The sequence below is a fragment of the Ranitomeya variabilis genome, chromosome 6 (assembly GCF_051348905.1).
Source record: "Ranitomeya variabilis isolate aRanVar5 chromosome 6, aRanVar5.hap1, whole genome shotgun sequence".
Lineage (NCBI taxonomy): Eukaryota > Metazoa > Chordata > Amphibia > Anura > Dendrobatidae > Ranitomeya > Ranitomeya variabilis.
Window position 1 is genome coordinate 31,247,834 of NC_135237.1, and position 72,089 is coordinate 31,319,922.

The 72,089-nt window shown below is 44.8% G+C and overlaps 2 protein-coding genes across 2 annotated transcripts; both read left to right on the forward strand.

Moving 5' to 3' along the window:
• The first annotated feature begins 392 nt into the window (after window positions 1-392).
• LOC143781515 (serum paraoxonase/arylesterase 2-like) lies at window positions 393-28,914 on the forward strand. Its single transcript, XM_077268148.1, has 9 exons — window positions 393-578; window positions 7,325-7,395; window positions 8,495-8,550; window positions 16,748-16,916; window positions 21,079-21,205; window positions 21,787-21,987; window positions 22,406-22,487; window positions 26,856-26,984; window positions 28,647-28,914. The coding sequence occupies exons 1-9, from the start codon at window positions 505-507 to the stop codon at window positions 28,806-28,808; spliced, it is 1,071 nt and encodes a 356-aa protein (XP_077124263.1). The 5' UTR covers window positions 393-504; the 3' UTR covers window positions 28,809-28,914.
• Window positions 28,915-65,082: 36,168 nt separating this feature from the next.
• On the forward strand, window positions 65,083-68,684 carry LOC143781517 (serum paraoxonase/arylesterase 1-like). Its single transcript, XM_077268150.1, has 3 exons — window positions 65,083-65,205; window positions 67,077-67,205; window positions 67,657-68,684. Exons 1-3 carry the CDS (start codon window positions 65,098-65,100, stop codon window positions 67,813-67,815), a joined length of 396 nt encoding a protein of 131 aa, XP_077124265.1. The 5' UTR covers window positions 65,083-65,097; the 3' UTR covers window positions 67,816-68,684.
• The last annotated feature ends 3,405 nt before the right edge of the window (window positions 68,685-72,089 follow it).

Below are 72,089 nucleotides of genomic sequence, written 5' to 3' on the forward strand. Positions count from 1 at the left end.
GCGCATACACGACCTCTTCCTTCTTTGCCATAGAGAATGACCAGTGAACTTAGAGACCCCATTCTTGTGATCACTTGGGGTTCTCCAGCTTTCAGAAAAGACAGTTCTGATTTTTAGACAGTCCCTTTAAGTTGAATACTATTTGTGTGATTCCTTAGCTCCCTCTAGTGGTGACTGCATATTTCAGAATTCTTTCATTTATGAAGTGGGAAAAAATAGTGCTCCTCTATGGTAAAAAAAAAATAATAATTATGCAATAACTATAATTATCAATAGCAACTATTAAAATGTCACCAATAAAACTACAACCTGCAACAATAAATCAATAAAAAGATAACTTGGCAGGGTCTGAAAGGTGCTGGTGTGACAGGTTTACAAATAAAAGGCAGGTAATACAAGTTCTAGCACTCAGTGGTTGTGCGGCTGCGATCAGATATCATCCCCTGGATCTCCGGCTCTTATGTCATAAAATTCAGCTAAGAAACCAAGGACGGCAGTGCAGACATGGGGAAACTGTTAAAAATCACCCTTGTTGGGGCAGTCCTCGCTCTCCTGGGGGAAAGGATCCTGAATTTTTGGTAAGTGACTTGTTTTCCTTTTCTTCACTACTTTTAACTCTTCTAACTTCCTGGCATTTTTGTTGCAGACCTGGACTTGCCGACAATATCTTGGATTAGCGCTCAGTTAATTGTTAATCACTATTGTTGTAATTGCATCTTTTTCACAATGTCTGATCTGTGCACGAGATTTGTCAAGAAATTCTGGGTCTTGTATGTTTGCTCAGATGTGTTCCTACAGAATTGAATGGAGACGAGCAAGCGCAGTCATTGATAATGTGGGATTCCAGGTCTGGACTGGCCCATGGGGTGACAGGTGAATCCCCCGGTGGGCCCTTATGCAGTCACCCCCAACATGAGCTGCAGTTTGCCCAATATATTTGATTCTCTGTGTACAGACAAAAGAAGCATCTCCTCATTCACCCAACAATCTCCCTAGGATTCTAATATACACTCCCTGACAGAAGTTGTGTCGCTCATCCATATTATGTAAATAAAAGCTTATAACCTGAAGTTAAATTCATCCATTGGTTGTATACATTATTCTTTTGAAAGCTGAAGCCCTCCAAAATGTGGTTTAGGTTAAGAAAATAAATTGGCATCAATGCAGAAATATTGATCTGTTAATGGACACAGAATGGTCAGATTTTGGCAAGACAAAAGTTTTATCGCCCACAGAAAGTAATGTGATATTCAAACAAATAATTAACTTAAAATACAAATATCTGTTGCATAACATTGGTGAATTAAGTTGTGGTGCTATTAGAGTCATATTTAATATTCTGTGTGACTTCCATGAGCTTGAAGGACTGCATCCATGCGGTTCAACAATGATTCATACAATTTATTAATGAAGTCATCAGGAATACCAAAGAATGCAGTCTTACATGCCTCCCAGAGTTCATCTAGATTCTTTGGTTTTGTCTTCCAAGCTTCCTCTTTCATCCTACCCCAAACATGCTCAATGATGTTCAGGTCTGGTGACTGGGCTGGCCAGTCCTTGAGCACCTTGATATTTTTTGCCTGGAGGAACTTTGTTGTACAGATGGATGTATGAGATGGAGCACCATCCTGCTGCAGAATTTGACCCCTTTTATGATTTGGAATATAAGAGGTAGCTAATACTTCTTGATATTTTAGGCTTTTGATATTGTCTTAAACCTTGCAAATGTTTCACACACCCCCATACTGAATGTAACCCCAGACCATGATCTTTCCACCACCAAATTTAACTGTTTTCTGGGTGTATTTTGGATCCATACGGGCTCCAGTAGGTCTCCTGCAGTATCTGCGGCGGCTGTGGTGTAATTCTACTGAAGATTCATCAGAGAAATCCACCTTCTGCCACTTTTCCAGCGTCCATCTGTTTAGCAGGCTGTGGGACTTTGCCAAATACCACACGTTTTTTATTTGCCTTTTGTTTAGTGCTGGCTTCTGGGCACTGATTCCACCATGGAGGCCATTTCGAGACAGAATCCTACAAACTGTTCTAGTTGACACAGGGACTTGAGGTGACCAGGCCTGTTGGAGCCCTGCTGCAGTGGAAGAGGGTCTTGCTTTGGATTTTCTAACCAACAAACGTTCCTCCTGAGCAGTTGTCTTGCGGGGTCTGCCGGACCTGGGCGTGTCAAACACATCTCCAGTCTCATCAAATCTTTTTTTAATTCTTTGTACTTGATGCTGAGACACATTAAAGGTGCCAGCCACCTCTGCAGTGGATCTGGTCTTCAGCCTCTTGATAATCCAGGCTTTGGTCGCAGGGTGGATTTTTGGCATGTTGTCAGAGCTCAAGTTGCAGTTCAAGTGAAGGTCTGGGGTGCTGGGTTTCTTTTTATACACACACTAATTAACCGATCATTTACTGAGCACAGGTGAGGATGTAAACTAGGATTGGGTGCATTATATGACCTGGCGACAAAACTTATGTCTTGCCAAAATCTGACCATTCTGTGTCCATTAACTGATCAATATTTCTGCATTGATGGCAATTTATTTTCTTAACCTAAACCACATTTCGGAGGGTTTCAGCTTTCAAAAGAATAATTTGTACAACCAATGGATGAATTTAACGTCAGGTTATAAGCTTTTATTTACATAACATGGATAAGCGACATAACTTCTGTCAGGGAGTGTATAGAAGCAGAAGGAAATTTGCGAGTGATGGCAGTGTAATATTTGCATGTAGCTTAATAATGGGCCCCGCAGAGTTAATGTCACGGGTGTGCCCTTGCCTCCCCAGTCCGACACTGTGGGACCCTGCTTCCAGACATAAGTCCTAGAGGTGGGACTTGTTTTTTTTTTTACCTATCTTGTGAATATGCTTTAAGATGTGAAAACACTTTTTGGTGTCTTTATATACTGTATATAATGTGTATATTGCCCAACAGCTTTTTCTTAAGGGAAATCGTAATTCCTATAATGTTCCAGTACATTTTTATTTATTTTGCAACCAAGTCTGTTCTAAAACTTTTAAAACACGACAATATTGAGTTGGCTTTCAATCTTTCAATACAGCAGACTGGCATTGTGCACTATTATTTTAGTTTATTATCAAATCTTTCTTCGTTTTGTACTCTTTCATTAGAGATTAATTCAAAGTATAAAATGGCATGTGTATATAGAGTAGATTTCCCCCAAAATGTACAATCTTCCATATACAACTATGACAAAGCCTAAGCAAACCTTTAGCCCTCCAAAATTTCTCATCATGGTGTTTAGTTTGCTTCCTGTACAATTAATTATTCTTCTTCCGTCTTTGGAACTTATTTCTATGCCTATTACCGCTCTGCTACTTGTCAGTCTGTATTTGTGCCCTCATTTCATTTTATCTTACTTTTTGGCAATGAGCCGCCCAAGTTCAGGACCCCTCACAGGTCATCATCATACAATATTGGAATATGATAAAACGTTGTGAAATCTGTACAAATGTCTGCACAAAGCATTGTCCAAGGCCGTGCGGATCTGGTGTAAAGGTCTCTAATATTATGTAAGCAAAGATCAGTGGAGAATGGCAATTAATGCAGCGATCAGTGGCGTAACTACAAAGTTGTGGGCCTCGGTGTGAACTTCCAAATGGGGCCCCCCCTGCAGCCCATACAATTCAATATAACCCCCATAGAATACAATGCAGTCCCCCTCATAGTATAATGCAGCCCCTCTATACAGGGGCAGTGAGAAAGACACGAGCAAATGGTGATGAGGGGGCAGGGGAGAGGGCACAAGGGGACTAGTGGGCAAGGGAGACTGACACAAGGGGACAAGGGAGACTGACACAAGGGGACTAGTGGGCAAGGGAGCCTTACACAAGGGGCACACGGGGACAAGTGGGCAAGGGAGACTGACACAAGGGGCACACGGGGACTAGTGGACAAGGGAGACTGGCACAAGGGGACACACGGGGACAAGCACAAGGGGACAAGGGAGACAGGCCCAAGGGGACACACAGGGACTAGTGGGCAAGAGAGACTGACACAAGGGGACACACGGGGACAAGGGATACAAGCACAAGGAAACACACAGACACAAGTTTGAAAGGGAGACTGACACACAGGGACTAGTGGGCAAGGGAGACTGACACAAGCACAAGGGGACAAAGGAGACTGACACAAGCACAAGGGGACAAAGGAGACAGGCTCATGGGGACACACAGGGACTAATGGGCAAGGGAGACTGGCACACGGGCACAAGGGACATAAGCATAAGGGGACAAGGGAGACAGGCTCAAGGGGACACACGGGCCCCTGACCTGCCAGAGCCGCTTGCAGCGGCGACCGCTGCGACCGTGGTAGTTACGCCCCTGTCTCACACATTCTACAGATATCACACACACACTACAGATATCACACACACACACACACACACACACTACAGATATCACACACACACACTACAGATATCACACACACACATACTACAGATATCACACACTCACACTAGATATCACACACACACACACACACTACAGATATCACACACACACTACAGATATCACACACACACACTACAGATATCACACACACACACACACACACACACATACTACAGATATCACACACACACATACTACAGATATCACACACACACACACACACACACTACAGATATCAGACACACACACCAGATACCAGCTCATATACACAACTCACAATCTCCCCTCTGGTACAGGAGTGGCTGATGTAAACCGGCTGCAGCTCCTCAGCTTCTCCTGATTAAAGCTGCTCAGTCCCGCACCTCCCCCCTGCTCTCTCCTTCTGTCCTGGGGCTGCAGAGTGCAGAGCAGGAGAAGCTGTCTCACCGTGATGACTGGAGCTGCTTCCTGTCTCTCACGTACCCCGGCTGCCCCCTCCCCCTAGATACGCCTCAGACTGTTGCCGTGCAGGAGGAATCTCCTGCACTGCAACATGGTGTTGGGTGCCTCTGACCTGCCGGGCCCCTGACCCATTGGGCCCGGTCGCACTGGTAGTGATGTGTCGTTCGCGATCGAGCCGACACAAAGAGCCGGCTCCCTGCTGTGAACGATGGGAGCCGGTACACCAGTGAGAGCCACTAAAATTCCTGAATTGCTCTCACTGGGCGTAAAATCCCGGACTTCGGGAGGCGTAACTCCGCCCACCTGAGCAAAACCCCGCCCACTCTTCAATGTAATTGGCTCTAAGAAGTGGGCGGAGTTTCTGCGGTAGGTGGGCAGAGTTTCAGACGCCTGAACATATATTCAATAGGGATCCATTTAGGATCCAAAAAGAGCTGTTTTGTGAGCCGAAAGAGCCGGCTCTTTGTGGTGAGCGGAGCCATGAGAGCCGGATCACAAAAAAGAGCTGGACTGCCCATCACTACGCACTGGCGACCGCGCTAGTTACGCCCCTGGCAGTGATGCTTACAATTAAAGGGCAAACACGCAGGACGTCCTAAAATGTGATTTCACCTGTATTTGATAAAGTAGTATCTCCTTCTTCTGAGGCCATTTCCTTTCTTCCGCAAGATAATATTTATAATTAAAGCAGAGCCACATGTACGTCCAATTCTGGACAGAAAAAACTCCCACATAATATATCAACATACGGAAAAAAGGAGTCCAAATGCTGTCACTTATATTTTTGATAAAAGGTAAATGTTTTATTGTGCTAACAAAAATTTTTTTTAGGTTATAAAACCTGATTTAAACAAGAGATAAAATCATAGTATAACAAAGGTACGGGTAACAAATTACCCCACACATCACCAACAATTGTACAGCTGAAGGTTGCAGGTTCACTATTCAATTAGAAACAACAATGGTGGTAAATTACCATAGTAACACTCTCAGTCTATGAAAGACTTATTTCAGAGTACACATAAATAAACAGTCAATGACTGCACCTTACCCATGTATGCCGTGGTGTGTGTGTGGAGTCTGGCAGCCCCTACACGTGTTTCGCGTAGGCTTCTGGGTTTAGACCGTCGTGAGACAGGTTAGTTTTACCCTACTGATGATGTGTTGTCGCAATAGCATTCCTGCTCAGTACGAGAGGAACCGCAGGTTCAGACATTTGGTGCGTGTGCTTGGCTGAGGAGCCAATGGGGCGAAGCTACCATCTGTGGGATTATGACTGAACGCCTCTAAGTCAGAATCCCCCCTAAACGTGACGATACCGCAGTGCCGAGGAGCCCATCCCGGCCAGGGATAGCCGGGGGACCCCCGAGCCCCCGGCGAGTAACGCCGCACGCCCCGTGGACCGGAGAGCGGCCGGAAGCCCCGCCGCCTCTCTCCCGGAGCGCACCGCAAGTTTCGCTGGGAACCCGGTGCTAAATCATTCGTAGACGACCTGCTTCACGGCCCCCGGAAGAAGCCTACGCGAAACACGTGTAGGGGCTGCCAGACTCCACACACACACCACGGCATACATGGGTAAGGTGCAGTCATTGACTGTTTATTTATGTGTACTCTGAAATAAGTCTTTCATAGACTGAGAGTGTTACTATGGTAATATACCACCACTGTTGTTTCTAATTGAATAGTGAACCTGCAACCTTCAGCTGTACAATTGTTGGTGATGTGTGGGGTAATTTGTTACCCGTACCTTTGTTATACTATGATTTTATCTCTTGTTTAAATCAGGTTTTATAACCTAAAAAAATTTTTTGTTAGCACAATAAAACATTTACCTTTTATCAAAAATATGTGTGACAGCATTTGGACTCCTTTTTTCCGTATGTTGATATAAGATAATATTTATGTAGCTTTCCATGCAGCAGACTGGCATTGAGTGCTCACTAGTAATAGTTTTTCATCCTTCCTTATTGTGTTTTATATGCTTATAATGTACAACTATAGCGTAATAAACCGAACACAGCAGCAGCTCTTTACTATAAATCTATAATATGGGGTAGCCCTTTTTTTAAGATTATACAAGACTTAAAGTGGTATTCACATCTTTTAAAGTGATGACACATAGCTAGCATGGCATATTCAACCATATCAATCCTGGAAATCAACAGCTTAATTTAGACCTACTCCCTTTTCTAAGCTTCCTCTGCTAGTGATAAGTGAGCGTGCTCGGATCAGGCGTTATCTGAGCATGCTCGGGTGCTAACAGAGTGAGTTCGGCCACTTGAAAAATGTGTTTGAGTCTCCGTGGCTTCAGGTTTCGTGGCTGTTCGACAGCGGCAACACGTGCAGGGACTTCCTTTCTTCCCATGTAATCAAAACACACTCTATTATTTATGAATATATTGTTTTTTTCTATATCCCATATGAGATTTTATGACTTATTATTATTTTTTTTTTGTAGCCATAGAGCCAAAATCTTCAATGAAGTGGAGCCGGTAGATCTCCCAAACTGTCAACTCCTGAAAGGGATAGGTGGGTTTTTACATTGCATGTTATCTGCATGACATCTTGTAATGAAACCTAAAACATATAAATCTTACAAATAAAGGATCCGGACCTTATAAATCCGTCTCCGAAATCAGTGGCTCTTGTGGTTCCAGCACGGGGCGTCCCATGATCCATGGATGTCACAGTATGGAACCTCAGCACAATGTTCAGAAACCATGATTGTGGTTCAGGCTATGATAAGAACCTTATTCCTCATACCCGGTCCTTGGGTCTGGATTCAATACCATGGCCAACGTTGAGTAACTGGACCATGGATAGATTTTCACTGACCCCTTTTTATGTGCCCTATTGGGGAAGGCGACCACCCATTATGACCTAGAATAGGGTGAGCTGCTCGGCATTTTAAGGAGCCTCGGAGCCCCTTCATTGTTATGGCGGCCTATCAAATAAATATGGACCAATGGTGGACTTAACAACAAAAAGAAACATATACTCATCCATATGACCACTTAGATGACCACTGCAGTCAATCTGTCTGATGGAACATGACCAATGCAGCCAATTAGTGCCTGTTGATTGGCTGTAGTGGTCATCTGATGTCCGCTACCGGTAGAGAAAGCCTTGAGACCAGCCAAGGACATAAGCAGCGGTGTAGGGTCTTGGTGAGGTACGGGAGATGAGTGTTTTCTTTATTTTAGGACCATGTTTTAAACTTATAAAAAGAATTAGACAACACTTTAATGACATGTAAGCTAAGCAGATCCACCAGGAGTAATCGGTACACGTCCATAGAACCCAACTCGGGCATTACATATTGTGCACCAGATTTGGGGTTACATCCTGTTTTGCAGTCCACTTACTTCTGCAAGTTTATTTTGGAAACAGTCAGCAACCTTTTTTTTTCTTTTTACCAACGTTCACCCCTAAGAGCCTAGCTGAACCCCTGCCATGGTCTGGTGTAAAGATTACCTGGATTTCCTGGAGCAGAACTCGCCAGAACTCTGTGCAGACAGTAAACAAGTAGGGAATGTTTAGCGATTTTTTAAATCCGAAGCTTGTAGAACTGTGAATGCAGCTCTGTAATAAAGAATCTCTCATAACCTCATGTTGTTTTCCTTTGCAGAGGTCGGTTCTGAAGATATTGAAATCCTTCCTAATGGTTTGGCCTTTATAAGTACCGTGAGTATTTGCTATTTCTTGAAATATGTCACAGAGATTGATGTAGAAAAATTATATCAGCAAGTAGAAAAGTGGGTGAGCCGGTGAGAAGGGCAATGAGAACAGAAAATAGAGTGATGACATTAAAGAATAGAAAATTATATCAGAAAGTAGAGCGTTGACATCAGCGAGTAGAAAATGGCGTAGGAAAATAGGAGAATTACATCGGCAATAAAGGGATGACCTCAGCAAGTATAAAATGACATAGGAAAATAGAGGAATGACAGGAAAATAGAGGAATGACATCAGCAAGTAAAGGGATGACATCAGCAAGTAGACAACAACATAGGAAAATAGAGGAATGACATCAGCAAGTAAACGGATGACATCAGGAAGTAAAAAATGATCTAGGAAAATAGAGGAATGACATCAGCAAGTAAAGGCACGACACCAGTAAGTAGAAAATGATGTAGGAAAATAGAAGAATGACATCAGCAAGTAGAAAATTACAAGAAAATAGAAAATAGAAGTATGACATCAGCAAGTAAAGGGATAACATCAGCAAGTAAAAAATGATCTAGGAAAATAGAAGAATGAAATCAGCAAGTAAAGGGATGACACCAGCAAGCAAAAAATTATGTAGGAAAATAGAGGAATGATGTCAGCAAGTAAAGGGATGACATCAGGAAGTGGAAAATGATGTAGGAAAATAGAAGAAAGGCATCAGCAAGTAAAGGGATGACACAGCAAGCAAAAAATTTTGTAGGAAAATAGAGGAATGATGTCAGCAAGTAAAGGGATGACATCAGGAAGTGGAAAATGATGTAGGAAAATAGAAGAATGACATCAGCAAGTAAATAGATGACTTCAGCAAGTAGAAAATGACAGGAAAATAGAAGAATAACATCAGCAAGTAAAAAATGATCTGGGAAAATAGAGGAATGACATCAGCAAGTAAAGGGATGACATCTGTTATGACCTGGTGGTTAGGAGGACCTGGAATGACCTGATGGTTAAACTAGATGACAGGACAAGCTCTGGGGAGTGGGATCTCTGCTGACCGCAAACTCTAATCCTATCGCACACACTAGAAATAGCCGTGGAGCGTACCTAACTCTCCCTAGACGCCTCTTCACAGCCTAAGAGCTAACTACCCCTAAAGATAGAAAATATAGCCTTACCTTGCCTCAGAGAAATTCCCCAAAGGAAAAGGCAGCCCCCCACAAATATTGACTGTGAGTTAAGAGGAAAAGTCACAAACAACAGAATGAAACAGGTTTCAGCAAAGGAGGCCAGACTTACTAAATAGACTGAGGATAGAAAAGGGATCTATGCGGTCAGCACAAAAAACTACAAAAAGCCACGCAGAGTGTGCAAAAAGACCCCCGCACCGACTCACGGTGCGGAGGTGCCACTCTGCACCCCAGAGCTTCCAGCTAGCAAGGCAGTATCATATTAGCAAGCTGGACTAGAACTTTAGCAAGTACTAATAAAGATATTCAGTACACAATGAACAACAAATGAACTAGCAGGGACTTCGCTTCTGCTGGAGTAGACAGGTCATCAGAAAGATCCGAGAGAGATCTGAACCAGTACTGATACATTGACAGCTGGCATCAAGTAAAGATCTGAGTGGAGTTAAATAGAGAAGCCAGCCTAGCCGCAAACGAGGTCAGCTGATGAAGCAACCTCAGAGCCAGCAATTCCACTCACAGCCACCAGAGGGAGTCCACGGACAGAACTCACCGAAGTACCATTCATGACCACAGGAGGGAGTTCGAGAACGGAATTCACAACAGTACCCCCCCCTTGAGAAGGGGTCACCGAACCCTCACCAGAGCCCCCAGGCCGATCAGGACGAGCCAAATGAAAGGCACAAACCAAATCGGCAGCATGGACATCGGAGGCAACAACCCAGGAATTATCCTCCTGACCATAGCCCTTCCACTTGACCAGGTACTGAAGTTTCCATCTCGAAATACGAGAATCTAAAATCTTCTCCACCACATACTCCAGCTCCCCCTCGACCAACACCGGAGCAGGCGGGTCAACGGAGGGAACCATAGGCTCCACATATCTCCGCAACAACGACCTATGGAACACATTATGGATGGCAAAAGAAGCTGGAAGGGCCAAACGAAACGACACAGGGTTGAGAATTTCAGAAATCTTATAAGGACCAATGAAACGAGGTTTAAACTTAGGAGAAGAAACCTTCATAGGGACATAACGAGACGACAACCAAACCAAATCCCCAACACGAAGTCGGGGACCAACACAGCGACGGCGGTTGGCGAAACGCTGAGACTTCTCCTGGGACAATGTCAAATTGTCCACCACATGAGTCCAAATCTGCTGCAACCTGTCCACCACAGAATCCACACCAGGACAGTCCGAAGGCTCAACCTGCCCTGAAGAAAAACGAGGATGAAAACCAGAATTACAAAAAAAAGGCGAAACCAAAGTAGCCGAACTAGCCCGATTATTAAGGGCGAACTCAGCCAATCACAAGAAGGTCACCCAATCATCCTGATCAGCAAAAACAAAGCATCTCAGATAGGTCTACAAAGTCTGATTAGTTCGTTCGGTTTGGCCATTTGTCTGAGGATGGAAAGCCAAAGAAAAAGACAAATCAATGCCCATCTTAGCACAAAAGGACCGCCAAAACCTTGAAACAAACTGGGAACCTCTGTCCGACACGATATTCTCCGGAATGCCATGCAAACGAACCACATGTTGGAAAAAAAATGGAACCAAATCAGAGGAGGAGGCTAATTTAGGCAAGGGTACCAAATGGACCATCTTAGAGAAGCGATCACAAACCACCCAGATGACCGACACCCTTTGAGAGACAGGGAGATCTGAAATAAAATCCATGGAAACATGCGTCCAAGGCCTCTTCGGGACTGGCAAGGGCAAAAGTAACCCACTGGCACGAGAACAGCAGGGCTTGGCCCGAGTACAAGTCCCACAGGACTGCACAAAAGAACGCACATCCCGTGACAAGGAAGGCCACCAAAAGGACCTAGCCACCAAATCTCTGGTACCAAAAATCCCAGGATGACCAGCCAACACCGAACAATGAACCTCAGAGATAACTCTACTAGTCCATCTATCAGGGACAAACAGTTTCTCCGCTGGACAATGGTCAGGTCTATCAACCTGAAACTCCTGCAGTGCCCGCCGCAAATCAGGTGAAATGGCAGACAGAATTACCCCCACCTTGAGAATACCAGCCGGCTCAGAAACTCCCAGAGAATCAGGCACACAAAACTCCTTGAAAGGGCATCGGCCTTCACATTCTTAGAACCCGGAAGGTACGAAACCACAAAATTGAAACGGGAGAAAAACAGCGACCATCGAGCCTGTCTAGGATTCAACCGCTTGGCAGACTCGAGATAAGTCAGATTCTTGTGATCGGTCAAGACCACCACGCGATGCTTGGCTCCCTCAAGCCAATGTCGCCACTCTTCGAATGCCCACTTCATAGCCAACAACTCCCGATTGCCAACATCATAATTACGCTCAGCAGGTGAAAACTTTCTAGAAAAGAAAGCACATGGCTTCATCACAGAGCCATCAGAACTTCTTTGAGACAAAACAGCCCCTGCTCCAATCTCAGAAGCATCAACCTCGACCTGAAAAGGGAGCGAAACATCTGGCTGACACAACACAGGGGCCGAAGAAAACCGACGTTTCAACTCCTGAAAAGCCTCAACGGCTGCAGAGGACCAATTCACCACATCAGCACCCTTCTTGGTCAAATCAGTCAACGGTTTAACCACACTAGAAAAATTAGCGATGAAGCGACGGTAAAAATTAGCAAAGCCCAGGAATTTCTGAAGGCTCTTCACAGATGTAGGCTGAGTCCAATCAAAAATGGCCTGAACTTTAACAGGATCCATCTCGATAGTAGAAGGGGAAAAAATGAAGCCCAAAAAGGAAACCTTCTGAACTCCAAAGAGACATTTAGACCCCTTCACAAACAAAGAATTAGTACGAAGGACCTGGAACACCATTCTGACCTGCTTCACATGAGACTCCCAATCATCCGAAAAGACCAAAATATCATCCAAATATACAATCATGAATCTATCCAAATACTTTCGGAAGATGTCATGCATAAAGGACTGAAACACAGATGGAGCATTAGAAAGCCCGAATGGCATCACCAGGTACTCAAAATGGCCCTCGGGCGTATTAAATGCTGTTTTCCATTCATCGCCCTGTTTAATACGCACAAGATTATACGCCCCTCGAAGATCTATCTTGGTGAACCAACTAGCCCCCTTAATCCGAGCAAATAAATCAGACAGTAGAGGCAAAGGGTACTGAAATTTGACCGTGATTTTATTGAGAAGGCGGTAATCTATACAAGGTCTCAGAGAACCATCCTTCTTGGCCACAAAAAAGAACCCTGCTCCCAACGGTGACGACGACGGGCGAATATGCCCCTTCTCCAAGGACTCCTTTATATAACTCCACATAGCGGCGTGTTCCGGCACAGATAAATTGAAAAGTCGTCCCTTAGGAAATTTACTACCAGGAATCAAATTAATAGCACAATCACAATCCCTATGAGGAGGTAGGGCACTGGATTTGGGCTCATCAAATACATCTCGGTAATCTGACAAAAACTCAGGGACTTCAGAAGGAGTAGAGGAAGAAATGGACAACAACGGAACATCACCATGTACCCCTTGACAACTCCAACTGGACACAGACATTGATTTCCAGTCCAATACAGGATTATGGACCTGTAGTCATGGCAAACCCAACACGACCACATCATGCAAATTATGCAACACCAAAAAACGAATATCCTCCTGATGTGCAGGAGCCATGCACATGGTCAACTGAGTCCAATACTGAGGTTTATTCTTGGCCAAAGGCGTAGCATCTATTCCCCTTAATGGAATAGGATACTGCAAGGGCTCCAAGAAAAAACCACAGCGCCTGGCAAACTCCAAGTCCATCAAATTCAAGGCAGCGCCTGAATCCACAAATGCCATAACAGAGTAGGACGACAAAGAGCAAATCAGAGTAACAGACAAAAGAAATTTAGGCTGTACAGTACCAATGGTGACAGACCTAGCAAACCGCTTAGTGCGCTTAGGACAATTAGAGATAGCATGAGTGGAGTCACCACAGTAAAAACACAGCCCATTCTGACGTCTGTGTTCTTGCCGTTCAGTTCTGGTCAAAGTCCTATCACATTGCATAGGCTCAGGCCTCTGCTCAGAGGTAATATCGCCAAATGGTGCACAACCTTGCGCTCACGCAAGCGCCGATCGATCTGAATGGCCAAGGACATTGATTCATTCAGACCAGCAGGCGTGGGGAACCCCACCATAACATCCATAAGGGCTTCAAAAAGACCCTTTCTGAAAATTGCTGCAAGGGCACACTCATTCCATTGAGTAAGCACAGACCACTTTCTAAACTTCTGGCAATATACCTCCGCTTCATCCTGACCCTGACACAAAACTAGCAAGATTTTCTCTGCCTGATCCACAGAGTTAGGTTCGTCATAAAGCAATCCAAGCACCAGAAAAAATGCATCTACATTAAGCAATGCAGGATCTCCTGGCGCAAGGGAGAATGCCCAGTCTTGAGGGTCGCCACGTAACAAAGAAATAATGATTTTCACTTGCTGAATGGGGTCACCAGAGGAGCGGGGTTTCAAAGCAAGAAACAGTCTACAATTATTTTTGAAATTCAGAAATTTAGATCTATCCCCAGAAAACAAATCAGGAATTGGAATTCTAGGCTCTAACATAGGATTCTGAACTACATAATCTTGAATGCTTTGTACCCTTGCAGTGAGGACAGACCTTGAATATCCATCTCTACACCTGAGTCCTGAACCACCCAGAGGTTAAGGGGAAAAGAAAAACAAAACACACTGCAGAGAAAAAAAAAATGGTCTCAGAACTTCTCTTATCCCTCTATTGAGATGCATTAGCACTTTGTGGGCCAGCTGTACTGTTATGACCTGGTGGTTAGGAGCACCTGGAATGACCTGATGGTTAAACTAGATGACAGGACAAGCTCTGGGGAGTGGGATCTCTGCTGACCGCAAACTCTAATCCTATCGCACACACTAGAAATAGCCGTGGAGCATACCTAACTCTCCCTAGACGCCTCTTCACAGCCTAAGAGCTAACTACCCCTTAAGATAGAAAATATAGCCTTACCTTGCCTCAGAGAAATTCCCCAAAGGAAAAGGCAGCCCCCCACAAATATTGACTGTGCGTTAAGAGGAAAAGTCACAAACAACAGAATGAAACAGGTTTCAGCAAAGGAGGCCAGACTTACTAAATAGACTGAGGATAGAAAAGAGATCTATGCGGTCAGCACAAAAAACTACAAAAAGCCACGCAGAGTGTGCAAAAAGACCCCCGCACTGACTCACGGTGCGCAGGTGCCACTCTGCACCCCAGAGCTTCCAGCTAGCAAGGCAGTATCATATTAGCAAGCTGGACTAGAACTTTAGCAAGTACTAATAAAGATATTCAGTACACAATGAACAACAAATGAACTAGCAGGGACTTAGCTTCTGCTGGAGTAGACAGGTCATCAGAAAGATCCGAGAGAGATCTGAACCAGTACTGATACATTGACAGCTGGCATAAAGTAACGATCTGAGTGGAGTTAAATAGAGAAGCCAGCCTAGCCGCAAACGAGGTCAGCTGATGAAGCAACCTCAGAGCCAGCAGTTCCACTCACAGCCACCAGAGGGAGTCCACGGACAGAACTCACCGAAGTACCATTCATGACCACAGGAGGGAGTTCGACAACGGAATTCACAACAGACATCAGCAAGTAGAAAATGATGTAGGAAAATAGAAGAATGACATCAGCAAGTAAAAGGATGACATCAGTAAGGTAAAAAAAAGATGCCAGTAAGTAGAGCAACGTGATTAGCAATTAGAGGTATAATGTCAGTAAGTAGAGGGATGAAACCAACAAGTAGAAAATTACATCAGCAAGTAGAAAAACTATATCAATAGGAAGAAAATGTACATCAGCTTGTAGCAATCTATTTGTAACCTATAAAATAATATTTCTCATATAGGGAGTGAAATATTGGGAGGTGCATGAGTACATATGGAAAAGTAATATCCTAGTATGGGATTGGCGACCACTGAATAGATTCTATATCTCTCATTGATTATGTCATTTTCTTATATTTTCAAACAACACCCCCCTCCCCCGCTCCGGGTGCGCAGTCACAGTGACAGTTGCAGAAGTATTTTTAGGGTTTCGTGGACTTTAGTATATATTCCGGGAGACTCGTACTGATAAGACTTACAGACTGTGAAGACCTTTTACATCCATCTTATCTATGACTATGACCTTTCATCCTTTATACTGAAAGAGTGGAAAGAAAATCATGCCCCATCATCGTTATAAAGGTTTTACTTCTGGATGAATAAAAAGTTCTACAACTTTCCAATAGACTTTATACTCCAGCTCCTCGTCATTTTCAAGGTCTTTGTAATACTAATAATCCTAATTATAATAATAATTTTAATTCCGCAGCATTTTATAACTCGGAGGGAACTTGTACAAACAAAATAAGACGTTACAAAGTAAAACACAGTTCTACACATCCATACATAGCATTCTTATTCCCATGAAGAGGTCATCCTCCGGCCCATACAGTAGTCCGGCTCTCAGTGGATACAATTGTATCCAGTGCAGACAATGCTCTGTGAGCTAAACACATCACAAACCTCTCTGCTCGTTTGCTACAATGTATCAGTCTGGATTCCACAGAGCATTGTCAGCACTGATACAATTGTATCCACAGAGAGCAGGATTAAAGGGTTTGGCCACTAACTTTTTTATTAATGGACTATCCATATAATAGGCCATTAATATATGATTGGTGGGGGTGAGACACCCTATTATAGGGGGGTAGATCTGCCGTACCGGGCCGCAGACACTATGGGAATCATGGAGCTGCTGTGTTCTGGCAGCATAGGAGAACTTCCACCATTAACAGCTGATCAGCAGGGGTGTTGGGTGTCATACCGACCCCAATCACATATTGATGGCCTTTAGTTAGGGTTGGCCATCAATAAAAAAAAGTAGTGACCAAACCGTTTAAGTTCAAATAAAGGTTGTCAAAATAGGACAACCCCTTTAAAGTCACCATATTCGAAGCGTGAGATGGCTGCTATATAAAACTTTTTTGCTGCACATTTTTTAGGGTCTGAAGTTTTATATGCTGAAGAGCTTTGCTCCCGATGAACCTGGACAAATCCTCCTCTTAGACCTGAAGGATGGTGGCCTCAGTCCAACGCCTCTGCGCATCAGTGAAGGCTTCGACACAGATTCCTTTAACCCTCATGGGATTAGCCTGTACATTGATGAAAAGGGTAAGATGTCCAGGACTGATTCCTTCCAAATAGAATCCTCATGGGCGGGAATTTATCAGTACTACTGGATAATAACCAATCAGAGTTCAGCTCTCATTTTTAAAGGGGCTCATGCTACACTTTTACTTTGCACAAGTTTTGAATAAACCTCTTTAGATATCACCTACTTAGGTGGGAGTCATCAACAATATAATATATGGGGACAGCCCCATGCATCCACAACTTTCCCAAAGACCCTATTCTTATCATTGGGATGTCTAACACCAACCCCATCCCCACCCACCCGGAAAACCTCCTAAAAGAATCCACTCACTTAGGGTATGTGTCCACGTTCAGGATTGCATCAGGATTTGGTCAGGATTTTCCATCAGTATTTGTAAGCCAAAACCAGGAGTGGGTGATAAATACAGAAGTGGAGCATGTGTTTCTATTATACTTTTCCTCTAATTGTTCCACTCCTGGTTTTGGCTTACAAATACTGATGGAAAATCCTGACCAAATCCTGATGCAATCCTGAACGTGGACACATACCCTTATGGGCAGGATTTACTTAAATCCTACCTCTTTTTTTCTTGGAACAGCCCCAAATTTGCCAGGACTGTATCTGAAAAATTGGGACTGCAGGCGACTATAGTTACTTTGGTTGAAAAAAAAAGACTCCGGTACACAAGTGATTTATAGAGGGGTAATAATCTATTTGAGGAGAGGTGATTATATAATTATAGAGAGGCAATAATATGTCAGGATCACAAGATTTTTTTTTTTTTTTATACACCCTAAAATCTTGTTTGCTTTTGCAGCTGCTGCCTGACATTGAGTGCTGCTGCTCAGCTTACTTGTAACTAGAATGACCAGTCCTTCTCCTGCTCTGTAGTCACTAATAGAACACCCAGAATGAAATCTTACACAACTAATTAAAGGGGTTGTTTTGTTAAAAACAAAACAAAAATGAAATTGTATATGCTTAAATGAAGCATGAAGGGGGCTGGTTCCTTGGCTTAGTTTAGTCCAACTAATCTCTCATCAATTGGCAAAAGCCGAGAACAGCTACAAAAATCATCTCTTGCTCTGGAGGACCCATGAATAGCTGAATAATTTCAATGACTGCCTTGTAATACCTCATTTCTCCTGTGGAGGTGCTGCAGGGAAATTGAACACTTGTTCCTTAGTACATTTGGTTTTTGGATATTCTGTGATCAGAAAAGATTGACCAAGCCACACAACCCCTTTAATTCTCTTTGTCACCTCCACTGACCAGCAAAGATTTAATCTACAGTAGCACACATTGTCCAGATTAAAGACGATGATCCTGACGTGTACAGTATATTTAATGTATATGTAAGAAATAAAAAATGTGGCTAATTCTGGAGAAATTGTAAGTTGTTCCTCTGTTATTCCTCTTGGAATTAATGAATAAATTAACAATTGGCCGTCTCCTTATCAATTGGGTCTGCACGGTCACCACCGGAGCATGCAGACAGCGCCAATCATCAGATCAGTCACACATTTCCAGGAGGAATAATAGAGGATCGTCATATTTCAGAATTGTTCCAAAATATATATTTTTTTTTTAATGGGAAATGTATAGTAGACATGTCAGGGGTGTTTAGAGGTTTTATGTTCAAAGTTGCAAATGTAATCACGCACCTGGGAAGTAGGAGAGAAGACGTGTTCTGCAGCCTGGAGCTCGGTGTAAACACTTTTTCAAGGTCACCTAAGAAAGTCTTGGGCCTAAACACAAGGCTCACGATTATTATACCACAGGACACATATCAATGTCACTGATCTGGAGGCGGCCAATTAACGCTGGACACCAGCCAATGTGAAGTTCAACCGAGGGGAAATGGCCTCATGTAATAAAACCAGTGCAGATAAAACACAAAGAAGCCTGAAGGGCGCGTGTACTTTTAGGCTATATGCACACAGTGCGTTTTTGATGCTTTTTCGTGACGGTTTTTCTGCGTAGAAATGGAGCAAAAACTCTAGGGAATCCTTATGCAAGCTAATTCAATCTTGAAGTGTTGTGCACATGATCAGTAAATTTCCTTTGAGTATTCGCAGTGCGTTTTTTTTCTGCAGCAAGTCAATTCTTTATGCGTTTCTGCAGCGTTTTTCACCCATTGACTTCAATTGAGTCAATCAAATGCGCAGCAAAAACGCAGGTATGAAAATGTTTGCAAATTTACTGAGTTTTTGTTTCGCGTTTCCTATGGTGTTTCCCACGCTGTCACCTGTGTGACAGCATGGGAAACACCGGCGCGGTAGTTTTTATTGGTGGTAACCCTACAGCCAGCCGGTCACAATGCTGCGGGGTCATGCTGTCAGATGTCAGCGTGACCCTGCAGCTGTGACTGCCACCCGCAGTAACGCTACCACCGGTAAGACCATCGCTGTGGGGTCATGCTGTCAATTGTCAGCGTGACCCCTGCAGCTATAACTGTGACCCACAGCGGTGACCCGCACTAACACTACCACCGGGAGATGTTACCATGGGTCAGAGCATTGCGGGGTTATGCTGTCAGATGTCAGTATGACCCCGCAGCTGTGACTGTGACCCGCAGCGGTGACATGCAGTCAAAAACTTACCGTAGGTCAGCAGGCGTGGGCTGATGAGACTACTGCTCCCATTGGACTATGTCTGCAATGACAGCAGGTGCCCCTGATGGGAGACATATTCTCATTTGCTGGCGCAAAAAAAAAAATTATTACATACACATTCAAATGAAAAAAAAAATCCATGATGCCCTCGTCTCCTAGAAATAATGTAAAATAATAAAAAACCATATACTCACCTGTCCGCCGTAGCACAGGTAATCGTGAATGTCCCACGGCGATCTCACATATAGAACAGTCACATCGGGAGATGTGACCAATCTACCCGGCCGCCGGTGATACACTGACAGGAGGTAATCGCTCCCGCAGTGTATCACTGAGCTGCCGTGAGAGTTCACCAGAGTTCATCAGCTGATAAGCTTTGATGCTCTCACTTACAGCACTGCTGCATGAGAACTTTCTCACGGCAGCTCAGTGATACACTGCGGGAGCGATTACCTACTGTCAGTGTATCAATGACAGCTGCTGACACAAAGCCCTAATCCCATTACCCTGATGCCACACTGCGTCAGCATGAAAAAGGTGGTGTCGAACTAAGAAATTACATCACAAAACTTTTTGTTCAAATATCTTTATTTAGAAGCCTTCTTCGCTGTACAAAAACGCATAAAAAAGGCATGCAAAAAAGCACCAAAAACACGTCAACAAGCGCGTTTTTTCCGCAGCTTTTTTGCAGAAACCTTGCAGAAATTTCTGCAAATACTCAACATGCGCACATAGCCTTACAACTGTTCCTCATGTGCGTCTAAAGAAAAATGAATGTACTTTGCAAATCGTCTTTATTAAAAAATAATCAACTGTTTTGTTTGTGTATGCAGCTCCTATGCAAACCAATGTATCTTGCATGGATACAACAATGACACATTGTGTGGACTCCATTCCCTTTGCCCTATTTTCTTGCAATGTTGTGGTCAGAAAACGATGAGGCAGATGCATCTGGTGGCTCAGACTACACAGCGTTTGTAGTCTGTTGCCATGGAGACACCTGGTCTGCTGAGGAGCTGTAGACCCAAAACCGTAGATCTTTCATAAAAATTGTTTGAAAAATCAGATTTTTATCTTAGAGTCTCCTGATTTCCATCAGGGTTTTTCATGTAAACTTTTTTTTTTTTGGCGTTAAATCATGGTGATTTTGGGCTGGGTGTTTGCAAAAAAAATGTCAAAGTTATCGCATAAAGTTGTAAGGCGGTACATTTAACACGTTGCGCAGTCAATCTCTGAATAGGACCGCCCACTGGCCTGCAAAGGAAGGATAGAAATAAATAATGCTAGTTGTACTGAATATTTTCTCTATAAAAGTATCGTATACACTTGTATCAATCTTCTTCGCCCGCAGATCAGACTGCACACATAATGTGAACTGTTCCCTATAAATAATAATATTCTGGCTTCCTCCAGCCACCACTAGAGGGAGCTCACAACAAAGGGATCTGAATAATGAGTTCACATCCCCCTGGTGGCCACATAGAGAATTGCAGCCCTATAACTTGGACATCCCACAAAGCCCCCGATGTTCTATCGTAATTTCTCTCTGTCTTCCTTCTTACAGATGGCACAGTTTATCTCTTCGTGGTGAATCATCCTCACTTAAAGTCCGTTATTGAGATATTTAGATTCGTACGGGAAGAAAATTCTCTTATCCATCTGAAAACAGTGAGACATAAACTTCTCAACAGGTACAGAACCAGCTGAAAAGACCGTTCAGTTCCAAAAAAATGTATATACCGTAATCGATGCTGAGATTCGAGAGAAAAATCCAGGAGATTTCGAAAAGTGGAGTATGAAGCGCCATAAAAAATGTTGGTTATGTATACAGACCTTAAACCAGACCCCTAAAATTAAACCAGACCCCAATCCACATGCCTAACAAACACAGACTCCAAATCAGACCCCTTAAATTAACACAAAACTCCTGAACAAATAAATGAATGAATTAAATGAATCCAGACCCCTAAATAAATACAGACAGAAATCAATTCCTGGTATTTTATGGAAAAGTGAACTGACTTGACATCTGCACTTCAATAATATGGCTGTTAAAGGAGATATCCAGGATTAACACAATAGTTATTTCTCTTTTCCTAGATAGCGCTACTTCTGTACATAGGCCGTGTCGGGTATTGCGGCTCTTCTTCTTTCAAGTCAGTGGAACACAACAAGCAATACCAGACATGGCCTTTCACTGAGAGTGGTGCTGTTTCTGGAAAAACATCCTGGTCATCCACTGTAACTGTTTTCTACTTTTTTCTTTCTTTAGTGTTAATGATGTTGTTGCCGTTGGGCCCGAGAGCTTCTACGCCACCATTGATTACTACTTTGACAGCGTCTCCATGAAAACTGTGGAACTTGCGATCGGATTGCGATGGACCGGCGTCGTGTATTACAGCCCCGGGGACGTCAGGAAAGTGGTCACAGGATTCTATAGCGGCAATGGAATCGCCATGTCTAAAGACAAAAAGTAAGCAGTCTTCTCATTGCCAACCAATCCATGGGGGGTCATATGAGACAAAGCGCACCGGCTACGAGGATGACACTCGCCACATTCCCAGGCTGGAATACGCCGCAGTCTAGTTTCCTATCCCACTGACCTACGAGATCCAATGAAATTACAAGTGCCCCACCAATAGGGGGCAGTGTTCTGCTATCCCCTATATTCTTCACTGTTACAGGAGCCGCGCCCAAAACTAAACTAAAGTTACTTTCAAAATACCGTATATCATTTGGTGGTTTACTCGGCAAAAGGGTCCCGTCTAACTGGTCTGTTGGCAACGGCTTCAGCTTTTTATTTGTTTAAAGTCTTGGGAGTGAAAGGGTTAATGCAAAGCAGTTCAGTAAATTCCGTATTGTTTTACTGTGACATTTGTGTCTTGTTCTAGATTTATCTATGCTGCCGATGTCACAGCTCACACCATCAGTGTCTACAAGAAAAATGAAGATTGGTCCCTCACCCCTGTAAAGGTAAAACTATAGATCTGTCTGTCATATATAGAGATGTACTATCTGTCTATTATCTATCTATCTATCTATCTATCTATCTATCTATCTATCTATCTATCTATCTATCTATCTATCATCTATCTATCATCTATCTATTATCTATCTATTATCTATTATCTATCTATCTATCTATCTATCTATATATCTATCTATCTATCTATCTTCTATCTATTATCTATCTATCTATCTATCTATCTATCTATTATCTATCTATCTATCTACCTATCTATCTATTAATCTATTATCTATCTATTATCTATCTATCTATCTATCTATCTATCTATTATATATCTATTCCACTATGTAACACAATTTTTGTTCCTTGGTCCAAAGTGTGTTTTCCTAACCCGTTATGTCCTCTTTCACACTTCAGTTGTTTGGCGTCAGTCTAAAACCGTCATTTTCCTCAAAAAACGGATCCGGTTTTTTTTTCGACGGATCCGTTTTTTTCCCCATAGACTTGCATTAGTGACGGATTGTGACGGATGGTCGTCCGTTCCATCCATCATGCGACGGATCCGTCAAAATTTAGCGGACGTCATCTAGACATTGACGGTCAATGCAACGTTTTTTGTCTCCGTTGAAATGGCGGATCGCGACGTATCCGTCGCGTCCGTCATTTCATAGAATGGCCACCTATGGGCGACGGATCCGTCGCGACCGTCATTTCGGCGGATCCGTCGCCCCAATCCGTTTTTTCAATTTTTTTCAATTGCGCATGCTCCAAAAAGTATATACAACCCCCGAGTAACGGATCCGTCAAAAAAACGGATCCGTTACATCCGTTTTTTCAACAATTGTGACGGATCCGTCGATCCATCACTTTGTCGGAAGTGACTGACGCCAAACGACTGAAGTGTGAAAGAAGCCTTATGCCTAAAACAAATAGAAAATAGTTGTTGTTCCACAAAATCTTTGCTTCTGTGATCAGGACAACGAAATTTTGAAATTTGTCTGTTTTCGGGAAAATTCTCCATTCGTATTCAATACTGAGTAGTCTTCATTGTCCTGATCACAGAAGCAAAGTTTTTGTGGAACAACAACTATTTTCTATTTGTTTTAGGCATAACGGGTTAGGAAAACACACTTTGGACCCAGGAACAAAAAATAAATAAAAAATTGTTACATAGTGTTATCTATCATTTTCTATCTATCTACCTTTAAGGTTCACATCTACCAGAACCGAAACGTTGCTGAGATGGGCTAATAAAAGTAGCTCCTGCCTTTTCCACTACTAATGGCTGCCTCCGTTTTTTGGAATCCTACATTTATTATTATTATAGCGCCATTTATTCCATGGCGCTTTACATGTGAGGAGGGGTGTACATAATAAAAACAGGTACAATAATCTTGAACAATACAAGTCACAGCTGGTACAGGAGGAGAGAGGACCCTGCCCGCGAGGGCTCACAATCTACAAGGGATGGGTGAGGATACAGTAGGTGAGGATAGAGCTGGTCATGCAGCGGTTTGGTCGATCGGTGGTTACTGCAGGTTGTGGGCTTGTCGGAAGAGGTGGGTCTTCAGGTTCTTTTTGAAGGTTTCGATTGTAGGCGAGAGTCTGATGTGTTGTGGTAGAGGGTTCCAGAGTAGGGGCGATACGCGAGAGAAATCTTGTATGTGATTGTGGAAAGAGGAGATAAGAGGGGAGTAGAGAAGAAGATCTTGTGAGGATCGGAGGTTGCGTGCAGGAAAGTACCGGGAGACGAGGTCACAGATGTATGGAGGAGACAGGTTGTGGATGGCTTTGTATGTCATGGTTAGGGTTTTGAACTGGAGTCTCTGGGCAATGGGGAGCCAGTGAAGGGATTGACAGAGGGGAGAGGCCGGGGAATAGCGGGGGGACAGGTGGATTAGTCGGGCAGCAGAGTTTAGAATAGATTGGAGGGGTGCGAGAGTGTTAGAGGGGAGGCAAAAGAGCAGGAGGTTACAGTAGTCAAGGCGGGAGATGATGAGGGCATAGACTAGGGTTTTTACAGATTCTTGGATTAGGAATGTACGGATCCGTGAAATATTTTTGAGTTGAAGTTGGCAGGAAGTGGAAAGGGCTTGGATATGTGGTTTGAAGGAGAGATCAGCGTCAAGGATTACCCCGAGGCAGCGAGCTTGTGGGACAGGGGAGAGTGGGCAGCCATGTACTGTAATGGATAGGTTCGTTGGGGGGGACGCGTGAGATGGGGGAAAGATGATGAATTCTGTTTTGTCCATGTTAAGTTTTAGAAATCTAGCGGAGAAGAAGGATGAGGTTTGGTGTATGCCTAGGGGGCTCTGCACCCGACTCTACTTTTCTATTCTCACTTTTGTGTTTTTTTTGTGCTGCTCTAATGCTTTTTCTATCTATCTCATATCTATCTATCTATCTATCTATCTATCTATCTATCTATCTATCTATTATCTATCCATTATCTATCCATTATCTATCTATCATCTATCTATCTATATATCTATGTATTATCAATCTATCTATTATCTATCTATCTATCTATCTATCTATCTATCATCTATCTATTATCTATCTATCATCTATCTATCTATCTATCTATCTATCTATCTATCTATCTATCTATCTATCTATTATCAATCTATCTATTATCTATCTATCTATATACATCAAAACAAGGAAATAGGAAGCGGTGAGCCATAAAATAACATCATTTTTATTGAAACACATAGGTTAAAACCATTTACGGTAACAATTAGCATAAAGCAGGGACAATGCTATGCAAAAGGACCTCCAAATAAAGGCAAAAAGTAGATAAGGTGAAAAAAAGAATAATGAAAGGATAATCCCAAAATAAACAGAGTAGTTATCAGGGCCTATGAAAATAAATAAATAAATACATATATATATTTTTTTAATAATTAAGGGAGTTAAATAAGGGAAACCCCTAATACGGGCAATGACCCAGCATGAGTAAAAAAACATCATTAAGGGTAACAGTTTGAATTTAAATGAAATCGTATACAGTAAAAGAACACAGTGCATCAGCAGAAAAGTGGCCCAAAAATAATTGAGCGTGAGCACGAGTGCGTAAAAGAGGTATGTGGGAACATTACCTTTAAGAGCTGGCTACACCTCAAAATTTGTCTAATTTAAAGGAGGAGTTGTAGAAAAACTTCCCATGGGTAGTTAAGTGACCGCTTAAATAGAGAAGGGGACCATATTTAGCTATGAGACATGATGTATAAACAATAGAGTAACCCAAAATGGTTAAATATGAGCAAAATGTGTAAGGAAAACATGCTGAGACATTTACCTTTAAGTGGTGGCTGCCCCCTGACGCGCGTTACGCGTATAGCTTCATCTCAGGGAATGTACGTTAGTGCCACTTATAAACGCCCTAACGCAATGTGGACCTAGCCTAAAAATGTGAAATGTTTGGCTGAAATAAAAGGCATTTTGTCACCACAGGGCTGAGGAACGGCACGATAATGAGGGTCTGCAGGACGTAGTAAATAGAGTTGGTGATTTTGTCCACATAAATGGCGTCTTCAATGCTGAGAACAACAGCCATCTTGTAATACCATAAATGTATTCTCCAGCAGGACAATGAACCCAAAGATGGCACCGGTTTGCTGTTCCTCACCCAGATTAAGCCTGCCACACAGTTGTTTCAGTTTCAGTTAATAACTGTGTACCAACCTACATATGGAAATATTAATCATTGTCATCTGTTTGGTAGAATTGGTTACTCATACTCCCGACTATAACCCTACAAAATCCCTGATCGAGCACAAGAACCTAGAAGAATTGGTGAAGGAGAAGGGCGGTCACCAAGTATTGATGGGGCTTAGGCCTCATTCAGACGTCAATCCTTTTCACATGTGAGGAAAAACTGACCGCGTTTCCTCAGTGATTTCAGTCAGAGTTTCATCAGAGTTTTATCAGCGTTTGGTCCAAATTTCTCTTTCCTGCCCGTAAAAAAAAAAAGTTTTTGCACCTTCTCCTATCTCATACTCCATTTTTTTTTTCACGGACCCATACTCATGCATTTCTGATTTTGATCTGAAATTCGGATCAATATCGGACACATCGCTGCCATTTTGCACATCGTCCGCAACAAATCACGGATATGTGAAGAGCCTCAAGAACCATTGTAGGTGCATGAAAACCACAGATGGCGCTCGTACGCAAATAATGGACGTCTGATCGAGGCCTTAGATTTCACTTTTGTTCATCTTCTTTGCATTTTGTTAACGGTTAAAAATAAACTATAATTTTATTTCCACAATTGTCTAATACTTTTGCATTGTATTGTATGTCTGCTCATATCTAACCATCTTTCTTCACATTTTTAATGTATTTTTCTCTCTTTTTTTGCATACTAGGAGGTAGATCTGGATACCCTTCTGGAAAACCTGTCGGTGGATCCCGCCACTGGGGATATATGGACAGGAGCTCATCCAAACGGATTCAAGCTCTTCATGTACAACCCAGAAGATCTCCCCGGCTCGGAGGTCAGTGATGACAGACACGGGTCATTCACTGGTGGTCACCGGAGGGGAAGTCAGGCTGTTGCTAAGCAACATAATTGTCCACGGCCTATAAATATGCTGAGGAAGGGGCAGCACAATCATTGCTGGCGGAAAGATTTTTCAGGAGGCGGGAAACAAAGGCCCCACCTGTAGTTTAATTACCCCACTGATAAATTGCATTAAAGTAGCCCCCAAGATGATGGTCACACATATATTATAAGCACAGCATGGAGGCAGTACAAGTACCCCCTAAACACGGTCTTTTTTGCCCATAGCAACCACAGTTCAGCTTTCATTTTTCCAAAGCTTCAGAAATAAATGCTGCACGGTGATTGGTTGCTAAGAACAACAAAGATAGACAGTTTTGATAAATCTTCCTCGGGGTCTCCCCTATGGGGTTCACTTACCACAGTGTGAGTGCAAAGTGATAGCAAAATGCCCCCATAACAGTAAATAGTACCTGAAAATATATGTGTGCCCCTATAACAGTATATAGTACCCTCAAAATATATAGGTGCCCCTATAACAGTATATAGTACCCTCAAAACATATATGTGCCCCCATAACAGTATATAGTACCCTCAAAATATATATGTGGCCCTATAACAGTAATCCGTAAGCTCATAAAACAGTGACCCCCTAACAGTATAGTACCCTCGCAATATAAACGTGCCCCATAACCAGTATCCTCGTAATTAAAAAAATGCCCCATAACAGAAAACAATACCCTCATAATAAATACGTGCCCTCATAACTGTACACAGTACCCTTAAAATAATGATGTTCCTCTGTAAAAGTATATAGTACTCTCAAAATAAATGCCTCCATTAATCTACATCGTACCCTTACAATTTAAATAAGCCCCATAACAGTAACCTCCTAATAATAAAAGTGCCCCCATATCAGTACACAGTACCCTCGTAATAAAAAAAAGTGACCCCATAGTAGAAAACAATTGAAAATATAAGTATGCCCCCATAAAAGTATATAATAAAAATGTGCCCCGATAACAGTACTCAGTGCATTAATAACAGCAGACACAATGCCCCATAGCACAACAGGTCGTGCCCCCAGACTCGGACACAGTGCCCCCATTAGAAGACATAGCACAGTATGAGAATACAGGTAGGTACAGAACCCCAAAACTGAATCTCACCCAGTGCCCTATTATAGAACCAAACACAGTGCTCCCCAAAAAGCCATACCCATAGTGCCCCAATACCAGAACAAGGCACGGTGCCTTATAACAAAGCTAGCCATGCAGCCGCCTAATAGAATGGGATATGATGCCCAATAACACCCCCAGCCACTATGCCCCCATTGTAAAGCCAACCACAGGGCCCCCCTAGAGTTAGCCATGGAGATCCCAACATGGAGTTATCCACAGAGCCCAATATCGTGGCAGATCCAGCCAGGATACCCCAATAATAGTGACAACCATTTAGCTCTGAGAATAGCCCTGCCGAGTGCTGCCCCCTAGCTGCGGTGCAGGAGCCATTCTATGCTCTACGATCAGGATACGAGAATCTGGCCCATCAATAGATAACTACTTCCGCTTCGGGGGCCATCGCACACGTGACCTACATGTGGCCTCCATTCCTCTCCGGGTGTTTTCACTGATTTTTTCATTCTTTTGTTCTCCAGGTCTTCCGTGTACAGAATATTCACTCAGATAATCCCGTCATCACCAAAGTCTATGCGAACAATGGCTCGGTGATCCAGGGGTCGTCCTGTGCGTCCGTATATGAAGGCAAGCTCCTGGTGGGCACAGTATTCCATCGAGCCTTGTTCTGCCAGCTGGAGTAACGTTCCTAAAATTGTGAAGGACGAAATGCTGCAACTACTGTGAATTTTTTTTTTTACTAAATATAAACCGAAATAAAAACTCAATTTAACCAAAAAATATAATTTGAGTACGGTAAATTGGGGTTAAAAAAATAATTTCAAAATGGTTTCCAAGGGAAAAAAAAGGGAACACCTCTCAAGGTTTAGATTCATGCCACCATACTTGGGCAAGTTCACACTAGTCGAAGAGAACGATGGCACCACCTGATTTGTGACTTTTGGGTTTATGTGGCATGGGGATATCTATGAATAACCATTCGCAGAGGTCGTCTGCAGCGCCCCAGAGTCCTGGTCGTTGCAGTACTGAAGCTCTGCCGCTAAGTGGAGCTATGGTATGTCTGATGGCACTGAAGGAGTTCATCTGACCAGGTATCACATACACCAATACATTTCACAGCCGGGCCTCCAGGGGGAGCTAAGGGTGCTATTTATTAGGCCACTCCTCACCGTGTGGGTAAACTGGGGGTCAGGCAGGAAGTTAGTTGAGAAAGCTGACTGGGTTGGAACTAGGCAACACCTTGTGGCAGAGGGTGTTGTGGGGGAAGATTCGGTAGGGTCCCTGTCAGGTTTGGGACCCTGACAGAGGCCTGGCAATGAGAGATAACGTCTCGGGACCGTGCCTGCTCAGCATAGCGGCGGTGCCCTAAGAGAGGATCAGAAGCTAGATATATTGTGCTGAGTGAGAAACGGGATCAAAGCAACAAGGAGAATACCAGTAGGAGTCGTGCTGTAAGACCGAGGCAACATCCTACTGAGGCGCACAGCCGGCGGCCGGAACGCCAAGGAAGTATTTATATATCTAGCTCCAAGCAATACTTCAAACCAACGGCAGGACAATCAGTCACAGGCGGGCTGTCTCACCTAAATCACCTAAGAAGACATAGGGGGCAACCTGTGGAGAGGGGCGACTCTAGGGTCCCGGAAGAGCTCCGAGCCTACCCGTCATACGGGTGCGTCCCAACCATAACACCGGGAGGGACGGATTAGCAGAACATCATCTAATCGAGTTGTGAGGGAACACGAGAAACAGACACAACAGTTGTGGGGACTTTCCGTAAGCACAGCAGGGGAGGACCACAACACATAGTGCTAGCAGGAAGGCACAGATTTCCACCTGCAAAGAGAACTCTGGAGGTGCCATTGGACCGGCCGGACTTGCGCAGCCTGGTTAACCGTATTCCGGACTGAGGACCCAGAGATCTTCAGTAAAGAGGTAAAGAGACTGCAACCTGGTGTCCTCGTTATTTACTGCACCGCACCACAACAACACCGTCACCATTCACCACCCTTGCACCGGACGTCCCCCTAGCAGGCAGGGCCACGGACCGGGTCCAGCCACCGTGACAACCCCCCAGAACAGAGACTCAGAGGCCCGGTACCAGGTGCCCCTCGGCCCTGCGGCGGGTGGGGGCGCTCCATTTTGGCGTCACGAACAGGATCTACTTAAGCCTGAAGAATCAGGTCATGTGTGCCTTGGAACTGTGAGTTATTGTGCTTGGACTGTGCTTTATTACAAGGACTGTGTGTTGCCACTTGCCGCCAGAAGTTCCCGCCAAAACCGCCGCCATTGCAGCGCCACGGAGAAGCGCAGGAGAAGAAGAGGGGCGTGGAGTGGGCATAGACAAGCTGAAGAGCGCGAAGGACAATGGCCGCCCAGTCTAAATATTTCTGCACCGTGAGGACGTGTCCATCAGCAGCAGAGATCCACCTCCTGATCCTCAATGGAGGGCGGAGACCGAGAAAACGACACCGCCCACGAAGGAGAGAGCGGGAAAAGGACCAGGAAGTGACCCACGTGGAGGACGCCATGGCCAGCAGCTCCGAACCCGAAAGTGGGGTTGAAGCGGAAGTCTCCCCCAACTACCCGGATGAGCGCAGCAGCCAGTTCTCCGCGGACAGCACCGAACTCCTGCAGGTCGAGATGGAGAGCTTGCTCGACCAGCTCCTTCAGCTGAACGTGAAGGCCCAGTCTCCGCACCAGGCGGCGCCGGACAGCAGTCTTCCAGCATCGGATCTTATACTGCTGCCGAGGTCCTCGCCGACACCGCCAGAGGAACCCGCCGCGGAGGAAGAGCCTGCATCGGCTGGTGAGTCCGCCGACCCCGTCCCGCCGGCCGAGGGCCTGCTAGTAGGCCCCGTTGCGGCACCCCCTCTCCCTGGAACCCATAGACTTCAGCGCCTGTTGCCATGGGAGGAGCCCATGGGTATGGAACACCGCCTGGAAGCCCCGCTTCGACCCACTGCTCTGCTGTGTGAAGTGCGCGCAGAGCGCACAGTGTGCCGCTGGGTGAACCCAGGATCTAACCTTATGGGGTTCCCCGGGGTGAAGACCCAAGAGGGGGAGATGGTACAGGCCCTAAGCTGGGAGGAATACCAGGTCCAGCTAGAGCAGCAGTGGGGGAAGCAATGTAAAGAATACCAGGCCGGGCTAGAGGCCTACCACCAGAAAGATTTGGCGGTCAAGGATCGGGCCCGCAAGGACCCCACCGCTCACCAGGCCCCGCGCAGGCAGGGCACCATCGTCATCTTCAAACTCCGCGGAGGCTGGGGCTTCATTAAGGAGCCGGGCCTGTATGCAGAAGTGTTTGTCAACCGGAGGGATGTCGAGTCTCACTTGAGGGAGGGTCACCCGGATCGGGACCTCTACCCAGGGGACGAAGTTACCTACACCCGGCACTTTGGGGAGAAGGGGTGGTTCGCTTTAAATGTCCGCAAGCGAAAGTCGATGGAACCCCCGACTAAGGTGCCAGAAAAGCTGGCCCCCGTGGCCAAGGTGCCCCCTTGTGGTCGGCCCACAATCACCACTGAGACCACCGTGGTCACCCCAACATGCACCATTGTGAAGACCACGACTTACAGCATTATGACCTCCACCGCTGTCGTGGCCAAGCAGGCGCCTCCTCAGGTGACCGGCGTGTTTACTGCCCCAGAACTGAAGATGGTGGGTACACAGACCCCCAGATGGGATAACAGACCCCCTTATGCAGTACCGGGCGGGTCGCAATACCCAAAGGGGATGCCTCCGCCGGAGCTGCCTCCTGAATGGTTCAAATAAATGTCTTAATCTTCTGAACATGTAAATAGTTCTTCAAACTGTTTGTTCTCTGCTATGTTGCTGCTAAAACCCGTCCAGGGTTAACTCTTAAAGGGATCCCTTTGTTGACCCGGGATCCCTATTGCTTTTTGGTTTGTTTTCTAATTTTTGCACAAGTTCCCAAAAACTGCTGGAATCATGAACAGTGCATGATACAAACTCCTTGTAAATAGTTTGCACCTTCTTAAAGGTGCTTCTTACTGGGTTTACATACAAGAAGGACTCTTTGCGAAGATACGGTTCTTGGAACCCGCACCTTACGGTGTACGGACTGGTAGCTGAAGAAGCTGCGCTACCTCATAAAGACTTGGTCCCCTCTTAAAGGGGATGTTTACCTGTGCACTTATGAGTAGTACTGCCTTAAAACAGTAAAGTGATAATGATGTTTTGAAAGAAAGTAATAATGCTGATATGTAAACGTTAAATGTAACTAACTAGTTAATTGTGAGAAATGTTTGATGGAAGAATGAGGACAGGAAGTGAACCCGGACGGGGTTAGTTGGTGAGTCCTCCTAGGAGCCATACAGAGATGGCTCAGTAGTCTTGAACTGAAGGAAAAATGTTATGTTCTATACTGTGTATAGTAGTGGAGGGGCAGTAGGCCCGGGCTGAAAGGGGTGGTTCTGTAAAGAAAGGAGAGGCAGTAGGTCTGGAGCAGTTAGGACAGGCGGTCCTGCAGACATAAAGAAGGAGAACGTAGAAAAATTGAGTAGTATTATAATGTTTTATAAGAAAGTCTTTAGTGGATTGAGTGTGTACGTCCTTAAAGGCAATTTTAACTTATTGTTCAAAGTTTGCACTAAGTAGAATACCCGGTTGGGTAAAAGAAAGTTATTTATAGCATGTTGCTATAATATTTAACCATGTTTTGTAACGTTCAAGTGTCCTCACCTCCCATAAAGGGAAGCCCTGTTCAAACTTGCTTATTGTTATTGCAATTTTAAAATTGTATGTCTTTTTGCTAACCTGTATTGTTGTTTTCTTCCCAGTCCAGGAGTACTGGATTTAACCGGGGGGGAGTGCAGCGCCCCAGAGTCCTGGTCGTTGCAGTACTGAAGCTCTGCCGCTAAGGGGAGCTATGGTACGTCTGATGGCACTGAAGGAGTTCATCTGACCAGGTATCACATACACCAATACATTTCACAGTCGGGCCTCCAGGGGGAGCTAAGGGTGCTATTTATTAGGCCACTCCTCACCGTGTGGGTAAACTGGGGGTCAGGCAGGAAGTTAGTCGAGAAAGCTGACTGGGTTGGAACCAGGCAACACCTTGTGGCAGAGGGTGTTGTGGGGGAAGATTCGGTAGGGTCCCTGTCAGGTTTGGGACCCTGACAGAGGCCTGGCAATGAGAGATAACGTCACGGGACCGTGCCTGCTCAGCATAGCGGCGGTGCCCTAAGAGAGGATCAGAAGCGAGATATATTGTGCTGAGTGAGAAACGGGATCAAAGCAACAAGGAGAATACCAGTAGGAGTCGTGCTGTAAGACCGAGGCAACATCCTACTGAGGCGCACAGCCGGTGGCCGGAACGCCGAGGAAGTATTTATATATCTAGCTCCAAGCAATACTTCAAACCAACGGCAGGACAGTCAGTCACAGGCGGGCTGTCTCACCTAAATCACCTAAGAAGACATAGGGGGCAACCTGTGGAGAGGGGCGACTCTAGGGTCCCGGAAGAGCTCCGAGCCTACCCGTCATACGGGTGCGTCCCAACCATAACACCGGGAGGGACGGATTAGCAGAACATCATCTAATCGAGTTGTGAGGGAACACGAGAAACAGACACAACAGTTGTGGGGACTTTCCGTAAGCACAGCAGGGGAGGACCACAACACATAGCGCTAGCAGGAAGGCACAGATTTCCACCTGCAAAGAGAACTCTGGAGGTGCCATCGGACCGGCCGGACTTGCGCAGCCTGGTTAACCGTATTCCGGACTGAGGACCCAGAGATCTTCCGTAAAGAGGTAAAGAGACTGCAACCTGGTGTCCTCGTTATTTACTGCACCGCACCACAACAACACCGTCACCATTCACCACCCTTGCACCGGACGTCCCCCTAGCAGGCAGGGCCACGGACCGGGTCCAGCCACCGTGACAACCCCCCAGAACAGAGACTCAGAGGCCCGGTACCGGGTGCCCCTCGGCCCTGCGGCGGGTGGGGGCGCTCCACGTCAACCGTAGATTTCTTAATCCTATAGGTCTCACAGGGAACCATAGGGGGATCCACTAAGAATTGTCTGCTGTAAGGTTGTACGAATTGTAAAAAGTGGCACAAGTGGGATTTGACATTTTTTTTGCCTGACGCCATCACTATGGGGAACTCAATATATATGGATTTTATATCACTTAAAGGTGTTGTCCAGAACTTTATATTGATGGCCTATTCTTAGGTCATCAGTATCAGGTGCGACACCCGGAACCTCCGGCCAACGATCAGCTGTTCTCGGTGCTGGTGGCAGCCAGAAGTGATCAACTACAGAGCAGAACTACACGGCTCCGTCCGCTGTATAATGGTGGCGGCTGGGTACCCTGCTGTGACCACTCTATGGCTGACAGAGCTATGCAGATCCGCTAAGCTGAGCACTTCGCTGATCAGTTTTGGTGCCAAGTGTTGGTACCAGTCTAGTTGAGATTGATGACCCTTATCTTCAGGATAGGCCATAAACATAAAATCCTGGACAGCCCCTTTAATCCCCAGTAGCTTACTGGGCCTGCCATTCAAGCGACTTTTCAGAATAAACCATCATGACAAATAACACTATTTCTGACCATTATAAGACTTGCATCCTGCACTTTGTCACCAGTTTTCTCCTCTATAACCAGTTTTCAGTTGTCTCTGACCTAGTGGTCGAAGACTAAGTTGCTGCTATGATGTCTCTCATACACAGCACACACAGACATAAGGGATTCCTGCTCTCCTGTCTCTATGTAGAACATGCTCAGGAGCAGCAAACAGGACATTATACAGCAGTACTGAGCATTGTAGCTGTGAATCCAACACTGGGGTTGGATAAACAGAAGAAAGCTGCAGCACGGCTTGGGTACGTCTGTGCCTCTGCTCACCTGCCATAGCCTTCAATAGGCAGCTGTAATCTGATCACTCAATGAGCTGGCAATCGCTTTTATTTCGATCAATACTATTATTATGCTTGACTTTTATGCACTTGATATTCTTAATATTTTTTTTTTTTTTTACAGTACTTCACCACAATAGTGGACTGCAACACTATAGATATATTCCTATCATTTGCATTACCTAGCATTATCCGCCGCATCACTTATCTTTCAGCACCTTGTGAGAGCAGGATTTATATTTATCTATTCTGACTCCATCTTTGTTTCTTACATGCATCTCTTTCCTTGCAAGATGGAGTCTATGATCAGATAAGGTGGTCTTTGTCTAGAGAAAACAGGAAAGTGGGAGAAATGAAGCTAAGAGAGACACCTAGACTCTTCTGATGGGTGTAGACAGTATTACCTTTAGCCAATGAGATTTATGTATGCTAATGCCAGCGCACATTTAGAGAGAAGCTGAGCCAATGACATTGCTACAATGAATGTGCAAGAAATGTCTATGTATACCAGTGACTGATGATGTATTGGAGAGATCTGCTTTGATGCTCAGTGTATCAGCGTGGCTCTTCCGTGCACACATTTGAATTTTACGACTTAATTTGGAGCAGGCACAATGTCTAGAACGTCCCACATTATGCGGTGACGACAACCTTTTGATTTTTAACGTTTTTTAATATGTATTACTTAATAACATTTATTTATTTTATAAAGCCTAAGTATTCACTTCTCCATTGTTACTGAGCAGCATGAGTGCTTAGTTCATGATTATACTCCAATATGGATTTTAGCAGATTTTCAGAGTTAATGATGCATTCAGGCAATGATGGAAGTGACTTAAAGTGGAGAAAGGAGTTTTTTTTCCCCTGAAAACATCACAAAGTTTTGTTCTACTCACTTGTGCAATCGATTTATACAGAGGGTGTTGGAATGAGACCGACCATTGAAGTATCTGTGATGTGAATGCCCTCTGGTGGTCGATAAACACTATTTGTTGGGAAGCCGAAGTATTTAATTTCTGATACAATTATCATGGTATCCCATAACCATATTCAATAAAAAACCATAAAGAAAAATTGAGCAAGAAGCACAAGTTCACTTATGGGCAAACGTTTCCTCTATATGACAGAATTTCCTCATTGTATTACAAGTGATCCCGGGAATAGAGAACGTTACCCGGAGCTGCGCTAGTGCTGTCATAGAGTATGGGGGGGCATGTGTAGAGGATAGACCCCTGGTTGGGGGTGCAGGGAGTAGATTACAATGGCCCTCGATGGAGAGCACTATACCAGTGTACTCCTGGCCTTAGATGCTAGAAGTGTAATAAGAAATTTTAGTATTGCCCTTATAAATGATTTAGGCATAGAATGAGTTAGCTGAGAATTTGTAAGTGAGTTCATTCTGTTTGTAACTCGGCCACAGAGCACATCAAAAAATGGTGCAAAATGTCTAATTTAACACAATTGCAAATTCTTTTTTTTAATTTTTTTAGGTAATTACATGGATTTAAGGCTAAAAACAATCATTTTCTCAAAGGTGGAAAAAAAAACTCAGAGTAATATTAAAGGAAAAGTCGACATTCTCTATTAATCTACTTTGGGGTTCCTTGTTATCAGTTATCTCTGCCAAGAAAAGTCGGGCTCTTCTTTAGCTGTGGTGACGGGAGGGATTGTAGCCAATGCTGAGGACCCCTGTTTGCTTCAGTTAGCCTTGGATCAATAAAAGGTTACCAATACCCCCATTTTGCTATTAAAGCATTGTATTGAGCCACTGAATTGCAGTATTATGTGCAAAACCTATATTGCAGTGTTATGTGAGCACTACATGTAAGTATGTTGGATTCTGTATAGAGGTATTATTTAGACCATGTATTGCAGTATTATAGTAAGGTATTATTTGGCTTGGTATAGCAGTGTTATGTGAGCGCTAGATGGGAGTATTATTTGTATACTGTGTTATCTAGGCCTTGTATGGCAGTATTATTTATGCACCGAATGCTAGTGTGTTGTGGGTATTGTACGGAATTATTAATTCGCCTGGAATGGCAGTGTTTTACATAAGCACTATATGTAAATATTAATTGGATCCTGTATTCTGATATTTTTAGCATTGCTTGGTGTTATTGTTTTTGTCACACAATGGTTTTATGTTTGGGGTACTTTATAGCCGTGTTATTTTGAATTATATGGAAATATAATGTGAGCAAAGCAAGTGTTTGGGTCATGTATCTTGGTATTATTTAGTGGTTCAGAACACTGGTGTTGGGGGTATTGTGCACTATTATTTGGCATAATATGATGGTACATAGTATTATGTGGGTACTATATGGTGGTGTTATTTAGATACTAGATGATAGTATGTTGTACAGGAATATTATTTGGCATTGTATGGCCGAGATATGTTATCACTATATGTAATCAGTATTTGGACACAGCATAGCGGTATTATTTCTCAGTGGGACACAGGAACTACGAGTTAATATGATCAATAGTGCCGCAGCTGCTACTTAGTCTTCTGTTCACATAGTTGCGGAGCTGGGGATGCAAGTGTTAAAACAAGGGTACTATAAGCAACACTTGTTTGGGTAGTAACCCAGAGGATTGATATTCTTTCTTCTCCAGGACTGGTTTTAGTTTTCTCACCCAAGGGACAGTATTAGGATGCCCCAACATCCCCCAATGAAGCAACCAAGAAATAAAGATTTTTTGAACTCTGTAAAATCTTTCTCGTAGCCTTTATTGGGGGACCCATGTTTGAGGATGGGGTGTCTTGGTTTTGCTCCTCTTACTGTTTTTGCACTAACTGGACGCCGGCTGCCCAGGTGTAGTCTCTTGGGGACCTGTCAGCTTTTTTTCCTGGGTGTATTCTTAGTGTCAGCCTCCAGGTGGCAGCATATTAACTTATGGTTCCTGTGTCGCAAAAAGAAGCCACTGAGAAATAATATCGCCATACAGCATCCAAATACGGTAATGCTTACATGTAGTAACCCCAGTGGGAGCTACAAGAATATTATATGGTGAGTACCAAAAATCTGCATTTCTCCTTCACCTCATTGGGGGACACAGACCGTGGGTGTATGCTGCTGCCACTAGGAGGCTGACACTAAGAGATACAAAAAGAGTGTGCTCCTCCCCTGCAGTATACACCCTTCTTCTGGCTCCCAGAGAACCAGCTCTTGCTTAGTGTCCGTAGGAGGCACATGGGTCTGCTATTCAGACCCAAAACTCTTTATTATTTTATTTTTACAATTTTTTACATTTTTGTTTTTAATTTTTACAACGGATGAAGGGGCGACGGATCCTTTCAAGGCTCCGATCTCCACAAACCATCAACAGGCGAGCACGGAGAGTGTTGCCCCTCCGTATCCTCTCCTGCGACGTGCCACTCCTAAGCTGATTCTTAGGGGTGACGTGTCCCTTCAAGGGCACCGATCTTCCCACACCTTCAACGGACAAGCACATGGAGTTTCGCCACCACGTATCCTCTTCCGCAGCCAGGCCTAATGCTGGACATTCAGCCCTGTCCCATCCTAGGTGATTAACCCTTTGAATGTACAGAGGCCCACCTCTTGGTGTCTAAGCAGCCCCCACTGTCCCACCACAGTTAAAGTGGATGGTACAAGGAAGCGGACGGTCCCTCTCCACCTCCCTCCTAAAGGGATGGTGGATTGAGGGTTTTCCCCCTTATCCCTGCACTGTCCAAACCAGCAGCAGAACAGGAGCACCTGCAGCAAGCTGCCTTACCTGCCACCCCCGGCAGGTTCTCCGGGTAAGTGCCGGGGCTGGAGGGCTCCTTTCAGGCTTTACTTCATGCTCCTCCTGCCAATCTGCTCAGAGTTCGCCGCTCTGCAATGCCTGTGACCCCAACTGCGCTCAGGAGCCCTGCGCCGCCACCGAGCCCAGTGTACGTAGTCCCCCTGAGTGGGCTTTGTCACTGTCTCAATCCATGGCTTCGCTGGCCAAAGCGATTGAATCCCTCCGTGATCCTTCGTGGGACTGGAGCGTTTGCCAGACTGATGTAGACGGATCCTCCCCAAGCCAGGAGCAGTCAGTTATCAGCAGCCGAAAGCACTCTAAAAGCCGTCGGGCACCTATAAAACGGATCCATAGCACGTCTCCTGAACAGACACGTGTCTTGTCGCCTCACAGCTCCATTTCTCTCTTTCTCCAGAGTTCAGTAGCAAACTCGAATTTGATTGCGAATCTGATGGCTCTTTAGATCTCGATTTGCCAGACTTTCAGAAGACAGTGGATTCGCATATTGAGGCAGTCAACCAGGCTTTAAAGGTTGAGGAAGATTCCAGCTCTGCTTCGGAGCAGACCTTGTCCCTTAAGAGAACTAAACGCTCTCATAAGGCATTTGCTATTCATCCGGAATTTAGTGCCATATTTAATAGGCATAGAGAACACCCGGATAAACGCTTCACAGGACAAAGGCCCCCTGAAGCCAAGTATCCTTTTTCAGTTGATTTGAAAAAGGATTGAGAGGAATCTCCAGTGGTAGACCCCCAGTATCCCGCTTAGCATCCAAAACTCTCCTGTCCGTGCCCGATGGCTCATCCATCAGAAATCCCACGGACCATCAGATAGAAGGTTTGGCCCGCTCTGCCTTTGAGGCCTCAGCTCGGCCCTCTAGCCATCCTTTGCTGCAGCATGGGTAGCTAAGGCTATGGTTTTCTGGTCAAAGACCTTAGCTAATTCTCTTCGGAACAGTAACCTTCCTCCAGAGGTGGTGCACCTTGCCAACCAAATTTCCCGGGCAGGCGATTACCTGGTACATGCAGCCGGTTGTGCGGCTCAGTCAGCAGCCAATGCCATCTCTATCAGAAGGTCATTATGGTTCAGAGAGTGGAAGGCAGACTCTGCATCAAAAAAGTCTCTTACCTCCTTTCCTTATCAAACCGGTCGCTTATTCGGAGAAAAGCTGGATCAGATAATTTCGGATACTACGGGAGGAAAGAGTAAATTCCTTCCCCAACAGAGACTTAGGTGTCCCTTTTGGAGATAGCAACAAATCCATTTCCGTTCCTTTCGCTCCACTCCAAGCTGGGCCACTACCACTACTTCGTCCGGTTCAGGACGTTCTCCACGAAGAGATGGAGGAACTCAGGTCTTGTACAGGACCAACCAGCATTGGAAGTCCTGACCCAAACAGTTGAGGCCTAAGGGACCTAGGTCCCAGAGATTTTCCTCACGCTGACTATCAGCGCTATCTGGTCGACACCGGCAGGGTAGGCGCCGCCTATTTCTCTTTCATCAGGTCTGGCTTTCCGTTGTGTGGGTCAGAGATCTGGTGTCGTCCGGATACAAAATCGACTTTGCTATTTGCCCCCCTTCACTTTTCTTTTCCTCCCATCCTCCCTCTTCAGAGGCAAGGGCAAACGAGTTCTCCTGGGCCATAGATGTGCATCGCCCCAGAGTCCTGGTCGTTGCAGTACTGTTGCTCCGCCACTAAGGGGGGCTATGGTACGTCTGATGGCACTGAAGGAGTTCATCTGACCAGGTATCACATACACCAATACATTTCACAGTCTGGCCTCCAGGGGGAGCTAAGCGTACTATTCACTAGGCCACTCCTCACACTTTGGTAAAACTGGGGGTTAGGCAGGAAGTTAGATCAGAAAGCTGACTGGGTTGGAACCAGGCAACACCTTGTGGCAGAGGGTGTTGTAGGAGAAGATTCGGTAGGGTCCCTGTCAGGGGTGGGATCCTGACAGAGGCCTGGCAATCAGAGAGAAAGTTACGGGACCGCGCCTGCACTTCATAGCGGCGGTGCCCTAAGAAAGGACAAGAAGCGAGATTTATTGTGCTGAGTGAGAAACGAGATCAACGCAACAAGGAGAAATACCAGTAGGAGTCGTGCTGATAGACCGAGGCAACATCCTACTGAGGTGCAATTAACCGGTGGCCGGAACGCCGAGGAAGTATAGAGCTCCAGGCAATACTTCAAACCTACGGCAGGACAGTCAGTTACAGGCGGGCTGTCTCACCTAAATCACCTACGAAGACATAGGGGGCACACTAGGAGAGGGGCGACTCTAGGGTCCCGGAAGAGCTCCGAGCCTACCCGTCATACGGGTGCGTCCTGACCCAGGCATCAGGGAGGGACGGAGAAGAAGAACATCATTGGAATCGAGTTGTGAGGGAACACGAGAAACAGACACAACAGTTGTGGGGACTATCCCGTAAGCACAGCAGGGGAGGACCACAACACACAAGCGCTAGCAGGTAGGCACAGATTTCCACCTGCAAAGGGAACTCTGGAGGTGCCATCGGACCGGCCGGACTTGCGCAGCCCGGTTAACCGTACCCAGGATTGAGGACCCTGAAACCTTCAGTAAAGAGGTAAAGAGACTGCACCCCTGTGTCCTTGTGATTGATTGCGTCCTGCACCACACACCGAACTGTCATTCCTTTATTTGGGCGCCCCTCAGCAGGGTCACGGATCGGGCCTAGCCACCGTGACAACCCCAGGACAGAGACTCAGAGGCCCGGTACCGGGTACCCCTCGGCCCTGCGGCGGTGGGGGCGCCGCAAACTTGGCGTCACGAACAGGATCTACTTAAGCCTGAAGAATCAGGTCATGTGTGCCTTGGAACTGTGATTTACTGTGCTTGGACTGTGCTTTATTGGAAAGACTGTGAATTGCCATTACTACAAGGATTACCGCCAAAACCGCCGCCATTGCAGCGCTGAGGAGAGCGCAGGAGAGGAAGAGGGGCGTGGAGTGGGCGTAGACGAGCTGGAGAGCGCGAAGGACAATGGCCGCCCAGTCTAAATATTTCTGCACTGTGAGGACGTGTCCGTCAGCAGCTGAGATCCGCCTCCTAATCCTTAATGGTGGGCGGAGAAAGAAAAAACGGGACCACCCACGAAGGAGAGAGCGGGAAAAGGACCAGGAAGAAGAAGTCAGCGACATGGAGGATGCCATGGCCAGTCGCCTGGAGCCGGAGCGTGGGGTCGGAGCCGAGGACTCCCCCAGCTACCCGGAGAGACACCGCAGCCAGACCTCCACAGTTGACGCTGACCTCCTGCAGACCGGAGCGGACGAGCTGATCCACGAACTCCTGCAGACGCAGCTGAGAACTGAGGCCAAGTGGAAGAAGACCATCATCGGGAGCCTCACCAGACATCTGTCGGCAGCCTCGTCTGGTCTGGAGCAAGAAAGAAGTTCCAGCGCTCCAAAGCTGGAAAGCAAGGCCCTGCCGGAAAGCGTTATGCTGTATGCAGAGATGACAACGCCGCAGCACAAGGCCCCGCAACCAGCGTTCCAGACCTCAGCGGAGACGGAGCAGACCGGCACTGGAGGGACCGCATCTGAAGCAGGTATGAAGGACGACCCTGCCCTGACGACCGACACCACTCCAGTGACTGCTAGTGCCACAGCTGCTGACTCCGTTCCAGTGACTGATCTTGCAGCAGCCGCTACCTCCGCTGCAGCAAATGCCCATATTCAAGCTACGCAGACCTCCATCGCTGCGCCTGATTTAACCATACATGCAAGACGGATTAACGGCGTTTGTCCAGCACTGGGTATAACCCTGGACCTCACTTTTCCCAGGCCAAGAAGGGTTAAGTGCCAGGTGCAGCCCTGGAAGCCGTCCAACTAAACCTCGGAAACCTGAAAATGTAAATAGTTAACTGTTTGTTTCCCTGTTTGCTGCTACAACCCGATCAGGGTAACTCTTAAAGGGATCCCTTTGTTGACCCGGGATCCCTATTGCTTTTTGTTTGTTTCTACTGTTGCTCAGTTACCAAAAAGACTGCCGAATCATGGACGGTGAATGATTCACAAACTGGTGTTGTAAATAGTTTGCACCTTCTTAAAGGTGCTCTCTACTGGTTTTACACAAAAACAGGACTCTTTGCGAAGATACGGTTCTTGGAACCTGCACCGGAGTCCTTGCTGCGTACGGACTTGCAGCTTGAGGAGTTGCACTACCTCATAGAGACTTGGTTCCCTCTTAAAGGGGACGTTCATTGATAGCACTTAGAAGAATGATGATGCTTTAAAAGAAAGAGTAATAATGCTGATATGTAAAAGTTAAATGTAACTAACTAGTTAATTGTAAGAAATGTTTAATAATGTTGATAGAAGAATGAGGACAGAAAGTGAACCCGGACGGGGTTAGTTAGTGAGTCCTCCTAGGAGCCATATAGAGATCGCTCAGTAATCTTGAACTGAAAGATGGATGATATGTTCTATACTGTGTATAGTAGTGGAAAGGCAGAAGGCCCGGGCGGAAAGGGGCGGTCCTGTAACAGAAAGGAGAGGCAGCAGGCCTGGAGCAGTTAGGACAGGCGGTCCTGCAGACTTAAAGAAGGAGAATGTAGAAAAGTTGAGTAGCCTTATAATGTTTTATAAGAAGGTCTTTAGTGGATTCAGCGAGTACGTCCTTAACCCCTTCATGACCCAGCCTATTTTGGCCTTAATGACCTTGCCGTTTTTTGCAATTCTGACCAGTGTCCCTTTATGAGGTAATAACTCAGGAACGCTTCAACGGATCCTAGCGATTCTGAGATTGTTTTTTCGTGACATATTGGGCTTCATGTTAGTGGTAAATTTAGGTCGATAATTTCTGAGTTTATTTGTGAAAAAAACGGAAATTTGGCAAAAATTTTGAAAATTTCGCAATTTTCACATTTTGAATTTTTATTCTGTTAAACCAGAGAGTTATGTGACACAAAATAGTTAATAAATAACATTTCCCACATGTCTACTTTACATCAGCACAATTTTGGAAACAATTTTTTTTTTTGCTAGGAAGTTATAAGGGTTAAAATTTGACCAGTGATTTCTCATTTTTACAACAAAATTTACAAAACCATTTTTTTTAGGGACCACCTCACATTTGAAGTCAGTTTGAGGGTTCTATATGGCTGAAAATACCCAAAAGTGACACCATTCTAAAAACTGAACCCCTCAAGGTGCTCAAAACCACATTCAAGAAGTTTATTAACCCTTCAGGTGTGTTTCACAGCAGCAGAAGCAACATGGAAATAAAAAATTAACATTTAACTTTTTAGTCACAAAAATGATCTTTTAGCGAAATTTTTTTTATTTTCCCAAGGGTAAAAGGAGAAACTGGTCCCCAAAAGTTATTGTACAATTTGTCCTGAGTACGCTGATACCCCATATGTGGGGTGGAACCACTGTTTGGGCGCACGACAGGGCTTGGAAGCATAGTGAGCACTTTAAACTTTCAGGTGCTTCACAAATTGATCCGTAAAAATGAAAAAGTACTTTTTTTTTCACACAAAATTTATTTAGCCTCAATTTTTTCAATTTCACATGGGCAACAGGATAAAATGGATCCTAAAATTTGTTGGGCAATTTCTCCTGAGTACGCCGATACCTCACATGTGGGGGTAAACCACTGTTTGGGCGCACGGCAGGGCTCGGAAGGGAAGGCACGCCATTTGGCTTTTTGAATGGAAAATAAGCTCCAATCATTAGCGGACACCATGTCGCGTTTGGAGAGCCCCTGTGTGCCTAAACATTGGAGCTCCCGCACAAATGACCCCATTTTGGAAACTAGACCTCCCAAGGAACTAATCTAGATGTGTGGTGAGCACTTTGAACCCCCAAGTGCTTCACAGAAGTTTATAACGCAGAGCCATGAAAATAAAAAATAATTTTTCTTTTCTCAAAAATGATTTTTTAGCCCAGAATTTTTTATTTTCCCAAGGGTAACAGGAGAAATTGGACCCCAAAAGTTGTTGTCCAGTTTCTCCTGAGTACGCTGATACCCCATATGTGGGGGTAAACCACTGTTTTGGCGCACGTCGGGGATCGGAAGGGAAGTAGTGATGTTTTGAAATGCAGACTTTGATGGAATGCTCTGCGGGCATCAGGTTGCGTTTGCAGAGCCCCTGATGTGCCTAAACAGTAGGAACTCCCCACAAGTGACTCCATTTTGGAAACTAGACCCCCAAGGGAACTTATCTAGATGTGTGGTGAGCACTTTGAACCCCCAAGTGCTTCACAGAAGTTTATAACGCAGAGCCGTGAAAATAATAAATGTGTTTCCTTTCCTCAAAAATATTTTTTTAGCCCAGAATTTTTTATTTTTGCAAGGGTAACAGGAGAAATTGGACACCAAAAGTTGTTGTCCAGTTTCTCCTGAGTACGCTGATATCCCATATGTGGGGGTAAACCACTGTTTGGGCACATGCCGGGGCTCGGAAGGGAAGTAGTGACGTTTTGGAATGCAGACTTTGATGGAATGGTCTGCGGGCATCATGTTACGTTTGCAGAGCCCCTGATATGCCTAAACAGTAGAAACCAGACACAAGTGACCCCATTTTGGAAACTAGACCCCCACAGGAACTTATCTAGATGTGTGGTGAGCACGTTCAACCCCCAAGTGCTTCACAGAAGTTTACAACGCAGAGCCGTGAAAATAAAAAATCATTTTTCTTTCCTCAAAAAAGATGTTTTAGCAAGCAATTTTTTATTTTCACAAGGGTAACAGGAGAAATTGGACCCCAATATTTGTTGCCCAGTTTGTTGTGAGTACGCTGATACCTCATATGTGGGGGTAAACCACTGTTTGGGCACACGTCAGGGCTCGGAAGGGAAGTAGTGACATTTGAAATGCAGACTTTGATGGAATGGTCTGCGGGCATCACGTTGCATTTGCAGAGCCCCTGATGTGCCTAAACAGTAGAAACACCCCACAAGTTACCCCATTTTGGAAACTAGACCCCCTAAGGAACTTATCTAGATGTGTGGTGAGCACTTTCAACCCCCAAGTGCTTCACAGAAGTTTATAACGCAGAGCCGTGAAAATAAAAAATAATTGTTCTTTCCTCAAAAATTATGTTTTAGCAAGTAATTTTTTATTTTTGCAAGGGTAACAGGAGAAATTGGACCCCAACAGTTGTTGCCCAGTTTGTCCTGAGTACGCTGGTACCCCAAATGTGGGGGTAAACCACTGTTTGGGCGCACGTCGGGGCTTGGAAGGGAGGGAGCACCATTTGACTTTTTGAGCGCAAGATTGGCTGGAATCAATGGTGGCGCCATGTTGCGTTTGGAGACCCCTGATGTGCCTAAACAGTGGAAACCTCTCAATTCTAACTTCAACACTAACCCCAACACACCCCTAATCCTAATCCCAACTGTAGCCATAACACAAATCACAACCCTAACCCCAACACACCCCTAACCACAACCCTAACCCCAACACACCCGTAACCCTAATTCCAACCCTAACCCTAATCCTAACCCTAATCCCAACCCTAACCCTAATCCCAACCCTAACCACAACTGTAACCCCAACACACCCCTAACCCTATCCGTAACCCTAACCACAAGCCTAATCTTAACCCTATTTCCAACCCTAGCCCTAATTCCAACCCTAACCCTAAGGCTATGTGCCCACGTTGCGGATTCGTGTGAGATTTTTCTGCACGATTTTTGAAAAATCTGCAGGTAAAAGGCACTGCGTTTTACCTGCGGATTTACAGCAGATTTCCAGTGTTTTTTTGTGCGGATTTCACCTGCGGATTCCTATTGAGGAACAGGTGTAAAACGCTCCGGAATCCGCACAAAGAATTGACATGCTGCGGAAAATACAACGCAGCGTTTCTGCACGGAATTTTCCGCACCATGGGCACAGCGGATTTGGTTTTCCATAGGTGTACATGGTACTGTAAACCTGATGGAAAACTGCTACGAATTCGCAGCGGCCAATCCGCTGCGGATCCGCGGCCAATCCGCTGCGGATCCGCGGCCAAATCCGCACTGTGTGCACATGCCATAACCCTAACCCTAACCCTACTCGTAACCCTAACCCTACCCCTAACCCTAACCCTACCCCTAGTTCTAACCCTAGTTCTAACCCTAACCCTAGTGGAAAAAGAAAAAAAAATATTTTCTTTATTTTATTATTGTCCCTACCTATGGGGGTGATAAAGGGGGGGGTTTATTTATTATTTTTTTTATTTTGATCGCTATGATAGAACCCATACTAGATCTCAAACTTGTAAACAAGTTTGTCAAGGTCCGTCATTTCCGCATGGAATCTCTGCGTTCAGTTATCACTTCCCTAGAAGAAGGGGAATTTTTGGCCTCAATCGATATCCGAGACGCTTACTTGCACATTCCAATCTTTTCCCCTCACCAAAGATTCCTGCTCTTCGCCATTTGCGAACAGCAGTTCCAATTCACGGCCCTGCCCTTCTGCCTTGCTACTGCCCCCAGAGTGTTCACAAAGGTCATGTCGGCTGTCATGTCCATCCTGCACTCTCGGGGCATGATCGTTCTGCCCTATCAAGACGACCTGTTGAACAAAGGTCCATCCTTCCATGACTGCGCAGAGTCCGTTCGCATTACTTGCGATACCCTTTCTCGCCTGGGCTGGCTGATAAACCTAAGCCAATCCTCTCCGGTCCCAGCCCAGCAGATCTCCTTTCTAGGAATGTCCCTGGACTCGTCTCGGAGGTTGCTAATTCTCCCTCCAGACAAAGTCTTAGCCCTTCAACAAGGCGCCCAAGTGATTTGTAAGTCTACCACTCACTCCATCCGGTTTGCAATGAGGGTGGCCGCAATGGAAGTGGTCCCTTTTGCGCAACTGCACCTTCGTCCCCTTCAACATGCCCTTCTGGCAGCTTGGGACGGAAACCCTTTCTCCCTAGACCGAAGGTGCCACTTATCCCTGCAGGTCAAACACTCAGTTGGTGGACATTGAACTCTTCCCTCAACCAGGGGAAGTCTTTTCTACCCCTTCAATAGCTAGTGGTGACTACCGATGCCAGTCTTTCGGGCTGGGGAGCAGTCTTCTGCCACCACACTGCTCAGGGCCGCTGGTCAATTCAGGAATCGAAGCTAACGATCAACGTTCTGGAGATCTGTGCTATTCGTCTTGCCCTGCAGCACTTCCATCACCTTCTGGCGGGTCACCCCATCCGTATCCAATCAGACAATGCCACGGCTGTCGCATACATCAATCATCAGGGGGGGTACCCGCAGCAGGATGGCCATTTCCGAGGTAACTCACATCCTTCAATGGTCAGGGAACAACCATTCGGTGATCTCTGCGATACACATTCCAGGAGTGGAAAACTGGATGGCGGACTTCCTCAGCTGTCAGGGTCTCACTTCGGGGGAGTGGGAGCTCCATCTGGAAGTCTTCTCCCAGATCTGTCTTCGCTGGGGGATCCCAGACGTGGACCTCATGGTGTCCAGACTGAATACCAAGGTTCCCCATGTTATAGCGAGGTCTCGAGATCCAAGAGCCATCAGTGTCGACGCTCTGGTTCTTTCATGGCGCCAATTCCGCCTTCCATACATTTTTCCTCCTCTTCCCATTACTCCCCACAGTAATCAGGAAAATCAAGGCGGAAGAAGTACCAGTGATCGTGGTTGCTCCCGATTGGCCTCGCCGCGCGTGGTTCGCAGAGTTGGTACGCCTCGTCGCCAACATACCCTGGAGACTGCCAGATCAGCCAGATGTGCTCTCCCAGGGCCCCATCTACCACCAGAACTCAGGGGCCCTATGTTTAATGGAGTGGCTGTTGAATCCTGGGTCTTAACCCAGGCAGGGTTTTCTCAACAGGTCATTTCCACCATGGTTAGTGCCCGTAAACTCTCATCGGTACTCATTTACCATCGTACATGGAAGACATTTTTTTGCTTGGTGCAAGGATTGTGGTATATCTCCTCTCGTCTTCTCAGTCCCCACAATTTTAGAGTTTCTACAGGTCGGTCTTGACTCCGGGCTGGCACTCAGCTCTCTCAAGGGCCAAATCTCTGCTCTAACGGTCTTATTTCAGAGACGCATCACGTCAAGACTCCAGGTTAAGACTTTTGTTCAGGGGGTATCACATGTCGCTCCTCCCTATCTCATGCCTTTAGAGCCTTGGGACCTCAACTTGGTGCCAAGTGCCCTTCAGGAATTGCCCTTTGAACCGCTTCAGGACATTTCACTGATCTATCTGTCCTGGAAGGTTGCCTTCCTTGTGGCGATCACATTGATCAGACGGGTTTCGGAATTAACCGCCTTATCCTGCCGGGCGCCTTTCCTTAACTTCCATCAGGAGAAGGTTGTCCTGAGGCCGTCTCTTTCCTTTTTGCCAAAGGTCGTTTCGTCCTTTTTGCCAAAGGTCGTTTTGTCCTTCCATCTTAACGAGGACATTGTTCTTCCTTTCTTTTGTCCGGCTCCTATTCACAGAATTGAAAGAGCACTCCACACTCTGGATCTTGTCAGAGCTCTGCGAAGGTTTTCTCAAGGACGGCATCCTTCAGAAGAACAGATGCTCTGTTTGTTCTCCCGGAAGGTCACAGGAAGGGTCTTGCCGCTTCAAAGGCCATGATAGCCAGGTGGATTAGTTCCACCGTTCTGGAGTCATACCGAGTCAGAAGTCAGCCCATCCCATCGGGGATCAGAGCACACTCCACTTGAGCGGTGGGGGGCTTCTTGGGCCGTCCGGCATCAGGCAATGGCAGAGCAGGTCTGTAAAACTGCTACTTGGTCCAGTTTACATACCTGTTGTGAATTTGCTTTTTGCTCCCTCTAGTGGTTACTAGTTTTTTGACTCTGGTTTTTCTGTCATTCCTTTTATCCGCACCTGGGTCGTTAGTTAGGGGTGTTGCTATATAAGCTCCCTGGACCTTCAGTTCAATGCCTGGCAACGTAGTTATCAGAGCTAGTCTGCTGTGCTCTTGTCTACTGATCCTGGTTCCAGTTATATCAGCTAAGTCTGCCTTTTGCTTTTTGCTATTTGTTTTGGTTTTGTATTTTTGTCCAGCTTGTTCCAAATCTATATCCTGACCTTTGCTGGAAGCTCTAGGGGGCTGGTGTTCTCCCCCCGGACCGTTAGACGGTTCGGGGGTTCTTGAATTTCCAGTGTGGATTTTGATAGGGTTTTTGTTGACCATATAAGTTACCTTTCTTTATTCTGCTATCAGTAAGCGGGCCTCTCTGTGCTAAACCTGATTCATTTCTGTGTTTGTCATTTCCTCTTACCTCACCGTCATTATTTGTGGGGGGCTTCTATCCAGCTTTGGGGTCCCCTTCTCTGGAGGCAAGAAAGGTCTTTGTTTTCCTCTACTAGGGGTAGCTAGATTCTCCGGCTGGCGCGTGTCATCTAGAATCAACGTAGGAATGATCCCCGGCTACTTCTAGTGTTGGCGTTAGGAGTAGATATATGGTCAACCCAGTTACCACTGCCCTATGAGCTGGATTTTGTATTCTGCAGACTTCCACGTTCCTCTGAGACCCTCGCCATTGGGGTCATAACAGTTTGCCAGGCCAGTATTAAATGTTTAATGCATTGCAGAAGAGGGATTATAAGAAAGAAGATTCTGAGTTTTTTTTTTTTTTTTTTTTCTTCTTCCCCTTTACCTCAGAGTGGCTATGCTTGCTGCAGACATGAATGTCCAGACCTTGATTACAAGTGTGGACCAGCTGGCTACTCGTGTGCAGGGCATACAAGACTATGTTATCAGAAATCCTAGGTCAGAACCTAAAATACCGATTCCTGAACTGTTTTCCGGAGACAGGTTTAAGTTTAGGAATTTCGTGAATAATTGTAAATTGTTTTTGTCCCTGAGACCCTGTTCATCTGGAGATTCTGCTCAGCAAGTAAAAATTGTTATTTCGTTCTTACGGGGCGACCCTCAGGATTGGGCTTTTTCACTGGCGCCAGGAGATCCGGCATTGGCTGATCTTGATGCGTTTTTTCTGGCGCTCGGTTTACTTTATGAGGAACCCAATCTTGAGATTCAGGCAGAAAAGGCCTTGCTGGCTATGTCTCAGGGGCAGGACGAGGCTGAAGTGTATTGCCAAAAATTTCGGAAATGGTCCGTGCTGACACATTGGAACGAGTGTGCACTGGCCGCTAATTTTAGAAATGGCCTTTCTGAAGCCATTAAGAATGTTATGGTGGGTTTTCCCATTCCCACAGGTCTGAATGATACTATGGCACTGGCTATTCAAATTGACCGGCGGTTGCGGGAGCGCAAAACCGCAAATTCCCTCATGGTGTTGTCTGAACAGACACCTAATTCGGTGCAATGTGATAGAAAAACCGCAAATTCCCTCATGGTGTTGTCTGAACAGACACCTGATTTAATGCAATGTGATAGAATCCTGACTAGAAATGAGCGGAAAATTCATAGACGCCGGAATGGCTTGTGCTACTACTGTGGTGATTCTACACATGTTATCTCAGCATGCTCTAAACGTATAGCTAAGGTTGTTAGTCCTGTCACCGTTGGTAATTTGCAACCTAAATTTATTCTGTCTGTAACTTTGATTTGCTCACTGTCATCTTATCCTGTCATGGCGTTTGTAGATTCAGGTGCTGCCCTGAGTCTCATGGATCTCTCATTTGCTAAGCGCTGTGGTTTTACTCTTGAACCATTAGAAAATCCTATTCCTCTTAGGGGTATTGATGCTACACCATTGGCAGCAAATAAACCGCAGTATTGGACACAGGTTACCATGTGCATGACTCCTGAACACCGCGAGGTGATACGTTTCCTGGTTTTACATAAAATGCATGATTTGGTTGTTTTAGGGCTGCCATGGTTACAGACCCATAATCCAGTCCTGGACTGGAAGGCTATGTCAGTCTCAAGTTGGGGCTGTCGTGGTATTCATGGGGATTCCCTGCCTGTGTCTATTGCTTCTTCTACGCCTTCGGAAGTTCCGGAGTATTTGTCTGATTATCAGGATGTCTTCAGTGAGTCTGAGTCCAGTGCACTGCCTCCTCATAGGGACTGTGACTGTGCTATAGATTTGATCCCAGGCAGTAAGTTTCCTAAGGGAAGACTGTTTAATCTGTCGGTACCTGAACATACCGCTATGCGTTCATATATCAAGGAGTCTCTGGAGAAAGGACATATTCGTCCGTCTTCTTCCCCTCTTGGTGCGGGATTCTTTTTTGTGGCAAAAAAGGACGGATCTTTGAGACCTTGCATTGATTATCGGCTTTTAAATAAGATCACTGTCAAATTTCAGTATCCTTTACCGCTGTTGTCTGACTTGTTTGCCCGGATTAAGGGTGCCAAGTGGTTCACCAAGATAGACCTTCGTGGTGCGTACAACCTTGTGCGCATTAAGCAAGGTGATGAATGGAAAACCGCATTCAATACGCCCGAAGGTCATTTTGAGTACTTGGTGATGCCTTTTGGGCTCTCCAATGCACCTTCAGTTTTTCAGTCCTTTATGCATGACATTTTCCGGAAGTATCTGGATAAATTTTTGATTGTTTATCTGGATGATATTTTGTTTTTTTCTGATAATTGGGATTCGCATGTGGAGCAGGTCAGGTTGGTCTTTAAAATTTTGCGTGAAAATTCTTTGTTTGTCAAGGGCTCAAAGTGTCTCTTTGGTGTACAGAAGGTTCCCTTTTTGGGGTTCATTTTTTCCCCTTCTGCTGTGGAGATGGACCCAGTCAAGGTCCGAGCTATTCTTGATTGGACTCAGCCCTCGTCAGTTAAGAGTCTTCAGAAGTTCTTGGGCTTCGCTAACTTCTACCGTCGTTTTATTGCTAATTTTTCTAGCATTGTGAAACCTTTGACGGATATGACCAAGAAGGGCTCCGATGTAGCTAACTGGGCTCCTGCTGCCGTGGAGGCTTTCCAGGAGTTGAAACGCCGGTTTACTTCGGCGCCTGTTTTGTGCCAGCCTGACGTCTCACTTCCCTTTCAGGTTGAGGTGGATGCTTCGGAGATTGGGGCAGGGGCCGTTTTGTCGCAGAGAGGCCCTGGTTGCTCTGTTATGAAACCTTGTGCCTTTTTCTCTAGGAAGTTTTCGCCTGCCGAGCGAAATTATGATGTGGGCAATCGGGAGTTGTTGGCCATGAAATGGGCATTTGAGGAGTGGCGTCATTGGCTCGAGGGTGCTAAGCATCGTGTGGTGGTTTTGACTGATCACAAAAATCTGATGTATCTCGAGTCTGCTAAACGCCTTAATCCGAGACAGGCCCGCTGGTCATTGTTTTTCTCCCGCTTTGATTTTGTTGTCTCGTATTTACCAGGTTCAAAGAATGTGAAGGCCGATGCTCTTTCTAGGAGCTTTGTGCCTGATGCTCCTGGAGTCGCTGATCCTGTTGGTATTCTTAAAGATGGAGTTATCTTGTCAGCTATTTCTCCGGATCTGCGACGTGTGTTGCAGAGATTTCAGGCTGATAGGCCTGAGTCTTGTCCACCTGACAGACTGTTTGTCCCGGATAAGTGGACCAGCAGAGTCATTTCCGAGGTTCATTCCTCGGTGTTGGCAGGTCACCCGGGAATTTTTGGCACCAGAGATCTGGTGGCCAGGTCCTTTTGGTGGCCTTCCTTGTCAAGGGATGTGCGGTCATTTGTGCAGTCCTGTGGGACTTGTGCTCGAGCTAAGCCTTGCTGTTCTCGTGCCAGCGGTTTGCTCTTGCCCTTGCCTGTCCCGAAGAGACCTTGGACACATATCTCCATGGATTTCATTTCTGATCTTCCGCTATCTCAGGGCATGTCCGTTATCTGGGTGATATGTGATCGCTTCTCCAAGATGGTCCATTTGGTTCCCTTGCCTAAGCTGCCTTCCTCTTCCGATCTGGTTCCTGTGTTTTTCCAGAACGTGGTTCGTTTGCACGGCATCCCTGAGAATATTGTGTCAGACAGAGGATCCCAGTTCGTTTCCAGGTTCTGGCGATCCTTTTGTAGTAGGATGGGCATTGATTTGTCGTTTTCGTCTGCTTTCCATCCTCAGACTAATGGACAGACGGAGCGAACCAATCAGACTTTGGAGGCTTATTTGAGGTGTTTTGTCTCTGCTGATCAGGACGATTGGGTGACATTCTTGCCGTTGGCTGAGTTTGCCCTTAATAATCGGGCTAGTTCCGCCACCTTGGTTTCGCCTTTTTTCTGCAACTCTGGTTTCCATCCTCGCTTTTCTTCGGGTCATGTGGAGCCTTCTGACTGTCCTGGGGTGGATTCTGTGGTGGATAGGTTGCAGCAGATCTGGAATCATGTGGTGGACAACTTGAAGTTGTCACAGGAGAAGGCTCAGCGCTTTGCCAACCGCCGCCGCGGTGTGGGTCCCCGACTACGCGTTGGGGATTTGGTATGGCTTTCTTCCCGCTTTGTTCCTATGAAGGTCTCCTCTCCCAAATTTAAACCTCGTTTTATTGGGCCTTACAAGATATTGGAAATCCTTAATCCTGTATCTTTTCGTCTGGATCTTCCTGTGTCGTTTGCTATTCACAATGTATTTCATAGGTCCTTGTTGCGGCGGTACATTGTGCCTGTAGTTCCTTCTGCTGAGCCTCCTGCTCCGGTGTTGGTTGAGGGCGAGTTGGAGTACGTGGTGGAGAAGATCTTGGATTCTCGCCTCTCCAGGCGGAGGCTTCAGTACCTGGTCAAGTGGAAGGGCTATGGTCAGGAGGATAATTCCTGGGTGGTCGCCTCTGATGTTCATGCGGCCGATTTAGTTCGTGCCTTTCAGGCCGCTCATCCTGATCGCCCTGGTGGTTGTGGTGAGGGTTCGGTGACCCCTCACTAAGGGGGGGGTACTGTTGTGAATTTGCTTTTTGCTCCCTCTAGTGGTTACTAGTTTTTTGACTCTGGTTTTTCTGTCATTCCTTTTATCCGCACCTGGGTCGTTAGTTAGGGGTGTTGTTGTGAATTTGGATTCTGGGCTCCCCCGGTGGCCGCTTGTGGAATTGGACTTGTCATCCTCTTTCCTGTTTCACCTGGTTCCATCAGTAGTGGGTGTCGCTATTTAAGCTCATTTCTCTGGTGGTTTCTTGCCGGTCAACAATGTTATCTGATGCCTCTCAGTGCTTGTTCCTGCTTCTAGACAACTACTAGATAAGTTGGACTTTTGTCCATGTTTTGTTTTGCCTATTTGTTCCAGTTCACAGCTGAAGTTTTGTTACTGTGTCTGGAAAGCTCTCGTTGATCAGGGATTGCTACTCTGGCGTTATGAGTTAATGCCAGAGTTTAAGGTAATCTCTGGATGGTGTTTTGTTAGTGTTTTTCTGCTGACCATGAAAGTATACTATCTGTCTTCTGCTATCTAGTAAGCGGACCTCAAATTTGCTAAGACTATTTTCCTGCTGCGTTTGTTGTTTCATCTGAACTCACCGTCATTATATGTGGGGGGCTACTGTCTTCTTTGGAATATTTCTCTAGAGGTGAGCCAGGTCTTATATTTCCCTCTGCTAGCTATTTAGGTCTTAGGCCAGAGCTGGGCATCTAGCGATAAATAGGAAATGCTACCTGGCTATTTCTAGTTGCGCGGCAGGCTTAGTTCATGGTCAGTATAGTTCCATCTTCCGAGAGCTTGTCCCTCTATAGGCTTGCTATGATCTCTGCCTGCAGAGATCATGACAGTTTGACCGGCCGATAAAGTGTTAAAGACCAGGTTGAGAAAGGAGAGTTATAAGAAGTCTGCTGGAATTTTTTTTTTTTTTTTTTTTTCTTCCTCCAGTCTGCCTTGCTGCAGTCTTTTTTCTCTCTCTCCTCCTAATCTCTGTATGGCTCTGTGTGCACCTGACAATAATGGATCTCCAGAGTGTAACTGCGGGTTTGAATAATCTCATCACGAAAGTACAAAATTTACAAGATTTTGTGGTACATGCTCCGGTATCTGAGCCGAGAATTCCTTTGCCGGAGTTCTTCACAGGGAATAGAGCTAGCTTCCAGAATTTCCGAAATAATTGTAAGCTTTATTTGTCCCTGAAGTCTCGTTCAGCTGGAGACCCTGCTCAGCAGGTTAGGATTGTGATTTCCTTGCTCAGGGGTGACCCTCAAGATTGGGCCTTCTCATTGCCAGCAGGGGATCCTGCGTTACGCGATGTGGATGCGTTTTTTCTGGCCTTGGGCTTGCTTTATGAGGAACCTCATTTGGAACTTCAGGCAGAAAAAACTTTGATGGCACTATCTCAGGGGCAAGACGAAGCTGAAGTTTTCTGCCAAAAATTCCGTAAATGGTCTGTGCTTACTCAGTGGAATGAGTGCGCCTTGGCGGCAACTTTCAGAGAAGGTCTCTCTGATGCCGTTAAGGATGTTATGGTGGGGTTCCCTGTGCCTGCAGGTCTGAATGAGTCCATGACAATGGCTATTCAGATTGATAGGCGTCTGCGGGAGCGCAAACCGGTGCACCATCTGGCGGTGTCTATGGAAAAGACGCCAGAAAGTATGCAGTGTGATAGAATTCTGTCCAGGAGCGAGCGACAGAATTTTAGACGGAAGAATGGATTGTGTTTCTATTGTGGGGATTCTACTCATGTTATATCAGCATGCTCTAGGCGTACAAAGAAGCTTGATAAGTCTGTTTCCATTGGCACCATTCAGTCTAAGTTTATTTTGTCTGTAACCCTGATTTGCTCTTTGTCATCCATTGCCACGGACGCCTATGTTGACTCTGGCGCCGCTCTGAGTCTTATGGATTGGTCCTTTGCCAATCGTTGTGGTTTTGATTTAGAGCCTTTGGAGACTCTTATTCCTCTGAAGGGGATTGACTCCACCCCATTGGCTAATAATAAACCACAATACTGGACACAAGTAACCATGCGTATCAATCCGGATCACCAGGAGATTATTCGTTTCCTGGTGCTGTATAATTTACATGACGATTTGGTACTGGGATTGCCATGGTTGCAGTCTCACAACCCAGTCTTGGACTGGAGAGCAATGTCTGTGTTGAGCTGGGGATGTAAGGGTATTCATGGGGACTTACCTTTGGTTTCTATTTCGTCGTCCATTCCCTCTGAAGTCCCTGAGTTCCTCTCTGATTATCAAGACGTCTTTGACGAACCCAAGCTTGGGTCGTTACCTCCGCACCGTGAGTGCGATTGTGCCATAGATTTGATACCGGGTTGTAAATATCCAAAGGGTCGTTTGTTTAATCTGTCTGTGCCGGAACATGCTGCTATGCGGGAATATATAAAGGAGTCTTTGGAAAAGGGACATATTCGTCCATCTTCTTCTCCCTTGGGAGCTGGGTTTTTCTTTGTCTCAAAAAAAGACGGCTCTTTGAGACCATGTATTGATTATCGGCTTCTAAATAAGATCACTGTTAAGTATCAATACCCATTGCCATTGCTTACTGATTTGTTTGCTCGTATAGAGGGTGCTAAGTGGTTCTCTAAAATTGATCTTCGTGGGGCGTATAATTTGGTGCGGATCAGGCAGGGGGATGAGTGGAAGACCGCATTTAATACGCCCGAGGGCCACTTTGAGTATTTGGTCATGCCTTTTGGTCTTTCTAATGCCCCTTCAGTTTTCCAGTCTTTTATGCATGATATTTTCCGCGATTTTCTGGATAAATTTATGATAATATATCTGGATGATATTCTGATTTTTTCTGATGACTGGGACTCTCATGTCCAGCAGGTCAGGAGAGTTTTTCAGGTTCTGCGGTCTAATTCTTTATGTGTGAAGGGGTCTAAGTGCGTTTTTGGGGTCCAGAAAATTTCCTTTTTGGGGTATATTTTTTCTCCCTCTTCCATTGAGATGGATCCCGTCAAGGTGCAAGCTATTTGTGACTGGACTCAGCCCTCCTCTCTTAAGGGTCTTCAGAGATTTTTGGGCTTTGCCAACTTTTACCGCCGATTTATTGCTGGTTTTTCGGATGTCGTTAAACCACTGACTGATTTGACCAGACAAGGCGCTGATGTTGCTAATTGGTCCCCTCATGCTGTAGAGGCCTTTCAGGAGCTTAAGCGCCGTTTTGCCTCTGCCCCTGTGTTGCGTCAGCCTGATGTGAATCTGCCTTTTCAGGTTGAGGTTGACGCTTCGGAGATCGGAGCTGGGGCAGTGTTGTCGCAGAAAGGTTCCGACTGCTCCGTCATTAGGCCTTGTGCCTTCTTTTCTCGCAACTTTTCGCCCGCAGAGCGGAATTATGATGTCGGGAATCGGGAGCTTTTGGCCATGAAGTGGGCGTTTGAGGAGTGGCGCCATTGGCTCGAGGGGGCTAGGCATCAGGTGGTGGTATTGACTGACCACAAAAATTTGATTTATCTTGAGACTGCCAGACGCCTGAATCCTAGACAGGCGCGCTGGTCTTTATTTTTTTCTCGCTTTAATTTTGTGGTGTCATACCTACCGGGTTCTAAGAATGTTAAGGCAGATGCCCTTTCTAGGAGTTTTGACCCGGACTCTCCTGGTAATTCTGAACCCACAGGTATCCTTAGGGAGGGAGTAATTTTGTCGGCCGTTTCTCCTGATCTGCGGCGGTCCTTGCAAGAGTTTCAGGCGGATAGACCGGATCGTTGTCCGCCTGATAGACTGTTTGTTCCGGATGATTGGACCAGCAGAGTCATCTCTGAGGTACATTCTTCTGCATTGGCAGGTCATCCCGGAATTTTTGGTACCAGGGATTTGGTGGCAAGATCCTTCTGGTGGCCTTCCCTGTCACGAGATGTGCGAGTCTTTGTGCAGTCATGTGACGTTTGTGCTCGGGCCAAGTCTTGTAGTTCTCGGGCTAGCGGACTGCTGTTGCCCTTGCCTATTCCTAAGAGGCCTTGGACACACATCTCGATGGATTTTATTTCAGATCTGCCTGTTTCCCAGAAGATGTCTGTCATCTGGGTGGTCTGTGACCGTTTCTCTAAAATGGTCCATTTGGTTCCTCTGCCCAAGTTGCCTTCTTCTTCTGAGTTGGTTCCTCTGTTTTTTCAGAATGTTGTCCGATTGCACGGTATTCCTGAGAATATTGTTTCTGACAGAGGTACCCAATTTGTGTCTAGATTTTGGCGGGCATTCTGTGCTAGGATGGGCATAGATTTGTCTTTTTCATCTGCTTTTCACCCTCAGACTAATGGCCAGACCGAGCGGACTAATCAGACCCTGGAGACATATCTGAGGTGTTTTGTCTCTGCTGACCAGGATGATTGGGTTGCTTTTTTGCCATTGGCAGAGTTCGCCCTCAATAATCGGGCCAGCTCTTCCACCTTGGTGTCCCCGTTTTTCTGTAATTCGGGGTTTCACCCTCGATTTTCCTCCGGTCAGGTGGAATCCTCGGATTGTCCTGGAGTGGATGCGGTGGTGGAGAGATTGCATCACATCTGGGGGCAGGTTATGGACAATTTGAAGTTGTCCCAGGAGAAGACTCAGCGTTTTGCCAACCGTCATCGTCGTGTTGGTTCTCGGCTTTGTGTTGGAGATTTGGTGTGGTTGTCTTCTCGTTTTGTCCCTATGAGGGTCTCTTCTCCTAAGTTTAAACCTCGGTTCATCGGCCCTTATAGAATATTGGAGATTCTTAATCCTGTTTCTTTCCGTTTGGACCTCCCTGCGTCCTTTTCCATTCATAACGTTTTTCATCGGTCGTTATTGCGCAGGTATGAGGTACCTGTTGTACCTTCAGTTGAGCCTCCTGCTCCGGTGTTGGTTGAGGGTGAGTTGGAGTACGTTGTGGAGAAAATTTTGGACTCTCGTGTTTCCAGACGGAGACTCCAGTATCTGGTCAACTGGAAGGGTTACGGCCAGGAGGATAATTCTTGGGTCAATGCATCTGATGTTCATGCTTCTGATCTTGTTCGTGCCTTCCATAGGGCTCATCCTGGTCGCCCTGGTGGATCTGGTGAGGGTTCGGTGCCCCCTCCTTGAGGGGGGGGTACTGTTGTGAATTTGGATTCTGGGCTCCCCCGGTGGCCGCTTGTGGAATTGGACTTGTCATCCTCTTTCCTGTTTCACCTGGTTCCATCAGTAGTGGGTGTCGCTATTTAAGCTCATTTCTCTGGTGGTTTCTTGCCGGTCAACAATGTTATCTGATGCCTCTCAGTGCTTGTTCCTGCTTCTAGACAACTACTAGATAAGTTGGACTTTTGTCCATGTTTTGTTTTGCCTATTTGTTCCAGTTCACAGCTGAAGTTTTGTTACTGTGTCTGGAAAGCTCTCGTTGATCAGGGATTGCTACTCTGGCGTTATGAGTTAATGCCAGAGTTTAAGGTAATCTCTGGATGGTGTTTTGTTAGTGTTTTTCTGCTGACCATGAAAGTATACTATCTGTCTTCTGCTATCTAGTAAGCGGACCTCAAATTTGCTAAGACTATTTTCCTGCTGCGTTTGTTGTTTCATCTGAACTCACCGTCATTATATGTGGGGGGCTACTGTCTTCTTTGGAATATTTCTCTAGAGGTGAGCCAGGTCTTATATTTCCCTCTGCTAGCTATTTAGGTCTTAGGCCAGAGCTGGGCATCTAGCGATAAATAGGAAATGCTACCTGGCTATTTCTAGTTGCGCGGCAGGCTTAGTTCATGGTCAGTATAGTTCCATCTTCCGAGAGCTTGTCCCTCTATAGGCTTGCTATGATCTCTGCCTGCAGAGATCATGACAGGGTGTTGCTATATAAGCTCCCTGGACCTTCAGTTCAATGCCTGGCAACGTAGTTATCAGAGCTAGTCTGCTGTGCTCTTGTCTACTGATCCTGGTTCCAGTTATATCAGCTAAGTCTGCCTTTTGCTTTTTGCTATTTGTTTTGGTTTTGTATTTTTGTCCAGCTTGTTCCAAATCTATATCCTGACCTTTGCTGGAAGCTCTAGGGGGCTGGTGTTCTCCCCCCGGACCGTTAGACGGTTCGGGGGTTCTTGAATTTCCAGTGTGGATTTTGATAGGGTTTTTGTTGACCATATAAGTTACCTTTCTTTATTCTGCTATCAGTAAGCGGGCCTCTCTGTGCTAAACCTGATTCATTTCTGTGTTTGTCATTTCCTCTTACCTCACCGTCATTATTTGTGGGGGGCTTCTATCCAGCTTTGGGGTCCCCTTCTCTGGAGGCAAGAAAGGTCTTTGTTTTCCTCTACTAGGGGTAGCTAGATTCTCCGGCTGGCGCGTGTCATCTAGAATCAACGTAGGAATGATCCCCGGCTACTTCTAGTGTTGGCGTTAGGAGTAGATATATGGTCAACCCAGTTACCACTGCCCTATGAGCTGGATTTTGTATTCTGCAGACTTCCACGTTCCTCTGAGACCCTCGCCATTGGGGTCATAACACATACCTTCGCAAAGCCCTATAAAATTCACTCTCAGGCTTCAGCGGATGCGAGTCTGGGCAGAAGAATTCTGCAGACAGCGGTGGCGCAAATCTAGGCAGTTGTAGCATGAAGCCTAATCCTTTGTGTTGTTTTCCCACCCAGAGAATGCTTTGGGACATCCCATGGTCTGTGTCCCCCAGTGAGGCTAAGGAGAAACAGGGATTTTTGTGTACTAACCGTGAAATCCATTTCTCCAAGCAACTCATTGGGGGACACAGCACCCACCCTGTTAGCCTAATGGCTTATGTGGCTTTTGCCTTCTAAGTTGACATGTTGTACTCTTCTATGTTGTTACTATTTGTTCCTACTGCTTTTGCACTGAACTGGTTCTCTGGGAGCCAGCATGAGGGTGTATACTGCAGAGGAGGAGCTAACTATTTTTGTGTTAACTTAGTGTCAGCCTCCTAGTGGCAAGCAGCATACAACCCATGGTCTGTGTCCCCCAATGAGTGGCTCAGAGAAAAGGATTTTATGGTGAGTACACAAAAATCCCTGTTTAGTCACTGACTGGTAATATGTTGTTGGTGCTGTACAGAAGTATTATTTGGCATGGTGTGGCAGTGTTATGTTAGTATTACATGTATTAACTGCATATGGTGGAATTATTTAGACATAGTATGGGAGTAACACAACCAAACTGGTGCAAAAAGACCAACAATCAGAGTTTAATCCAATAAATAAATCTCTTTATTGTAAATTACATAATTAATGATAAAAATCTAGGAATGACTGGACACAAAGTCAAAAGGACCAGGTCTGCACCCGCACAATACTAGCCATAAATATAAATAGTATGATCTCCCGTAGCAAAATTGGCACACATGATACTGTGTATAAGTCCGTATAATAATCAAAGCAAATGGACACTCGGATCCTAAGTTTAAATATACTGCTATGTGGCCATATCAAATTGTAAGTAGTGATCTAAGTAAATATTGTAAAACAGTATAGCACCTAATTACGGGAAAAAGAATGCAGTATATCTTACCAATAAAGGCAGGTTAATGTGCGGGAGAAGTCCGGTCCTCGCCGCCCCAACGCACGTTTCGTTTTGACTTCCTCAGGAGGCCACATAGCAGTATATTTAATCTTAGGATCCGAGGGTCCATTTGCTTTGATTATTATACGGACTTATACACAGTATCATGTGTGCCAATTTTGCTACGGGAGATCATACTATTTATATTTATGGCTAGTATTGTGCAGGTGCAGACCTGGTCCTTTTGACTTTGTGTCCAGTCATTCCTAGATTTTTATCATTAATTATGTAATTTACAATAAAGAGATTTATTTATTGGATTCAACTCTGATTGTTGGTCTTTTTGCACCAGTTTGGTTGTGTTATCCAGTTTGTTTTGAGTTATAATTCCTTCAAGTCATAGTGGGAGTTGTTCTGAGTGTTAATATAGTATGGGAGTATTATTTTTCTTTTTAAAGGAGTAGTCTGGTCTAAAGTTTTCAGTCGCTCTGAGTCTGTGTTCATTCTAAGACCTTACAACCCCTTTAAGTTCAGATCTGTCTGTGTTGTAGTGAATATTTTTTTTATTTCCAGATAGAACTGCATAAAAATCTCTACCGTACAGCATATCTCTAGAGTTTGGTTCCTACACGCAGCGGCCCCTTATCTCTACCTTTTTAGGGTCTCTTATACCTTGGAGCAAAGAGGGGGAGTGTTACTGGGGGGAGTGTTTTTTTTCCGATTGTTAGTTTTTGAGGTCTTATAATGGTCCCCCTCTATTTCAGATGACTCGGTCTACCTCTTTGTGGTGAATCATCCCCATTACAAGTCTACCGTTGAGATATTCAAGTTTGTGGAAGAGGAAAATGTTCTAGTCCACTTGAAAACCATTAAACAGTCAGCGCTGCACAAGTACGGAGCATAAATTACAGTTTTTACTTGGGAAAAGAAGGAGTAGAACTCACAGACTTTTATAAATGTTGGTGTTCCCATGCCAGGACTCCCCTATGAGCCAGAAAGGGGCCATGTTTTGTTTTTTTGCTCTTTTATTCCCCGCACACTTCTTCCAAGTGTCATATCCATTAGTTTAGTTCTTATTTTTTTTTCCATTTGTTCCACCATCTTTTGAGAACTGTAACTTTTTTTTTCTAACTTTTCTGTTGATGTAGCTTGTGTATTTTTTTGTTTTTTTTGCACCTGTCCCATATGGTGACGTCGGCTCCCAGTATGGGCACTCTGATGGTGATACACTATTATATTGGGGTGCGGGTTATGTATTGAACTGCACAGCCCCCTATGGAAGCAGCAGAGCTGAGATCGTCCGATGTTCAGACTGATGCACTTTTGCTATTTTTTTTGTCTTTCAGTGTCAATGACATAGTTGCAGTCGGACCAGAGAGCTTTTACGCCACTAATGATTTTTACTTTTCGGACTTCATCATGAGACTTATAGAAATGGTATTTGGATTGAGATTGACAAACGTGGTGTATTACAGTCCAGGAGAGGTCAGAGAGGTCGCGGCGGGATTCTACCACGCAAATGGGATCGCCATGTCTGCTGACGAAAAGTATCTGCCCCTCATTACTGCAAATCAACCATTTGTCTATAGCGCCCCCTATAACAGCAGTCTGTATGTGTAGTCTGGAGCCCCCATATAAGCAGTCTGGATGTGTAGTTTGAAGCCCCCCTATAACAGCAGTCTGGATATGTAGTCTGAGCCCCCCTCCTATAACAGCAGTGTGGATGTGTAGTTTATAGCCCCCCTATAACAGCAGTCTGGATGTGTAGTCTGAAGCCCCCTATAACAGCAGTCTGGATGTGTAGTCTGGAGCCCCCTATAACAGCAGTCTGGGTGTGTAGTCTAGAGTCCTCCTATAACAGCAGTCTGGGTGTGTAGTCTGGACCCCCCTATAACAGCAGTCTGGATGTGTACTCTGGAGCCCCCCTATAACAGCAGTCAGGTTGTGTAGTCAAATATCACAGTAAGTTTGTGAACCCTTCAGAACTTTCCATGTATCTGCAGTTGACTCAAAACTACATGAGATGTTCACACAATTTCAAATCCTAAAAGTAGATAAAGAACCAAAATGAAATAAATGAGTAAAAAATATTAGACTTTAAATGAGGAGTATGATCCAGTATCACGTCTGCAATTGGCAAAAGTATGTGAACATTTAGAAATGAAGAAATGGTGAAATTAGAGTCTGGTGTTTTCAATCGATAGGATGACAATCAGATGTGAGTGGGTGACCTGTTTAAATTAAAGAATAGGGATCAATCAAAATCTGATCTTCAAAACACAAGTTTATGGAAGCATTGGATGGATAAAAATGGATTTCTGAGGACTTTAAAATAAGTTATTTGTGCTCATTAGGATGGAGAAGTTTCAAAAAACCATCTCTAATGAGTTTGGACTCCACCAATACACAGACAGATTGTATACGAATGGAGAAAATTCAAGACCATTATTACCCTCCTTGTGATTGATCGGCAAACAATTATCACTGCAAGAGTAAGTGGTATAATAATCCATGAAATCACAAAGGAACCCAAGGAAACATCTAAGTAACTAAAGGCCTCTCTCATATTTGTTAATGTTTATCAGTCCACTGTCAGTAGGACACTGACCAACAATGGCGTGCAATGCAGAACTGTAAAGAGAAAGCCACTGCTCTTCAACAAGAACATTGCTGTCTGTCTGAAGTTTGCTAAAGATCAACTGGACAACGCTAGAAGGCTATTGGGACAATATTTTGTGGATGGACGAGATCAAAATATAGATTTCTGGTTTAAACAAGAAACATTATGATTAAACAAAGAAAAACCACTACAGCCTACATACCTCACGCCATTTGTGACACACGGTGCCAGTTGTTTCATGGTATGGACTGTTTTTCTGCATCTGGACCAGGACGGCCGCCATTATTGATGGAACAATGAATTCTAAATTTTATCTACAAATTCTAAAGTACAATGCCGGGACATCTGTCCATGAACTAAAGTTCAAGAGACTGTGGGCCATGCCGCAATACATCGACCCAAAGCACATACTTGTTGTTTTAGGTCAAATTTATACAGGTATAAGTAAAATTCTTAAGGGTTCACAAACTTTAAAACACCACCGTAATTGTAGTCGGGATGTGTGGTCTGGAGCCGCTTTATAATGACAGCATTTTGTGTTTCTTGTAGGTACATCTATGTCGCTGATATCGCTGGCCGCACATTTAATGTTTTTGAAAAGCACGCAAACTGGTCCCTGTCTCCCGTAAAGGTAATCCTGAGAACAAGGTGGGGTCTTATCTCCGATTCTCACAGTGATGTATATTATTGAGATATCAGGCAGAGACCGCTTTTATCTATGTGAGCGCCACAGTCGTTATGTCACCATGGAAATCCCGCGTCGCTGATTGGTCGCGGCAAGCTGGGCGCGACCAATCAGCGACAGGCACAGTCCGGCCGCGAATTCGCCCCTCCCTACTCCCCTCCAGTCAGCTCCCACATAGCGTTAACGGACTGCGTTACACCGCGGCGTAATGCGGTGTAACATAGTCCTTTAACGCTGCCATTAGCCCTATAAGTGTGCCCAACTTTTGATGCTGCCTATGCAGCATCAATAGTAAAAACATATAATGTTAAAAATAATATAAAAAAACCCCAAAACATTATATTCTCACCTTCTGCCGCCCGCGCCAGCCTTTCCTGCTCCTCGCGACGCTCGGGTCCCAAGAATGCATTGCAGCAATGACAGGAGATGATGTAGCGGTCTCCCGAGACCGCACATCATCACGGGTTATTGCTGCAAGGCATTACTGGGAACGGAGCGTCGTGACGAGCATCGCTAAAGGCCTGGGCTGGATCCGGGGGTCTCCAGAAGGTGAGTATATAACTATTTTTTATTTTAATTATTTTTTTAACAGGGATATGGTGCCCACATTGCTATATACTACGTGAGCTGTGTTACATACTGCGTGGGCTGTGTTATATACTACGTCGCTGTGCTCTACACTACGTGGGTTGTACTATATACTATGTGGCTGTGTTATATACTGCGTGGCTGTGTTATATACTACGTGGCTGTGCTGTATACTACGTGGGCTGTGTGATATACTGCGGGGGCTGTGCTATATACTACATGGGCAGTGTGATATACTGCGTGGGCTGAGTGATATACTGCAGGGGCTGTGCTATATACTACATGGGCAGTGTTATATACTATATGGGCTGTGCTATATACTACGTGCCCTGTGTTATATACTACGTCGGCTGTGTTATATACTACGTGGGCTGTGTTATATACTATGTGGCTGTGCTATATACTATGTTGCTGTGCTATATACTACGTGGCTGTGCAATATACTACGTGGGCTGTTCTATATACTACGTGGGCTGTGCTATATACTACGTGGCTGTGCTATATACTACGTGGCTGTGCTATATACTACGTGGCTGGGCTATATACTACGTAGCTGTGTTATATACTATGTGGCTGTACTATATACTACGTGGGCTGTGTTATGTGCTACGTGGGCTGTGTTATATGCTACATGGGCTGTGAGACTCTTTCGCCCAGTGCCCTCAAAAACCTGGAGCTCGCCCTGGCTTCACTGATTAGTCGCACCCGGCCGGCCGCAAACAATCAGCGACAGACGCAGTCCGGCCGCCAATTGGCACGGGATTTGAACCATGCTTCGCTAATTGGTCGCGCCCGGCTGGCCGAATCCTGTGTATTCATTGCATTGTTCTGAAATCTTCATAAATAAACTACATACATATTCTAGAATACCCGATGCGTTAGAATTGGGCCACCATCTAGTCTTTCATAACCAGTTACATGACAACATCCTGTCTGTCTGCAGTCGCCACAAGGGGGAGCTCTCTGCCTCTGAATGTAGACAGCTCCCATTGAGCAGTGTATGCAGTAACTCCTGAGCTGTGCGGTGTCGGTGCAGAGGGTTTGGAGATCTAAAAAGACATTAAGTCAATCAAGTGGCACAGAGTTTGGGATCAAAAATCTTACAAGATGGCCACCTTAATTTTTTTTTTTAATAAGATTAGAATAGTAAAGGTAAAGTAGACTTGTGTATGAAGCATTTTTATATGGACCGAGTAATACTTTCATAAAATAATTTTATGTTATACCAGGTGGTGCAATTAGAGACACTTCTGGATAACCTTTCCGTGGACCCAGTTACAGAAGACATCTGGATAGGAGGTCATCCAAACCTCAAGAAGGTTTTCCGTTACGATCCTAAAGATCTTCCCGGGTCAGAGGTCAGTGTATAAATTATAGGGGCATAATACATTATTGTAAATATTCCAATTCTTTCATGCTCCTAATATTGGCAAAAATAAAATGAATGAGATTAAAAAAAATAAATGTTGCCATCTGCACACCCAGCAAACCCCCCCCCCCCCCCCTGTTGGCATGAAATCTTGTGTAAAACAAAGAGAGGGAGGAGGGGGATGCAGCTGCAGTTTCTCTTTCTGTGTGTGAGAGTCATGCTGTGAGGGAGGAGAGATCTGATTGGCTCAGCTTTTACATCACACAAAAAAATCTGTGGTTGCGCCGACCTTCTCCATCTTGTGGTGTAGTGAAAGTATCATTCGTGGTGACCCAGACGGAAGGTCGCTTGTAGGGAGCGGGAAGCTTAGTGTAACCTGGTAGAATATTTTACGATTTTATTTTTACACTTTTGACCATTGTTTTTTTTACTTCTTCCAGATTGTCCACATACAGAACATTCTCTCGGACAACCCCATAGTGACCACCGTATACGCCAACGACGGCTCAGTCATACAGGCGTCGGCCTGTGCGGCCGTGTACGAGAACAAACTTTTCATTGGTACAATATTTCACAAAGCTTTGTGCTGTCAGTTGTAACAATGTTATTGGGCTCCAGAATTCTGCTCCGGAGGCTGGAAAACCACGTTCGGTTAGATGGCGTTTTCTTGGTGGAATTGGCATCGATATTTAAAGGGGTTGGCCATTTTACATCTCCGATGCGCTGGTATCTATCCATACCTGTTTCTGACAACACGCAGTCTCTATAATAATGTTGTCATCATCTGCCATTAATGACACTGCTTATTATATATTAAAGGGATTGTCCAGGATTAGATAAAAACAGAAACGGTGCCATACATGTCCACAGCGTGCGTCGCTTATCGCGGCCTACTTCCATTCAAATTAATCATTCTAGGGTGCAGTACCACAGACAACCTGTTTACAGTTGTGGCGCTGTTTTTGCTTTTCTAAATTTGGACAACTTTATAAAATAGGACTTCATAATCATTTCCATGGGGGATTCAGATTTGCTAAAAAGTCATATATCCTAGCAGATGAATCAAAATATTCAGCACTAAACTATTTTTGTGAGTTGCACTACACTTTTCTACCACTAGCCGGTGCTATAAAATATTGCACTGCATGTCTGGATGATTATGGTTTGTGCTTCATTCTGCCCATGAAGATGTTTCTTTGTAACAGCACAACAAGTGGACAGATGGGGTACTGCAAGGGATAATGAAAGTTTTAAGTCGAAAAATGTCAATATGAAATATAATAATGACTTTTGAGTAATTATACATATCTTGATAGCTATGGTATCAAAATGGAAACCACTGGTGATTTTTTTTCTACTGCTTTTACAAATATTGACCCCATTTATTTTGAAAAATGTCTGACTTTTTAAGGCTCGTATTTTCTATTTTTTTTTTGTTGTAAACCAAAATAAAAGACTTGCAATATTGTGGATTAATGTTTTTTTCCAATAAAGTTTGAATTTGATAATTTTCTCTTTTCCGTCATTTACATTATACTTGAATCACAATCCATCAAATGAGCGACCGGCCGATCTAATGACCTATCAGTCTTATTTAAGCTATGCTATCTATAACACTGTTTTCACATTGCAGCAGCGCTTTTTTTTCTTTGACGTGATTTTTGGAAAACTGCAGCACCTTTACAGCGATTTTGAAAAATGAGGTTTTATTTGCAACCCAAAAATCCGCACTGTGACTGCAATGTATGCATGAATCCTTATATTGTAACAAGCACAGATGCTGCATCTTCTTTACTTACAGACCTAAAAAGCCTGATTTAACTTTTTAAATGTCATGGTGTAAAATTAGCTAAAAGAAAATTAATTTACAAAAAAAAGTATTCAAATAAACAAAATAAATAAAAAAAAATAGCATATCTACATGGTTAGATTTTTTAATACATTTAAAAATGTATATCTATATTATATATTTAGATTTTTTTATATTTAAAATTATATAATTTTAAAATATATAAAAATTCTAAATATACAAAAAAAGTATATAAAAAAAACTATATATAGATTTTTTAGATATATTTAGATTTTTAAAATATTTTAAAATATAAAAAATTTATATAAAAAATCTAAATATATTTAGATTTTTATATATTTAGATTTTTTAAATATTTATTTTTTATAATAAAATAAATAATATAATAAAATAATAAAAATAAATACATACATAATACATATAAAAATAATAAATATATAAATGTAAATAATACATAATAAATTTATAATATATAATAATAAATAATAAAATATATTTTATAAATATAAAAAATCTAAATATATAAAAAAAATCTATATATATATTTAGTTTTTTTATATTTAGATTTTTATATATTTATTATACATACAAAAGTTATTATATATTTCAGAAAAAGGCAATACAAATATATATATATATATATATATATATATATATATATATATATATATATATATGTATATGTATATATATTACATTTAAAAGCGTAAAACCCTGACGAATAATAGTAAAGTGAATGGTGCCTTTGAAAACTCTGCCTCGTATTACAAAAGAACATCCGTATGACAATGAAAAAATAATGGAAAAAAATAGATGGTTTGTGGAAGATGGGAAAGAAGAAATGAAAACACAAAAAGGACAATTGGTTGTGCCAGGAACGGGAGGAGCTGAGATAGAAGAGAAGATCCTCCACCTGTAAAACAAGAGTTGCCTCTGAATGCTGAGCGGGGTGAGCGTCTTTGTCTGGTAATCTCTATAAATTGCTGCCAAACAAGTTTCTGAACAGGAATCGAAAAAGGAATTTTCTCGCGTTCATTCGTGAGTATCTCACAATAGAAGTGAGATTACTTGTTCAAAACCAGAAAGAAGGTTTCTGGATCAGTTCCTGTTGACACTTTCCTGACCCTGCCACCAGCACAGATAACTTTCTATAAATTGTGGTAAGGACGCAGCAAATTCACATCACCACCACTATAGCTAGACAAGGAAAAACGTAAAATAAACATCTCCCAACAAAATATTAAAAAAAATCCAGTTTTTTCCCTTCTCCCATGACAGCACAGCTGGGAATATACGGGTATTACACGAAAAAAAAAATACACGGGTATATACGGGTGTTGTCATGGGTTCCGGAAAAACCGGCTACCGGTAAGTAACTTTGCTGTTTTCCCTTCACCCATGACAGCATCTGTGTCACGCTCACGCCCTGACTGGTGGGCGTGAGCTCAGGGGGTTTGTGGCCCCACTGTGCCACAAACCAGACTACCCTGGAAGGGGCGTGACTATGACAGCTACCTTGGTCTTGACTGGAGCCTCTGATGGTGAGGTCAGGCTTGTGGGGCAGGCAGCTGCCAGGCACTACTCCAGGGTGGTGTCTGGCTGTGGCTGCTGATCCCACTTGGGAAACAGGAACACCAGGATTGGTGCGGACATCAGGCAGGACTAGCAGATGAGCACAGATGAAACTCAGATGAGTAGGCTGGCACGGCTGAGACACAGAGCTGGCAGAGACACATGACTGGCAGGAACGGCAGAGACACAGGGCTGGCAGGAACGGCAGAGACACAGGGCAGGTTGGTGTGGTGTATGAAGGAACAGGTAGGGACCTGTTCACACAGGAGGTGAAGGTAAGGAAACAAGCTGGAAGGAAAAGAGCATGAAGGAAAAGGTTGGGACCTGTTCACACAGGAAGAGAACCGCAAGGCTGCGGATAGGAGCGGTAGATCAGCAAGAGATAGCGCAGCAACAGAAGCTAAGCAGAGCGGAACCGCAAGGAATGCGGAGAGGAGCTGCAGCAAGAGATTACTGCAGCAACAGGAGCGGAGCAGAGTAGAACGGAGCAGAACCGCAAGAGTGCGGAGCGGGGGTAAAGCTGTAAGAGAGAAGGGTAGAACCACAAAGTGCAGAGCCAAGAACAGAGTGAAGGCACAGAGTGCAGAGCCAAGAGCAGAGTGAAGGCACAGAGTACAGAGCCAAGAGCAGAGTGAAGGCACAGAGTACAGAGCCAAGTTCAAAGCAGAGGCACAGAGTGCAGAGCCAAGTTCAAAGCAAAGGCACAGAGTGCAGAGACAAGAGCAAAACAAAGTCGCAGGGTGCGGAGCCGAGAGAAGAGCAGAGAGGCACTGCAGTGAAAGAAACCACAGACATGGAGACAGAGATAGGACAATGTTCAGACAAGGTAATGAAACAAGACAAGGTACAAGAACAAAGACACAGGGACCAGGATATTCAGCCTCCTAGAGGGCAGACAAACTAGATACAAGGCAAAGCAAGGAGAACAGCCTTCAGAGAAGGCAAGACACAAAGCAAGGCCTGGCAGCTCAGAAGCAAAACACAAACTGAGTTAACACATTGCACAGGCCCAGTCCACTGGGTGGAGCTGCACTAAATACTGGAGGCCTCTTGATAATTGGTCAGGAACAGATTAGACAGATGCACCTGATTCCTATAAGAACCAGAGAGATCAGGTGCCGCCCCCCTATGCACACAGCCAGGAAGCATGCAGAGAGCAGAGGCACAGAATATGCAGCTGGCATGAAACAGAAACCACAACATGACCTGGAACAGTGGGTAAGATAGTGTGAGAGATGAGAGGCCATGCCATGATGCCAGCAGAGTTGTTACAATCTGTATAGTCCCAGGTGTGCTGTCATGGGTTCCGGAAAAAAACAGCTACCTGTAAGTAACCTTGGTGTTTCTCCTAAATTGTTCATCTGGCACCAATCCTCTTGTGATATGTCTGGATTATACTCAACAGCTTTCCCTTCTTTTGTTGGCTGCTTGTACCGACAGTCAAATGTTTGGACACACCTGATCATGCAATTGTTTTCCTCGTTCTTATTG

Coding starts and splice junctions, on each gene's coding strand:
- LOC143781515 (XM_077268148.1), top strand. CDS start 505: ATGGGGAAACTGTTAAAAATCACCCTTGTTGGGGCAGTCCTCGCTCTC. Junction 22,488..26,855: donor GGTCCCTCACCCCTGTAAAG/GTAAAACTATAG, acceptor TTTGCATACTAG/GAGGTAGATCTGGATACCCT. Junction 26,985..28,646: donor AAGATCTCCCCGGCTCGGAG/GTCAGTGATGAC, acceptor TTTGTTCTCCAG/GTCTTCCGTGTACAGAATAT.
- LOC143781517 (XM_077268150.1), top strand. CDS start 65,098: ATGACAGCATTTTGTGTTTCTTGTAGGTACATCTATGTCGCTGATATC. Junction 65,206..67,076: donor GGTCCCTGTCTCCCGTAAAG/GTAATCCTGAGA, acceptor ATGTTATACCAG/GTGGTGCAATTAGAGACACT. Junction 67,206..67,656: donor AAGATCTTCCCGGGTCAGAG/GTCAGTGTATAA, acceptor TACTTCTTCCAG/ATTGTCCACATACAGAACAT.